Raw genomic sequence first — 51,329 nt, 5'->3', positions numbered from 1 at the left:
AAAATTCACAAAAAAAAAAAAAAAAAAAAAGAAACTTAACATAATTTTTAAAAATATTTATCAAACTACGACATAAAATTAGATGATAAATTAATAATCAATTAATTAAATTAACATGAAATAAGTTTTTTTGGAGCAAGATAATTGAATAAGTACACACGCATGGACGATGGAATTTCCGTATCCGTTCCAAAACGGTGCCGTATCTAATCCCAGAGTTCGAGCTCAGAGCTACAGAGTTAGATGATGCGGGATTCTCTGCCAACAGAAAAACTCCCAAACGGAGAAGATAAGACTTCATTCCACGCCACGCTCCTTCCACCACAATATTCCACACCCCCCAATCCAAATATTTCGTGATTCACACGCGCCCTTCATGCAACTGGAATCGGTCCATCACAAAGTTCAGTACCATCAGCTACCAAAACTGATGCCAAAAAAAAAAAAAAAAAAAAAAAAATGTCGGCTAAGTTTTCAGATTTCAGATTTCCGCTCGGCCCCCTCTCGTCTTCTTCTCTCAGAGCTTCTATCAGGTACGCCATAGCAAAACTTCAAACCTTTTTTACTTTTCTGTCGGCTTCCATACTGATTTTCATCATTTATCTCTTCCTTCCATTGTTTTGGCTTATGGGTTTGTTTTAGGTTTCCATTTTATTGTTTTGGCTTATGGGTTTGTTTTAGGTTTCCATTTCAAGATCTGGGTTGTGTCTGTGGATTAACTTTGGCAAAATTCCTCTAATTTTTCATCTTTTTTTGTTGAATTCGAGTTGCTCTTCCTTGTAATTTACCCTGTTTTAGTTACCCCTTTGCTGAACAACTCTGGGACTTCCACATAGAGCTGGGTGGAACAATGTACTCTGGGGGCTATACTGCTGAAGTTACAAGTTTGTCACCTAAAGCCACGGAGAATGATGTTTATGATTTTTTCTCCCATTGTGGCGCGGTGGATCATGTAGAAATCCTCAGGTGAATACAACATTAATTGAAACTGGGTTTGCTAATCAAAAGCTTTGAAACAATTTTTTTCTTTTGCAACAACAGGTCGGGTGATTATGCGTGTACTGCTTATGTGACTTTCCGTGATGCTTTTGCTCTGGAAACTGCTATATTGCTTAGTGTAAGTTCTTGAGTGTTGTTTGATTTTGCTCAACTTCAGATTCTCTGTGCTCTTTGGTTTTGCAATTGTTGGTTTCTCTGCTTTTTACTTTGTTGTTCATAGATATGTGTAGAGTGCTCATCTACTGCTTCGCTCGCTTGAATTTGTTTCGGCGATGTATGTAAACGCACAAATACACTCTTTAGGGTGAGCAGATGAGGAGGAGGAGCTATTTTGTATAGGTTGTCATATGGGGTTGTTGTTAGGCACTCGATGCATACGTTTGTCGAGTGACCGTCTTGGTTGGAGATGCTTACGAATTATTTGAATCAAATATAGATATAAGACCTTAAGGTTTCATTTTTGGATGGAGGAATGAAGCATTCATTATAAGAGTGTGGAAATCTCTCCCTAGCAGATGCGTTTTAAAACGATAAAGTTGTCGGTGATTTATAATGGGATAAAGTGAACAATATCTACTAACTATGGACTTGGACTGTTATTAATGGTATTAGAGCCAGTGTTATAGCCAGGAGGCTGGGCCAGACATTCCTTATAAAGGTGTGGAAATCTCTCCCTAGTAGATGTATTTTAGAGCCGTGAGGCTGTCGGCGATATGTAATGGGTCAAAGCGGATAATATCTACTAGCGGTGGGCTTTGGGCGGTTACAGCAAACCTCTTGCTTTTAAGAAAGTTTTGAGTAGTTGCTTCTTTGTTTGTTTCTTTTTCAACACATTTAAGTTTCTCTAGCACTAGTTGAGAGTTGATTGCAAAATGTGCAATCACTTAAATCTGCAAGAATTTGTGGGTAACAGCACAAATCTACCGCTAGCGGATTTTATCCTCTTTGGGCTTTCCTTCCTAGACTTTCCCTCAAAGTTTTAAAACACGTCTATTAGGGGAGGTTTCCACAACCTTCTTCGGGGCTCAGCGAGGCTGGCACATAGCTTGATGTCTTGCCCTGATACCATTTGTAAGAGCCCAAGCTCACTATCCGTAGATATTGTCTTCTTTGGGCTTTGCCTCAAGGTTTTAAAACGCGTCCGCTAGTGAGAGCTTTTCACACCCTTGTAAAAAATGTTTCGTTCGAGGGATCTCACAGAATCATTTAAATTATTCCATTTAGACTTTCAAGCACTCTCATAACATGGCTAGTGGATATATAATCGTGCAACTCTTATAAGTTGTTGATGCCATGCACCCAACAGTTTCTTACACAAAGGTCCCAAGTACTCATCTTCAAGCATCACTTCTGAGCTTTGGTAATGCAGTTCATTTGCTGATTTTGGTGTTCCAGGGGGCTGAAATCTTAGATCAATGTGTGTTCATAGGCCGGTGGGGAACATACACAGATGAGTCATACAACTGGAACAACCCTTCACAAATGACCGACAACAATACGAGCCCAATGGTAAGCTAATAACCATTGAATACGAGTTCAAAATCTTTATGTCTCATAATGACCACTAGATATCGAGTCGAAGTCAACCACGCTCCGTTTATACACAATATTTTGAATTGATCTCTAAAATTTCTGTATGAAAAGAACAGGTTGCAGAAATCATGCATTCTGCATACACACCAGGGGAGGCTGTAACCGTGGCTCAACAAGTTGTCAAAACAATGCTATCAAAGGGATATGTTTTAACCAAAGATGCACTTGTAAAGGCTAAAGCTTTTGATGATTCTTGTCAAGTCTCAGCTTCTGCAGCAGCCAAAGTTTCTGAGCTTAGCAACAGGATTGGACTCACTGATGCAATTCATACCGGCATGGAAACTGTTAAATACATCGATGAGAAGTATCACGTTTCCGATATCACCCGATCGACTGCAATGGTTACTGGAACGGCGGCCGTGGTGGCAATGGGGGTGGCGGGAAAAGCGGCGATGGCTGCAGGTACGGCTGTAGTAAACAGCAGTTACTTTTCAAAGGGCGCGCTTTGGGTTTCGGATATGTTGAGCCGTGCTTCTAAGGCTGCAGCTGAAGTAGGTACGAGGAACAGTAAAGGAATAACAAAACTTTGAATCAAAACAACTGAAATACATAAATATACTCATGTTTTTTTCTTGTTGTCTGTCACTCAAATTCAGACTCTTGATGTGCAGCTTGGTATGATTATAAGTAATCATTCCCATGGTCTGTAACCTCGCTCGGGTAAATATGGTTGATACATTGTAAAACATTTGAACGATTTGTTCTATGTTGGTCATCGTGTTAAATTGCAAATAAGATCATTCAACTTTCGATTCTAATAGTAATAGGTCCCTAAACTTTACAAATGTCTAAGTAAGTCTCTCAACTCTCAACTGTGTATCTATACCAATAAGAGTGCATTTTTATTTTCGGCGACTCAATCATAGAAACTTCATGTGAAAAAAACAAGAAGGAAAAAACATTTTTTTTTTTTTTAATGATTGAAAATAAAACTTTTGATTGTCACCCGTGAATGATGAGGAAGTTTTGGATGACTTCTTCTTGGACGCTCGTATTTATTGGAATCTCATTTACAAGAAGTCATATCAATTTAAACCATAAGTGTATTAAATAATATTCTTTGTTGATATAATGAGGATATATTGCTATCAAACAAAGAATTAGTGTGTAGCTTGGAGTTAGGAATGAGTCCAAATGAAAGCAAATGGAGGGAGTTTCAGCGTTCTCCTCATTGTTTGTTTCCTCGACCCTTATTGACCGTCCATTAAGAAAAAGTGTAACACTTCAAGACCACTACTAGTAGATATTGATTTTTTGGGTTTTCACTTCTCTAACCGACGTGGGATGTTTCCACCTCCTTATAAATAAGGCTTCATTTCTGTCTCCAACCGACGTGGGATCTCACAATCCACCCTCTTTCGATGTCAGCATTCTCGCTAGCACACCGCCTTGTGTCTTTTCACTGAGCGCCCGATGTCTGGCTATGATACCATCCGTAATAGCTTAAGCCCACCGGTAATAGATATCGTCCTCTTTAAGCTTTTCCTTTCCAGTTTTCTCTCAAAATTTTTAAAAAGTCCATGTTAAAGAGAGATTTCCACGCTCAAATATTTTATCCTATCCCTCTCAGAAGAAAAAGAACAGCAGTTCATAAATAATGCTGTNTTTTTTTTTTTTTTTTTTTTTTTTTTTTTTTTTTTTTTTTTTGTTATGTATGAGTTGAAAAATATTACATCCAATCTCAACGGTCCCCAAACAAACCAAATCACTTCACTGTACAACAAACAATCCAAACAGAAAACACAAATTTAAAGGAAACAAAAATTCCTCCGAATTACATTAACCACAACAAATTGGACACCGAATTAACCCATTTTCGTTACAATCAGGACACCGCTGAAATCCACCCTCTTCTTCTTCCTCCTCCTCCTCCTCTTCACCTTCTTCGCAGTAAATTTTACAGCTTCCACAACATGTCTCACATGGCACAAACCTCACATCCCCACAACCCTCACAGCATCCTCCTCCGTCGCCCCCGCCGCCCTCATCCACTTTCTCGCACCCTTCTAAAACCTCCTCCAGCTCCCCATCTTCATGAAGTCGCCGAATTTCCTTTGCCCCACCAATGTATGTTGCTCCGACGAACACTCTCGGATATCCGCCGCCGTTGAACCCTTCTCCCAGCAGCTCCTTTAGCTCCTGTTTGAACCCGGAATCCATCGACACGTCCCGTTCGTCCACTCGAGCTCCCATTGATTTCAAAATCATTCTCACGTCGCAGCAGTCCTCGTATGTCTTCCGAACCCCTCTTAGGCTCGTGAAGTACACCACCACTTTCTCTCTGTTTTTGCCCTCTGGAGGGTCGCCGGCGACTGTTTCCGCCGAAGTTTCCTCCTCCGGTGGATGCTCCTCTAACGATCTCCGGATTGGAGATATCACTTCAGTGTCCAATTCTGAAAAATCCCCGATGAAACAATTGCAATTTAGAATTGTAACTACGAGAATTTGAAGAAATTCAGGTGAATTTTGAACCAAACAAACAAAAANAATTTTGAACCAAACAAAAAAAAAAAAAAAAAAAAAGCGATTAATTACCCGTATTTTGAAAGCACGGTGGTTTAGGGGAAGTGGGGGAATCGTCGAATTCCTGCAAATTTGAATTTGAATTTGAAATTCCTTGTTCTGAGGAATCACATGGCGGAGCTGTACTGAGATCGAAGGAGAAGCTTCGGGGCCGAGGTGTGGGGCGGAAGGGAGTAATGTCGTCGAGGCCTTCCATGACTTCCCAAACGTTAATGGTCTCGGGCTCGCCGGGCGGCGTGATGATTGGAGTTTTGGGAGGAATTTTGGGAATTTTTTTGTTGATCATGTTGGACCAAGTTTTGGCGTCAATTAGGCCCATTGAAACCTGGCTCTTGGTCTCGTTATTTTTAGGTTGGAGAGGCTCATCAACGGTGGTGTAGATTTTGTTGTCGAAGTGAATGTTTTCGAGCTTGAGAGAGCCAAGAGTGGAGGAGGAGAAGGCAAGGACATGGTAGCCATCGGAGTGCCGGGGCGGCGATTGGTGGGGGTGAAGAGAGTTGGTTCTCTGCGTCAGGGAGTTCCGGCAGTGGGGGCATCGCTTCTGCTTGGAGATCGCACAGCCCATTAGAGAGAAGGAAAAGCCACGAAAACAGAGAATTATTTTCAAGGAAGGGCCTGAAATCGGAGGAATTTGAAGAAGAAGACGAGGGGAAAATAATTAAGTGGAAAAATGGGGGTTGAAAGTCAAAACAAATAAATTTTATTTTGGTCAAACTATTTTGTATTTGACTCAAATGTCGATTAAATGGTGTACTTTGTTCGAGAGCTCCAGAAAAAGAGTCGAATCTCGATTAAAGGGAAGTTGTTCAAGAGCTCTAGAGAAGGAGGCCTGAAGGGGGACTCCATGGTATACTTTGTTCGAGAAGAATTATTAAGAAGAGTAATCTTGCGTTGGCTAATTAAGAGGAATATCACAAGTTTATAAGAAAATAACACTATTTCCATTGGTACGAGGCATTTTGGAAAAACCAAAAGTAAAACAGCTTATGAAGTGCACAATATCATACCATTATGGAGGGGCGTGGTTCCTAACATGATATTAGAGTCATGCCCTTTAACTTATCCATATCAATAAAATCCTCAAATGTCAAACAAATAAACGGTGAGCCTCGAAGGTATAGTCAAACGTGACTCAAGTGTCGAACAAATAGTGTACTTTGTTTGAGGGCTCCATAAGCTTCAGGGGAGGCTCTTTGATATACTTGTTCGAGGGAAAGATTGTTGAGGAGTGTTGGGAGAGGAGGAGTCCCACATCAACTAATTAAGGGGTTGAAAAGTAAGAAATACATCTCTATTGATACGAGACATCGAGTTTATAAGTAAGGAATACATCTCCATTGACATGAAACCTTTCGAGAAAACCAATATCATACCATTGTGGATAGTCGTCGTTTCTAACAACTCACACAAGCATCACATTAGTACAATTCACTCGATGACAATCAAATGATATAATACATAAACGGTCATGATTCAGCCAAAGCAGATTGAGGTGGAAAGTATTTTAAATTTAGAAAACATCACACATAATAATTGTCAATCATGCCAAATCTTTTTTATTATATCATAAATAATGTTTGATATAAAGATGAAATCTTTAAGAAATGTTTTAATATTACGATACAAATTTAAATCCGCTTCACTCAACTAAATATATTAGCCAAAAAAAATGTCTTTTTTTTTTTTAATTCAATTTTTATTAATTAGTAAATAAATTTAGGTAGTCAATAAAAGCATCCCAAATCTTGTAGGGTTGCCCTACACTAAAATATTAACTAATAAATAATACGTGCCTGCTACTCCCACTAGCCCATTGGCTCAAAACCAGGAGACTGTTTGGTAATGGGCAGCCTTCAACGACGCCGTTTTATAATCCTCTTCAAATAAACTGGGTATTTGTTTATTAACAAATTGACCATAAAATTTTTTTTTAAAAAAAAGTTAGTGGCTTATTGCGCGGAATGTCTGACATGTGTCGTTTTTACTTAAATCATTAATTAATTAATTAATTAATGTCTAAGAAATATAATTTTTATTTATTTTCATGGATTCCCACTATGTATTTATTTATTTGTATAATTTTAAGGTAGATTCAATTTTCTCTCTTCATCGGACGGTTCTGCCTATCCCAATCATGCCTATGATTTTCAGTATTAATATTAAAAGATGTCACATTAAAAATATAATGTAAGCTACCTTTTATGTTACATATTAATTTTTTCTACCATATAATTTCATAAACTATAAATCTCTAAGATGTTTTTTCTTTTTTAACTTCCAAGTTAAAATAATTTAATTATTAATTTTAATTACCATTTCAAGAAATATAAATTATATTATATTTTTGGTTTAGCTAGCATAGTTTAATCTCTATCGTGTTGCTATCTTGTGAGGTATTAGTCTGTGTAACACTCATATGTGTTGTTATTAAGTAGGATATTTATGTGCTTTTCTTACTAAAATCGTTATCTTGTCCCCACATTTTCTTTCACATTTATAATGATCCAAACTACCCACCTCCCTTTCAATAGATGCAACTATCTATTTCAATAACTATTAAAGAGGTTTTAATATCAAAATAAATAAAAGAAGGACAAGTTCGTAACACGTATTGAAAAAGATCGAAAAGAGACGCGTTATATGAGAGAAAAAATTGATTTTATTTGCAATCTCAAGATTATTTTTGTTTATTTGTTTTTGTAATACAAGATTGATTTTTTTAGAAAAATAATTTTTATCGATGAAAATGAAACAAGAAATTTATTTTTCAGTGCATGAAATTGAACCCAAAATACATTAAGGTCGTGAGGTCAATTCAAACTAAGCCGAGCCGAGGATCCAACATCCCATCCAACTTGGAGTTACTTGCCAAGATCGATTTGAGGTGAATAGACCAATTTGGTTCCACCAAACATGTGCCCCTCCATAAATAACCTTAATTCAGCTTCATAGAAATGGACATGAAAGATGCGCATTTAAGGTAGCTCACAAAACCCTAATTTTAGCTAAGTTCAGAATCGAAATGTGTTCGACAAGCAAATATAAAGTTCACTCCTTTACCCTAATAGGCATGTCACTCCCTTCAATCACATGCAACTTATTTCTTGTTTGAATTAGTTATAGAATATATGATATTCGTAATCATTTAATATTTGAAAAATATATTAGTTAGGAAATATATCTAAGTAATCAGTTAGATATTAATAGTATATTTTATTTTATTTTCAAGATTTAGTTAGTTTATATTAGGTAGGGATTAGTTAGTATCATGTATATTATTTAAAGGTTGTGAATATGAAGAAAGATTGAACCTTCGATCTCAATTCTATTTCTCACGTTGAGTAATAATATTTTCATATCTATTCACACCGGTAGATATTGCATCAGTTGGTATCAGAGCCAAGTTGGTGGTAGATATTGCGTTAGTTGGTATCAGAGCCAAGTTGGTGACCAAGGGTTTGATATTATTACTCAAACGAGGAGGGTGGAAGTGCTCCTATGGATATAGGTATGGAAAAGCTTGTTGGCAATAACTATAGTTATTGGAAGTTATGTATGGAAGCTTATCTACAAGGGCAAGATTTGTGGGATTTAATTGAAGGTGATGATACAGAAATTCCAGCCGATACTCCACAGAATGCAGAATTACGCCGACAATGGAAGATCAAATGCGGAAAAGCCTTATTTACCTTGCGAACTTTGATTAGCAAGGAGTATATTGATCATATTCGTGATTTAAAGTCACCAAAGCAAGTATGGGAAACACTTCAAAAGTTGTTCACTAAGAAAAATACCGCTAGATTGCAATTTCTAGAGAATGAACTAGGTATGGTAACTCAAGGTAATTTTTCTGTTGAAGAATATTTTTTGAAAGTGAAAAATCTATGTTCTAAAGTTTCAGAATTAGATGTTGAGATGCCCGTGAGTGATGTTCGACTACGGCGTTATCTTATTCGTGGATTACGGAAAGAGTTTATGCCCCTTGTTTCCTCAATACAAGGGTGGACAAATCAGCCTACCGTAATTGAACTGAAGAATCTTCTTTCAAATCAGGAAGCCTTGATTAAGCAAATGACCAGCAGCAACGAGTTTTCCCCAAAGTCAGAAGATGTGTTGTATGTCAAAGATCAAAGAAGACACAATTTTCATTCAAAACCTTCATCAAGCAATGGGAATCAATTCAGGAGTGAAGAGTTGTCAAAGAAGCCATTTAAAGCTTGTTACAGGTGTGGAAAACCTGGCCACTTTAAACGAGATTGTCGGGTGAAAGTGGTGTGTGATCGTTGCGGAAAGCCAGGTCATATTAAGCCAAATTGTCGAGTCAAAATCCAGGAATCAAAAGCAAATGCTGTACATGAAAGTAAAAATTCTTCGGATCCAATTTGGGAATACTGCTTAACCACTAAGGTTCTTGATCAGCCAACAAACGTGACTTCAGCCGTATATCAAGATGATGTCTCTACAGATGATCAAAATTCTAATTCCACTACTTACTTCTGAATTTGATTCTCTCCAAATTCTGCTTCTGACTCTTTTTTTCTCCGATGCCAATTCTACTGCCCCTGGTGACCCTTCTGTTTATTTCACGACCTTGGATTTGGTATTCGACGAAAAATGAAGATTTCGAACTAACCTTTGACGATCTTGATGAGGTTGACGATTTCCTCATCTCCGAAGATTTGGATCAAACTACCAATTTGTTAGACTTGCAGGCTGACCGTGAAGCTTCTGGGGACATTGCTGTTCATGTTTTTCGTAAAGCTTGGAGTTACTAAGAAATAAACTTACATCGGAGGCTGTCAGAATTTAGTGCAACTTATTTCTTGTACAGTAGTATATTTTATTTTATTTTCAAGTTTGAGTTAGTTTATATTTTCCTTATTTCTAGGTATGAGCTAGTATCACCGATCTATTTAAAGGTAATCAATATCAATGAAGATTGAATTTTGAACTCAATTCTAAATATGTATTATTAGTAATAATATTTTCATATTTATTGACGCGGGTGAGCCTCAACAAATTGGATGGGCATCTATTGATATGGATGGGTATCTATTGACAGCCCAAACAGTAGTAGTTTAAGCCCACTAGCTAGGGCTTGGGTCAAGCACAGCCCCCAAGCCCTTTGGCATTTGTATACATCTAACCTAGTTTCCTTAAAAAGTATAGCCATGGCTGGATCTAAATTGGGAAGACCCACATTCATAAAGAATTAATTCATGAATTTTAAATATTTTAATTGGGCCATCAAACTGGCAAAAGAAAAAAAAAAAAAAAACCATATTTTCCCTCCCATGCAACTTATCATAGGCAATCGTGCATGCATTTGAGATACATATCAATCATCAATGCTTTAAAAGGAAGTAATGATTAAGCTTTTGGGAATGACCATAAAAAGTAAGCAGAAAAGGGAGCAGTCAAAGGGTTTGCATGTCATATATTATGTCCAAATCACCATCCCATGTTGCCACATATTCGTAACATATATATTAATTCGTATGCCTTTTGCCACCGTAGTTAACGTACTTTACTTGAAACAATTTTATATTAGGTGATCTACTAAGAATTTTCTTTAAAGTACATGTCAGTGAGGACAAAGTATACTAGAAAGTGAAGAGTAAGTAATGTGATCATGTCGCACGAAAATGTTGGGGCAATCAAACATCCAATAATAATGGTTATGAATTAATTTGTTTTTTTTTTTTTTTTTAGAATAGATGTCATTTGTTGATTGGATGAAAGGTAAGAGAGAGGTGTTTGGTTTTAGGTGCAAGTGGATTAGGTGGTGCCACATTGGAATAATTAGCTATCTTATTCATGGTGCTAAGAAGAGGTTGAACAAAAATTAAATGTGTTAATGAAAGAAAATGTAATTCAATGAATTTGCCCACAAAGAGATCTTGATCATGAGACAAATGCCTACGACTACTCCATGGTGTTTCCAATAATTAGAAACAACCCAAAATGAATTATTTATTTTATATGCTGATAACAATGTTTTTATTTAGTCTATCCTTTCATTGTGGAGAGTCCTAATTCTTAACATAATATCATAGTCATGCCCTAATCTTAGCCATATCAATAAAATCCTCAAATATCGAATAAAGAATTGTGAGCTTCGAAAGTGTAGTCAAAAGTGACTAAAGTGTCGAACAAAGGATGTACTTTGTTCCTTTGTTCGAGGGCTTCAGAGAAAGGAGTCGAACTTCGATTAAGAGGAGACTACTCGAGAGCTTCATAAGTCTCTGGGGAGGTTTATAGTGTACTTTGTTTGAGGGGAGAGTCGTAATTCCTAACATGAGTGAGAATTTGAATTTGACACGGCTTTGATTTTATTTACCCAAAACAGTACACTCAAGCCAATGGGTGCCCATAAAGTAGTAGAGTGCCCTAAACTAGAAACATACCTTAAATAAAGGAAAAAACATAATTAAAAAAAGACATCAACTGAGGACACAAGATTGATTTTACCCTTTATTTAATCAAACTGTCTGAAACCAAACCCAAGTCTCTGTTATTTTATTACTATCCAAATTTACATATTCTCATTCCATCGCAAAATGGGTCCCCATATTTACAATAAACTTTAAAACATTATAAAATGTAGCATTAAACAATCAAATTGAATTAAAATATTATGGCTACATACCTACTTGCATTTACTCCCAATTATTCCACAAACGTATATTTAAAAAGTCTCTGCCACAAAACTCCTTTAAAATATTCACCAAAATTCCTTCTTTCATCTATTTATTCTTCTCCATCGATCTCTCGATATGCCTCCATTTCATCAACAAAGGAGTATGGATTCTTTTCTCCCCCATATTTCATGTTTGAAAACGACTAGTTTAAGTCAACATGAACATAACTCAATTGACATTCGAATAGGTTAAATCTCAAGTATGAGTATAATTTTTAGAATATCTTACACTTACACACACATCCAATCACTTTTCTGATCATATTACAAATCGATGCATATGATGTAATTGAGTATGAATTGGTTTGGTGTCCAACGAAACATGATATGAAACAGAGTATTTAAAAACAAAACTCAATAAGACTATGTAACAGTCCAAGTCCACGGCTAACAAATATTATATGTTTTGGTCGGTTACGTATCGTCGTCAACCTTATAGTTTTAAAACGTGTCTACTATAGAGTGAGTCTAACCCTACTTTAACTACTGTCTCGCATTGTCTAGTAAGTGGACCTGATACCATTCGTAACAGCCCAAATTCATCGATAGTAAATATTGTGCACTTTGGTCTGTTATGTATCTACTATGGAGAGAGTATAGCCCTACCCCAACCAGTGTCTCGCATCGTCTAATAACTAAACCTGATACCATTTGTGACAGTGTAAGCTCACCGCTAGCTGATATTATCCGTTATGTATCGCGGTCAGCCTTACAGTTTTAAAACGTGTTTGTTAGGGAGAGGTTTCTATATTTTTATAAGAAATGTTTCGTTTCTCTCTCCAACAGATGTGTGATCTCACGAGCTATCTGATTAGCTTCGGCTTCCAACAAGAAAGAGAGAGAGTGGTATGGGAAAACAAATAGGGGGAGGTCCCCTAATAATAAACCATTGGAACTGTTGTAGAATAGAAGAAGCACGTTGTAGCGAAGGGGAAGTTTGAAGCCAAAGAAAGAGAGAAAGAAGGCAAAAGCACATGGGAACAGAGAAAGCAAGTGGAGGGAGAAGATTCAAAGCACTTTCTTCAATCCCTTCCCATATAAAAATTCAAAGAAACACAGGGCTTTGTGCATTGGGAGAGTGAAAGAGAAAGTGTACAACCTTCCCTTCTTTAAGGGCATGGATCCCCTAAACTTGCTGAAACCCACATGTGACCACCTTCACTACCATCCCATTTTCTAGGCCCCACAAACACTCCACATTTTAAATAACCCCTCAATTCAAACCCAATCCATTCAACTCCCCAAACCCTAATCCCCAAATTCCCTCTAAAACTTTTAACACTTACTTTATACTATATGCTCACTTACTTCATAATATAGGAGCTAATAAAATATAGTTTAGAAACAATATTATAGTATATGGTCATAATAATAAAGGAGGGTGGAATCATTTACTAGATGTAATATTTATAAGGTTTGCAGATCCCGAGGTACGTAGCCCTAGCTGGAAGAGATATATAACCAAAATTCTGCACCAAATTCCAAAGAAAATGAATGATTATATATTGATACAAATGTTGGTGTTTTGGATTGATTATGGGGTACCCCAAGTTTTGTGGTTATACAAATGAGGGCATGCCATATCATATTGGGATGGCCCCTCCTTTTTGGCCTTTCAACCTTTAAACTATTTGACACCAAATGATTGTGTGTTTGATGATGATCATCTTCTTTCTTCTCTTACTTTTTTTAATGCTCTTGGGCGGTTTACACATTGTTTTTCGATCTGTGTGCAAATTGGATACGTATTTCTATGATTTGTCAGAAGGGTTCAAATTTTTACCCTTTATTTTATGTGTCCCTTTTCCAATCCTTCCCACCTTGATATTTTGAGTTTCCACGCTCGTAAAAGAAACTCTCTTTTTAGATTGTGAAAATCTATTTCTATTGGACTCTTTTTAAAATTTTGAGATGAAATTTAGAAGGGAAATCCAAAAAAGACAATATCGACTAAATACAACTAGTTATCGAATGGTGTGAGACACCGATGGAAGTAGAGCTAGACCCTACCCATAATAGATGTGTTTTGAAATCGTGAAACTGAATGAGATATATAACGAGCTAAAACAGACAAGATTTTTTTTTACAAAAAAAACCATTATAGAGTTCATAAATTTGAGATTTTAAAACCCGTTATTTCACCCCCTCTACAAACTCTCAAATACAATTTGTAATTTTTTCAAGAAGTTATTGAGGGCTTTACATGTTAAATTATAGGTTTAGATGTGAACATGGTTGGAGGTAAAAAATTCAAATTCTTACCTCTAAAATATAAAAAACTTATTAGGGTATGAAATATATTTAATTTTGTGAAAATTATTGATGAACATGAATTGAATAGGTTTCCAAACATTGCATCTTAAATTTAAATTGGGTTGTTGATGATAAATTTAGCAATATTAATATACAAGGCTAGAAGAGTGAAAGGTATATAAAAAATATGATGTTATAAAATGGAGTGCATGTGATAGGCAAGTTAGAGAGATCCATATAATGGGTTGGGTCCAGGAAACCTCCCTTCCATGACAAAAACATACAGCAAATTCACACCCTTCTTCTTCTTCTTCTCCTTCTCTCTCTCTATACTTCAAATTCGCTGTCTTTCAGACTCCTCTGCCTCCACACTTCCATCCCAATTTAGTATGACTAAGATCTAGCATGCATTGCCATTCCCATGGCTTCCCCTCATCATTCCCATAGCTTCATGTTCCAATCACGCCCCGCCGACCACCACGACTACGCCCCCACTGCTTCCTTCAACAACATCCCCCTCTGCCCTCCTCACCTCTACTTCCACGGTTTCTCTCTCTCTCTTCTTCCTCCTCCTCCGCGGTTTCGAGTTCGAGTCATGTCAGTGACGTTTTTGCTTTCTTTTTTTGTTTTATTTTTCAGATGGGGTTGTCCCGTTGATGATGAAGAGATCCATGTCGTTTTCCGAAAACGGCTGCGAGGAAGTTAACGGAGACGAGGGGTTGTCGGACGACGGGTCGGCATTGGGAGAGAAAAAGAAGCGGCTTAATTTAGAGCAAGTGAAGGCTTTGGAGAAAAGCTTTGAGCTGGGAAATAAGCTCGAGCCTGAGCGAAAATTGCAGCTGGCTAAAGCTCTTGGGCTGCAGCCGAGACAGATTGCTATTTGGTTCCAAAACAGAAGAGCCAGGTGGAAGACCAAGCAATTGGAGAGAGATTATGACGTGTTGAAGAAACAGTTTGAAGCTCTTAAAGCCGACAATGATGTCCTTCAAGCTCAAAATACCAAACTCCATGCACAGGTAATAATAATAATAATAATACAATTCAAATTTTTTAAATTATATAATACTTTTAGATAGCTAAATTAATTGTAACCGGTTGGATTATTAATTTGTAATTAGCATTATTCTCTTAATTAATTTTGTGAATTTTCATAACAACCCTTGATTTTTCTCAAGTTGCTAGCATTAAAAACTAAAGACTCCGGCGAGGTAGCGGCGGGCGGCAGCGCCACCGTGAACTTAAAGAAAGAAAACGAACGCTGTTGGAGTAGTGACAATAGTTGTGACATCAACCTGGAGATCTCAAGAACACAAGCACCAATAACAAGTAACGGTAGCAGCGGCGGTAGAGGATGTTCCCAACCTGGAATCAAGGACCTGTTCCCGTCGGCAGCGTTCCGGTCCGCCGCCATTACGCAGCTCCTGCAACACGGGTCTTCTAGATCGACGGTCAATCATTCGCCCGTGATTCAAGAAGAAAGCTTCACTCAAATGTTCAATGGAATGGAAGCACAACCACAAACTACGGCAGCTGGGTTTTGGCCATGGAGTTCAGATCAAAATTCCCATTTTCATTAATGGATCATCACACAGTTTTTTTTTTTTTTTTTTTGGTTTTATTACAAAACAGTTAAATTTTTATTGAATTAGTTGGGTTGTATTATTACTATTGGGGATTTGGGATTAATTAATGATTGAGATTGTAATTAAAATTAAATGATAGTTTTTTTTTTTTTTTTTTTGGTTTTATTACAAAACAGTTAAATTTTTATTGAATTAGTTGGGTTGTATTATTACTATTGGGGATTTGGGATTAATTAATGATTGAGATTGTAATTAAAATTAAATGATAGTTTTTTTTTTTTTTTTTTTGGTTTTATTACAAAACAGTTAAATTTTTATTGAATTAGTTGGGTTGTATTATTACTATTGGGGATTTGGGATTAATTAATGATTGAGATTGTAATTAAAATTAAATGATAGTTTTTTTTTTTTTTTTTTTGGTTTTATTACAAAACAGTTAAATTTTTATTGAATTAGTTGGGTTGTATTATTACTATTGGGGATTTGGGATTAATTAATGATTGAGATTGTAATTAAAATTAAATGATAGTTTTTTTTTTTTTTTTTTTGGTTTTATTACAAAACAGTTAAATTTTTATTGAATTAGTTGGGTTGTATTATTACTATTGGGGATTTGGGATTAATTAATGATTGAGATTGTAATTAAAATTAAATGATAGTTTTTTTTTTTTTTTTTTTGGTTTTATTACAAAACAGTTAAATTTTTATTGAATTAGTTGGGTTGTATTATTACTATTGGGGATTTGGGATTAATTAATGATTGAGATTGTAATTAAAATTAAATGATAGTTTTTTTTTTTTTTTTTTTTTTTTTGTTATTCCATATATTTTGGTGGGGGATGGATCTGATGGGGAAAAAAGAGAGAAAGAGAAAACATGTGTGGGTTATTCAGTGGCTTTCCAGCTCTGGGCATGTGGGATGGGCTATGGAGTTTTTGTTTTTTTTCCTAATTTTTTTTTAAAAAAGATTCTCTTCTCTTCTTCTCTTCTTATAGTTTTTTTTTTTTAATCCACTATCCTTTTAAAAAAATAAAATAATCACTTTGTAGTAGAGTAAATGAGTAAATTATAATCTATCGAAGGTGAGATGTACTAGAACTCACGGAAGTAAAACCATAGGTTACCTTATAAATTATTGCTGACTAGCTAACTACTTTGGTTTGGTCTATAAGCAAGTCATAGCTTAAGTCGATGAAAAACAGTGTAGTTCAAAGTAATAAATATTAAGAAAGAAAGCATCGAAGTGGTCACAACCAAGTTAAATATTGAAACTATGAGTACCAAGTGATCTCACCCGTTTTTAATGTATATTCCCTTCATCTTTGGCAAAGATCTTTTAAAGATCATTGGGCTCTATTTGTAGAGTTAAAAGTGGTAGCCTAGCTAGCTTGACTTATCCAAGCATCTCTAAAGAGATTTAGTGTTGTTTTTCAAATCTAAGGACAAAGCATACACTTAGAATACACTTTTAAGAACACTTTGAAGTTAACTCGAACATTTTTTATTTACACTCTATCTCCATGATGCTTTTATTTACCTCAAGAGTTAGATTTTGTGTACTTTGCAATTCGATTGATCTTTGGTTTGGTCTAGCATTTCATCAAACTTACTTTATCTTCGTATGCTTTTATGTCAACTCGGTACCAAGTACGAAATTGGGAGACAAATCTACTTTACAAGATTGTCTGCTTTCTTTTTCCTCTTCCCTTTTTTTCTTTACGAGTGATAAATAATTCAACGAGATACACAATTGATACCGTTTGAATGAGACTGATCTTGAAATATGATGGTTAAAAAATACATAAAAGAACCAATAGTTAATGTAACGACTCCACCTGATGACTCAGACTATCCCTACAAATCAATACGAGTAATTTTAACTATAGAATTGTTTCAAACAAAGCACGTTTAATCATAAAGTTCTTATAATTTGGCCACTGAAAAGAAATGTGCATATTGTTGGTATAAGTATTAACTTTTCATATACCATTCATTTACTCGGATGTTAGAGTTAATATCTCTACCAGTTCGACTTGAATCCAAATTTCAAACCCGAGTACCATTGGGGAGTTTGGTGTGTTAAGAAGCATGAATTTCACACATTAGAGATGGATTAAGGTGATGGATGTGAACATATCTTTTATAGACCTAATTTGTTGAAAAACTTGATACGAAAGATCTGAAATAATTGTAGTTTGTTTGTCATTGGGTAATGTAATCATAGTTGGTGGCACCATTTTTTGAAATTTTTAATGGTATTGCTAATATGGAAGGCACATGATTAGAGATTTTAGTCAACATTAACAAATATTTTAAAACACGTCAACTTTGATCCTACTTCATTTACTTAAACAGGTAAATTAAGCAAACAGAATTTTAATTTTCTTCTGAAATAATTTCCTCCAATGCACAAAATAAAAATATCTTTTTGCTTTCCAATTTTTTTATTTACTATTTTCTTTTTAAATCTCATCATATAATCTTTAGTCTTTACCATATATATATATATATATATTTCCTTTTTTAAAAATCCAAAATAGTTTGAATATTTTAATATACACTTGAAAATATTAATTTATTTTGAAATCTCAGATTTGAGAAAATAAGAGACAAAAGAAAATGGTTGTCAAGTACGTACATTTATGTTATTCCCCTTAAATATAAAATAGAGAATAAAGATTTGTTTGAAAGGCATCTTTCAAAATAATTTTCTATTCTAAAAAAACAAAAATTATTTATTTATTTATTTTTATTGCAAATAACTCGTTAACTAGAATTTTCTTTCTTTCTTTTTTTTTTTTTTTTTTGGGAAAATAGCATTTAAAACGTATTTTAAAAAAAATAATATGTCCTAAATTTTAAAAACATTGTATTTTCTACGGAAAATTTGTCCATAAAATTTAAGTATGGTTTATATTTAATCTATCAATAATTTTTTTTATAAAAAAAATCATATTACTTTCATGCTAATTTAATCAAATTATTGGCGTTTGAATGTCCCATTATTGTGTTAATAATTGAAGTCCTTTTCCTTTGAAGGAGGAGTTTTAGTTTCATAATCTACCTCCCCATCAACCCCAACCATCTCTATCACTTCAATTTTGCTGCCTAAGGCTTGATGGGTCTTCTCTCGTGGGGTACTCCTCCAAGTGACAACTCTTATGTCTTTACACGCCAAAGAAGAGTTCTCGGGAGTCATTTCTATGATTGTTGTTCTCTCTATTTCATTCATAATGATGCTTTTTTCAATGTTCTTCGTACCACGATCTACAAATAAGACTATCGAAAATTGAGAAAGCGATTGTAACCATTTTTTTTTTTTTTAATGTTTTTCTTTTTTCCAGGCTCATGAGTCATTACACTAAAGGATTGAACTAAATAAGAAGCTATCGAGAGAGTACTAAATGCTGGCCGGATAAAGATAACCTATTTTCGCTGAGTCATTCATAAATCTCTAAAATTGGTTTTTTAAAATGTACATCTTACTTTGAATCTCATCTTTAAATCTTTACACGTTCTAACTTTGTTTTTTACGTTTTGAAAAATTTTAAGTCAAGTTGAGATAAAAGGATCGAATAATGATTATGCGATAAGATAATACAAAATAAGAAAATATCTTAATTTAAAAATTAGAAATAGGCTGCTAATGCTTGTTCTTATAAAATCTGTCTCTACATTTTTTATTGTATAATTAATAATTTTATGCACATCCATGTTAACAGAGTTAATTACATAATACTTGCACATGTACGAAGCAATGGGCTCAGTCCAGTACTTAAGATTTGGGCCATAGTTTGTGGGCCGCTGTAGCGGTTAAACGGACCAATCTACTGGGCCTCTCGACGAATTACCCGTTTTAATAATTTCATAATAGATGCACATGCGAAGCAATGGGCTCAGCCCAGTAAATATTTTGGGCCATAGTTTGTGGGCCGCTACAGCGATTAAACGGACCAATCTACTGGGCCTCTCAACGAATTCCTCGCCCTATTAATTACATAATAGTTGCACATGTGCAGAGCAATGGGCTCAGTCCAGTACGTAAGATTTGGGCCATAGTTTGTGGGCCGCTCTAGCGATTAAACGGACCAATCTACTGGGCCTCTGAATGAATTCCTCGCCCTATTAATTACATAAGAGTTGCACATGTGCAAAGCAATGGGCTCAGTCCAGTACGTAAGCTTTGGGCCATAGCTTGTGGGCCGCTGAGCGATTAAACGGACCAATCTACTGGGCCTCTCAACCAATTACCCGTCTTAATAATTACATAATAGTTGCACATGCGAAGCGATTAAACGGACCAATCTATAGGCCTCGAACGAATTACTCGCCCTACTAATTACATAATAGTTGCACATGTACGAATCAATGGGCTAAGCCCAGTAGTTAAGATTTGGGCCATAGTTTATGGGCCGCTGTAGCGATTAACCGGACCAATCTACTGGGCCTCTCATGGAACTACTCACCCTAAATTCCTCTATGCTTATACGACGTCGTTCTACGTAAAACAATCATGCTCGATGCTTCATCATCGTCTATGTCCTGAAGTTGCAGCATTTCGCTTCTGGTTCGTGGCCTTCGGGTTCGTCAGCTCCAAAACCCCAAAAATGGGTTTTCTTAGAAAAGCATCACAAGGCATTAGGCCTAAATGCTTCCATCTATGGCGAACTTCCTCTTTTCTTAGAGGCAGTATTGTAAATTCTAGGATTTGTCCTCATCGTTTTGCTTTGAGCCAAGCATTTTGCTCTCCTTCTCGACAGAAAAGCAAAGAAGTCGATATAGATTTGAGTCAGTACCCTCCCGAGCGGATTAGAAACTTTTCTATAATCGCTCATGTGGATCATGGCAAGTCTACACTGGCTGATCGTCTCTTGGAGCTCACTGGTACTATTAAGCGAGGCCATGGTCAGCCTCAATACCTCGATAAATTGCAGGTTCGTTGGCCATGTTACGGAACTATTATTAGATTGTGGTTACTTTCTTACTCTTTCTTATGGTCGCGAACTTTTGTAGAAGAAAATTGCGTTTGATTTACTTTGGTTATGTAATTTGACAAGAAATGGTGTACATTTGTGGTAGAGGAACCTAGGTTTAAACTATTGAGATAAGTCTATTATCACATTAACTAGGAAAAATTTAGTTTGCCAATGTCTGTTGAGGAATTAGGCATGCATTATATGATTGTTTGAAAGTTTTCTTATCATGGGGACTCCCCCCCCCTCTCTTTTCTTAGGCTGAAAATTTACCTTCTTTAGCTAGTCTGTGATCTTTTGCTATAAAAGTGATTGCCTTATTGGTTTTTCATTTTTTCTTTTTAACTTGATGAAGCCCAATTATTTAGGTGGAGAGGGAGAGGGGAATTACTGTTAAAGCTCAGACTGCAACCATGTTTCACAAGTATAATCCTGTGGGTGACAACGCTAGCGAACAGCCTCCTTTCTTGATAAACCTCATTGACACACCTGGCCATGTTGATTTCAGCTATGAAGTATCTAGATCCTTAGCAGCTTGCCAGGGTGCCCTTTTGGTTGTGGATGCTGCCCAAGGTGTTCAAGCACAAACAGTGGCTAATTTTTATCTAGCTTTTGAATCTAATTTAACAATTATACCAGTTATTAACAAAATTGACCAGCCAACTGCTGATCCTGATCGTGTTAAGGCTCAACTGAAATCAATGTTTGACCTTGATTCTGCACATGCTCTGTTGACATCTGCCAAAACAGGGCAAGGTCTTGAGCATGTTCTTCCTGCTATCATAGAGCGCATACCTCCACCTCCTGGAAAGAGTTCTTCACCTTTGCGAATGCTTTTATTAGATTCATACTATGATGAATACAAGGGAGTGATATGCCATGTTGCTGTTGTTGACGGTGTTCTGCGCAAGGGGGATAAGATTTCTTCTGCAGCCACTGGCCAAGCTTATGAAGTCTTGGATGTTGGGATCATGCATCCGGAACTTACTAGTACAGGAATTCTTCTTACTGGTCAAGTGGGCTATGTTGTGAGTGGAATGCGTTCTACTAAAGAAGCACGAATTGGTGATACACTTCATCAGAGTAAAACTGTTGTTGAACCCCTTCCTGGTAAGTTTTTCATTTTCTTTTTCAAAATGTTCTAGATCCGTTTTCAGTCCTGAAGAGAAATATATGTCAAAAGTAAAGCTGAGTTTTGGTTTAGAGTTTATTTCCAGTAGGTGGGTGATCCTTTCTAATAGATGCCAGTTAGTCGGACGGGCAATGGAATATATTTTACAAACACAAATTTCAGTAGGATTCTTCTATTTCTTGTTATGTTAGTGTATGTCATGGCCTGTCTCTCTCTTTCAATTCCTCTTAGTGACATTTTTCCTACCTGCAGGTTTTAGGCCTGTAAAACACATGGTTTTCTCTGGTCTATATCCAGCAGACGGGTCAGATTTTGATGCACTCAATCATGCAATAGAGAGACTTACATGTAATGATGCCAGTGTCTCTGTGACTAAGGAGACTAGCACAGCATTAGGGCTTGGTTTCAGGTATGGCATCCACTGACAGAATCGATTCCTCTTCTACTAAAATGGAATTATATTTGCTTTATTTGTCATATATTTGAATCCATCCTAATTGAGTCCTATACATAGGTGTGGTTTCTTAGGATTACTTCACATGGATGTTTTTCATCAGCGGCTTGAACAGGTGGCCTTTTTTTTTATTCATTATTGATGTACAATAGATAAAATTTAAGCCTATTTTTGTCATCAGATACTGAGAATCCATGTTGTTTCTAATGTATCACAGGAATATGGAGCTCATGTTATTTCTACTGTTCCAACAGTGCCTTACATTTTTGAGTACTCTGATGGAAGGTTATCTCAGTGGCATATTCCTTTTCAGTTTTTTTCTATGTTTCACTTTCTTTACCAAGAGCTAAATTAATATTTTCTTCCCCTTTAAGCAAAGCACAAGTTCAAAATCCTGCTGCATTGCCATCAAATCCCAATAAGCGAGTGACTGTTGGTTGGGAACCTACAGTATTGGCTACAATTATCTTTCCTAGTGAGTAAGCTCTCCTACTCTTTTCTATTCTTCTTCCCCTTTAGTGTATACATCAAAATCATTCAAAATTATTTCTTGTTTACTACAGATATGTTGGTGCTGTAATTACACTTTGTTCTGAGCGGAGGGGTCATCAGTTAGAGTACTCATTCATTGATAGGTAACGAAGAACTAGAATAGAGTACTTCTTGGTGCAATACAATTATCGTTATATCTGGTGCTACCATGTTACTGGAATAATGGAAACCTAATATATCATTTGGAAAATTATGCTTTTCACACTACAGAAATAGAACTTTTTTATGTTATGGTTCAGAGCGAGCTTTGCAATTGGTAAAAAGTTGGTTTCTGGCCTTTCACTGTTCATTTAATTACTTTAATGTTTTATAAAAAGTTGTTAAATGCTAAATATAAGTTGTATCTGTTAGAAAAACTTTTTGCAGTTTTTTATGATGTCAAGTTTTGGTGGTAATTTTAGACAATCATCGATTAAATATTGAATAACATTGTATGTGTTCATATCCATTTCCTTTGCAACTCATTTGACTTGATGAGAATATAATATAAAATATGCTAAACCTTTTTTTGGGGGTAAAAAATTGCTTGAATTTGATAAATGTACTCTGTACTGTGCCAAGTCTGAAGCCTGAAGATAAAGTACATACACGAAATGTTATGATTCCTATTTGAATGCTTGGTTCGTAAAGTAAATCATGTGGCAGCTGTTTCTCCGCATGTAACATCCACAATCTTGCGCTTCCTGCTATGAATTACTGATCTTCGACAAAAACTAAAATATTTCATTGTCATAAGAGTCACTTGAAATAAAATAAACTAGTTCTTTTTTTCTTCTTTCCTCCATCGACATGAGTGCTTCTTTTACTGAAAAACTCGTTAACATGAATGCTTTCGTACTCTTAATTTATTAAAAATTTTATATCTTGTTTTTTATGTGTGGATCTTAATGGCCAATCATGTAAATTTTAATTCTTTCATGTTTTGTCCTGCAGTCAAAGGGCATTTATGAAGTATCGCTTACCGTTAAGGGAAATTGTTGTTGACTTCTACAATGAATTAAAGAGTATAACATCAGGATATGCATCATTTGATTACGAGGATTCAGAGTAAGTCTCTTGCCCTCTCTTTTCAATTTCGTTTATAAGCCTTAGCTCTTGAATCTCCTCAAGTTTGTCTGCACGTGCATAATGAAAGATGGTTAATTGTTGAAATTTGTAAAATTATCTTCTTATTCAGTATTAGTTGATGGTCAATATCTCTACCTAGTACGTATTTTCAGTTCTGTGGAAAACTTGATGCTAAGTAGTTTGTAAAAATGATAATGATTATTATTATTAAACGCTCTTCGGTGGCTGTGCAGTTATGATAAGTTTTTCAAGGTTATGTAATACAATTGCATCTTCCATATATTGATATATTGATCGGTGTGACTACCCCAGGTATCAGCAAGCAGATTTGGTGAAACTCGATATCCTATTGAACGGGCAGCCAGTTGATGCTATGGCAACCATTGTTCATAATTTAAAGGCACAAAGGGTGGGACGTGAATTGGTGGAAAAGCTGAAGAAATTCATCGACAGGTATGCGTTTTTTTTTTTTAAATTTATTTTCTTTGTGTTATTTTATTATTATTGTTATTTTATTTTATTTTTTTACATGAGTTGTTTTTATGCTGAACAGGCAAATGTTTGAGATAACAATACAAGCTGCGATCGGATCTAAGATCATTGCAAGAGAAACGTAATGGTCTTATTTTATTTGTTATCACTAGAAGGTTTTTACTCAAAGATTTTTATTACATACTCAAAATTTGAGTGGCACTAAATCTTGAAGCCAGACTATTTTCAGTACAAGACGGTTACATGCTCACTGGTATCCTTCAAATTTTATTCATACTGAACTTTTTATGTGGATTTTAGGATCTCGGCTATGAGGAAAAACGTTCTTGCAAAGTGTTATGGTGGGGATGTTACTCGGAAGAGGAAGCTGTTGGAGAAACAAAAGGAAGGGAAAAAACGAATGAAACGTGTTGGCTCTGTTGATATTCCTCAGGAAGCATTTCATGAAATTCTGAAGGTCTCATAGGGGGGATAATTCCAGTAAATTAATGGACCATACTTTTTACCGGTACGGTTCTCATTTATCTACATGAATCATACTTAGAACTCATTCACTCGTTGTCAATTATAATCATGACAAATAACTTTATGGTTTTCCAGTGGCAGTTTGTTAAAGAATATCTCAGTGAACGTGCTCAAGAGTATACCATATGCTTTAGTCTTAAGAGACCTCCCATTCTGCTATCTGAAGTTATGCATGCATAATCTTATATTGTTTTGCAATTCCGAATGATCTGTCCTGGCAACCCATAAATGGTAGTTATCTTGTAACATCCGATGATGCCAAGGTCAGAAGATTGTTAGTGTACTAGAATAGTCTCGATTAGAGTCCTCTGTTTTAGGGGTGCAGTTTATCATTATTTATTTTTCCTTCCTCTCGTGTTGTATGCTTCAAATATTTTCTTACATAGGTAGTTCAATAAACTAATTAGGGATTCAAACATGTTTATAGTTAATCGGCATTTAGTTTTGATGTTTTTTTTGACAATCAAGACTAATCTACTCTTTTTATTTTGACTTTGCACTACTTTACATGATATCATTAATATGATGCAACTTTCTTTCACCATTCCTACTATCTTAGTGATTATATAATATGGTTGACATAATGTAGCTTTCTTTCATCATTCCCTTCACGAGAGTAATTATTTAATATCATTAGCACAACTTAGCCCATGTGTGTTTATATCATGAGTTTATATTAGAGAAAATGTCAAAAAAGTATCTATAAAATGTGTATCTAATGATTACCAAAATGATAACACCCAATAATGAGTTTTCTCAATTGGCCAAACACCATTTTTTAGTTCTTATGCAAATAGATTGTCCACCCAGACTTGATCTAAATAACCTGCAAGTGCATAAATATAGTAACGAAGCAATTGCAATGTATGCAATCAGTATCGAACTTCATCTCGAGTCAATATAACATTGATACGAAAAATGAAATCACGAACACAACTGATTGATGATAGTTACAGCAAACAAATAGGATTTACAGATTAGCTTCATAATAAGACAAAACGCTGTTCAAATCTACCATTGTTCTCTTTTTCTTATCTACTTCTTTCATCACTTCAACTCTCAATCAATGGCATAAAAACACAGTCCAAATCAACCTTCCTTTCACTTCATCTCCTATCTCCTCTCCTCCATATCCCACCCAAACTCTAAAAAACGAAAAAGGAAAGAATAGATGGACAAAAGGGAAGAAGTCTTTTCAAGGCTCTAATATGAACATAAAGTCAACTGTATAGACAAGAGGCTAAACCATCCTATGTGCTAATTGACTTTGATTATGCTTTAACAAATAAGTGTTAGATTCAAGGCACTAGCTCGAGTTGGTTATTGGGGTTGTCTCCTGTCAGGTTTTGGTGACTGCTGAGGATAATTATATGGAGAAGCATGAGGACCATTTGGACTTGATAAGCTTCTAATGTGCTGCCCGTTCCTTGCCACCAACATCGACTGGGTACGAACGACACTTTTAGCATTGGGATTGGACCTGGCACGGTCTGCTTGCATGGTTTGGAAGTAATAGGAAGAACTAGCCATGTCCTTGAGGTTTGGCAAAGGTTTTAAAGTTTCAACCACTTCACTCATCACAGGTCTGACTTTAGGATCTCTACTAAGGCAGTGAGCTGCAAGTTCCGCAGCTTTTTGTGCACCTTTGATCGAGAAGTGACATTCAAGGCGGGGATCTATCAGCCGGTAGAACTTCCTCTTGTCTACAAGTAGGGGTCTAGCCCATTCCACAAGGTTGTGCTCCCCATTCGGTCTATTTTTATCCATTGATCTTCGACCCGTTAGCATTTCGAGCAAGACAACTCCAAAACTGTACACATCGCTTTTTGATGTCAAATGCCCTATGGAATTCAATAATATTGGATTTTAGATTCATGATGAATAAAATACATGTATGATTTTTGTACATGTTTATATGCCAACGAAGAAATACTAGCATCAAAGTGCTCACAACAAAAATGAATGAAATCAAACCTACCAGTCATCACATATTCTGGAGCTGCGTAACCATAGGTTCCCATAACCCGAGTTGAAACATGAGTTTTGTCACCCTCAGGACCATCTTTTGCAAGTCCAAAATCCGAGAGTTTAGCGTTGTAATCCTAAAACAACGTTTTGAACCTTTTAAGAAAGCCTTGGGCTTGGGGATAACAAAATAAAGAAGCACATAATTTGGTACACATACCGCATCTAATAAAATATTAGACGTTTTAAAATCGCGATATATCACCGGTCTTCCAGCTTCTTCATGAAGAAAAGCAAGGCCTTTAGCAGCACCAAGTGCAATCTTCATTCTAATGGACCAAGGAAGTGGCAAGGGCCCTTCTGAGCAAAATATGGTAATTATCATCGAATATTAAACATGCGAAATCAATTGTAAAATATAAAAATATTAATACTCCTACAATTGAACAATTGAACAATGTGCTTTTAACACAAAATCCATGGTGTCTGCACCCATATGTGTATGGATATATATAACCCTTAACTTCAATAAGCTCAAACAGAGATAAATTCCTTCAAATAAGCTCAAACAGAGATAAATTCTAGAGATAATTCCTTATAAGGGTGTGAAAACCTCTCCTTAACAGACGCATTTTAAAACCTCGAGGGAAAACACAAAAGGGAAAGCCCAAAAAGGACAATATCTACTAGTCATGGACTTGGGCTTTTATAAATGATATCAGAGCCAGACACCAGGCAGTGTGCCAGCAAGGACGTTGGGCCCCCAAGGGAGTGGATTGTGAGATCCCACATCGGTTGGAGAGGAGAACGAAGCATTCCTTATAAGGGTGTGGAAACTTCTCCCTAGAAGACGCATTTTAAAACTTTGAGGGAAAGCCCAAAGAGGACAATATCTGCTGTTACAAGAAAAAGACCTCAATCCTATGCTTTTCTCTCCAAATATCCATCCAGATTTTGCTACCATCCTAAAAATTCTTTGATATCTAATCTTTCCAACCAATTATGAACAGGCAGTTGAAAGCTTTTCAAAACCGTTATGTGCACCAACTCTTCAAATGGTGATGTTCTAAGCCTTTCCTAGCACTAGCTTTCCCTATTTGTTTGGAATCCTTTCTTATGTCAAATATCAAATTATTTCAACAGTCAACTGATTGTCCTAACTTATCATTGATTTGACATCCTATAGAAACAATACATGACACCACAGTTCATATTTCAGTTAGAACAGCAAATGCCCATTCATTTGAGATACCGATACTATCCTACCAGAGTTTTAAGTCACGACCTTGACATTTGAAGCTCGAGATTCGTAGTGACTTCATTTTGTTTCCATCCAACATTTTTAGTGATTAGGGAGACATAAAATGGTTAAAAGGTTAAGTCACATACTTCTGAAGAGGTGGTTCTCCAAACTTCCACGAGGCATGAACTCGTAAACTAATAACCTTTGATCATCTTCAATGCAGCAACCAATCAATCTCACAAGATTAGAATGGTTGAGATCACCAAGGAAGTTAACTTCAGCCTGAAATGAAAAGCGGGAGTAAATTTTATCAAAGAAAAGAGGAGGATACCCCAAACGTCGGTGCGAGTGTGAGAGAGGTAGATGAAGAGTACTCATACCATCCACTCTTTATGACCTTGTAGACCGTCATGATTAAGAGTCTTGACTGCAACTGTAAGCCCAGTTCCCGGTTTAGCAGGAGCAGTTCCATTCTCCTCAATCCATCCTTTGAAAACACAACCAAAACCCCCCTCGCCAAGAAGGCTCTCAGGTCTGAAATTTCTTGTGGCTAACTTAAGCTCATTAAAAGTGAACTTACGAAGCCGAGAAGCAACCTTCAGCTCGGCACTAAGCTTGGGCGTGGACGAGCTACTTTCAGCATTATCAGTTGTCGCTGATGACCCCAATGCAGTAAACAGAATAACTTTCTTTTCATCGAGTTTAGATTTACTATCTGCTAGTTACACATAGTTAGAAGCAACATTTACAAATATATATCTAACAATAAGAATACCAATTAATCAGACTTTAGAAACATCTATCACTTATTCCCCTTGTTCTATGTGACCAGCACATTTGAATCCATAATGTCCTTGTTACCTTCTAAAAGTTAAGTCCTCACTCCCTGGTTTGTGTATTAAATGTATTGAAATCAAGTACAATATGCCAAAAGAACATTGCAGAGAAACATGAATATAGAAGCTTTTCAAAACTCAATAGAACTTGCAGACGCTTCACTTTCGAGTTAAATAATCTATCACTTTTAAAAGCTGGCATCTCAATTCACATAGTACTGCCAAGCTTTAAATACAGGATACGCTTAAAATTGCATTGCTAGGGAATTTAATTTAGTAAACCCGTGACCTAATCACCACTTGAACTTAGTTATTAGCTTCACATGCTCCAAATTCTATGATAACACAAAGTAAGAACAGCTCAAAGATGAGGATAATCTTCTCAATCCACTAAGAGACTAAATACGTTTCAGAATTATGTTAACTCATACAAACAAAAACCAAAAGAACAAGAAGTTTACCGCAATGGGTAGTGGTGCCACTAATGAAGCTATCGACCTTTGATCCACTTAAAGAACTATCAACCTTTGATCTAGAAGGAATGCAACTCCTAATGAACTTCAACCTAACCCAACATCCAGTCTCCTCCTTCTCCAACTCGTTTTCCTTCTTCTTCTTCTTCTTCTTCTTCTTCTCGCTAGCTGTTCTTGACTTGCCCTCAATCCACGTCTCGACCTTCGAGCCATTAGGTGCCAAACCCATATCGTCTAGTGTCTTAAAAACAGATTTCAATACCTCATAACCCAGAAACCTCGCCTTTTATGGAAACCCCACTTGAAAAAATCAGCTCATTAACAACAAATTTCAACCGGTGGATTACAGGAACCAATACCCAAATCACAAAAATAGCAAAAACGGAGGAAAAAAGGATCGATATAACAAATTGCCGAAGAACAGAAGGGGGAAATAAGAAAATAACTCAAGCACACTAAAAGGGAACTTAGTCAAAAGAGCCAAAGGTGGGGAAAGAGAGAGAAATAGGTGGGGAAAGGAGGCCGCTTCCGAAAGAGGAAAAGCGTCCCGACAACGGGCAGGTTGGGCAGTTCATGACAATGGGTGGCAGTTGGTCGGGCAAGAGAGAGAAAGAACCATTGTTAGAGTAACTAGGATATTCCTCATCAAATCAAGTGCTTATTTACAGAGAGAAATGTATTTGGACGCTCATTTTCAAATTGGGCACTTAGAAATTGGCATAGTGATATACTCCAAGGCACTATAGTCTTTGCTACATTATATTAAATACGGATAATGTATTTTATTTCTTCACAAATATATCACATATTTCATTTAATTTTAACTGAATATCTTATCTAATTAATTATGTTGGAATTGGTATTAAGGAAGATAATTATTTAAACATATTAGAAAGTGGGATATTATTATTGAGACGAATAAAGAATCTTTTTGTAAGAATAAATTATAGTTATTAATAACATTGATGTGATGGAAAAGTGTTAGTGATTAAGAAGGATGGCCACTTCGCATTTATGTGTCTATTGTGAAGGCCCAAACAGATATAAAATGTTTTTTTCTTATTTATTAAAATTAAAATAAATAAATAAATAAATAAAAAAGGAAAAAGATTGAGGAAGGAGTTGTTTAATATTTGAGGAAGGGAATCATGGGAGGTTTGGTGAGGTGGGAAAAAAAAAGGGTAAAATAAATTGGGAGTTTAAATTGACCTAACTAAAGCTTTTAATTTTTTTTTATATTATGAATCTCTTGATGAGGGAGCAATGGCCTCCCAATATTTTAAAAAAATTATAATATTAAATTGTATGAGAATAATGGCTCAAAATAATAATTATTAGTACCATGATAGATATTATATAGATTTATTATTATTATTATTATTATTATTATTATTTATTCTTTTCTGTGGTTTGTGTGAAACATACTATTGGTAGTGCAATGAGGAGCATAGCGTAGTTTGTGAGCAAGTGTTAAATTTATCCGTCGGTGAAGGCATCAAGGTAGAAAACAATATATTAGTTGCAACCTCTTAGCATACTTGAGCAAAAATGAGGGGAGATAACTATGGACTTCATTGTTGTATTATTAGTTAAGGACTATGGAGTAATTTGGGTTATTGTCGAATAAAAAAGAAAAAAAAAAAAAAAACTACTTAGGAAGTTAAACTATTATTTTGATAGTTGGGCACGATCATATTTGAAGAAGGTTATTAGGATCATGAAATAGCCGTTTATATAGTCTCCGTTTATATAGTCTCATATCCTTGTTTCATGTCTAACTTTTCTGAAGTTTTCAAAGAGACTTAGGCGCGCAGTTAAAGTTATGCATGACCTTTCATCCACCAACAAACAAGCAAACTGAACAAGTTAAAGTTATGCATAACCTTTCCTCCACCAACAAACAAGCAAACTGAACATCTAAATAAAATATTAGAAGATCGCTTGTACATTGAATTTTGAAGATAGTTGTGACTCTCACTTGCATTTGATTGAGTTAGTGTACAGTAACCATTGGATGACTATTTGCATGATGCCATTTGATGCACTTTACGAGGAGGTGCAAGTTCTTTGTGTACTGGATTAAGATGGGGAAATGGAAGTTGATAGACATAGTGTGGGTCCAAACCATAAATAAGACTATCTAGAGAATTCAGGCAAGGTGTGAACAATGCAAAATAAAATTATGCAATGTTAGACGTATAGACTTAAAGAAATGAGTGGGAATATAAGGGGTTCCCCAAGGTAGTACCTATCGAATAGCATTGTTCCTCAATGTTATGCCACTGAGTTGGGTTAGTAAAGGAGGTCAAGATGTTCCCCTCCACTAAAAATAAAATCACCAGAAGAAATTAAATCATATAATTGAAAGATTTGAAACAAAGATCAACTAATGCATTTTCAACCTCCATCCTTATATCTATTTGAAAGCAAAATGCTGTGCCTCATTCGAAATAGGTCTTAGTTTTTTCCAAGTTTATAAAATTCAGTCCCATAAATGATATTGCACATCACACATATTCCTGGACTTTATCTATTCACATCTAATGCCTACAGTTAAATTTTTGTCCTCAAGATAATTTATGGTTCCTCTTTTACTCTCTGTCCCCTGTGTCAAACAAAAAGAATAATAATAAAGTGGTGGGATTGGATTTTCAGGTCTCAATCCAGGTCAAAGTTCCCACGATCAAATATTTGCCAGGAAGATCCCCTGCCGATGGCGCTAGATATGTAATTTTCTTCCTGTCATCCACAAACAAATCCCATCGTTAGATTCAGAAGGTTACAATTTCAGACTTTCTTCACATGCTTTCATCCAAATCATAAACCTATTGTTTAGTTCAAAACCTTTGGATGTCGATATCAGTAATGTACACAAATCCAGCAACATTGCTGCACCCAAAGAGGAAAAAAATCGTTAACTCGTTGAGAAGGTCACATAACAGTTGTAGCCTTAGACCATGTTTTGAAATGGTTTCTAAGAGCTTAAAAAAATTTGTAGATGTAACAAGTGAACTGATGTGACTTTTTGCTTTAGTGACACAGATAAGTATGAACGAATCAGGTTTTCAAATGATGGGAAAATGAAAAGGGTTAGAATTAATCCTTATTTTAGAGTATAACCCATGGATTACACATTGGTCATGTCTTCTACTCTTTTTGGATAGCTTTATAAACGATGGAGACTGAAGAAAAGAAAAGCAATATTCCAAAAGAAATCACCTTGAGATAATTTCATCAGGTTCTTTAGCAAATGAAACAGCAAGAACCAAATGGAGCAAATCCCGATTGATATTGACAGGCACTAATCTTGTGGGATCTGCAGCTGGTTCTGCACCAATTGGCAGAGCTGACCGCGGGGCCTGTGGCCCACCTCCAATGCGATAAATAAACAGATCGCTGAAGTTTGCGATGTTTGAGTGGGGTGAGAGATCGTTTGCAGGTCCATAAAAATATTCCTGCAAAACATCACAGCATTTTGTAATAGCCTCGTGAGTTTCAAAATGGAATAGAAGGAATTTCGCGGCAAGGATTCAATTTAGTCGAATCATTTTAGTAAGACAAATTGCATCAAGACTGAGGATGCACTTCAGTTGCCATTGTCATTTGAAAAGGTCAAAACAAGAGGCTGTTAAAATAAAACCAATCATCCACCATTTATTCAACTTCCTTGCTTACCCTTATTCTGTAACTCCTGGCCTTTTGACGATATTTAGCGTTTCTGGATACAACACCACCGGACTTTTGAAGTTTCACAACATCTACGTTAGGCTTATTCTTTAGTACATCTTTGAGCATGCTCCAAAGCTTCTCCTGCAAAACAGTAAAATATTAAAAATATTAACAATCAATAATTCGATAAATTATTGTGCGTCTATTGCTTCAGAAGGTTGCCTTTTTTCAGGTACAATATTAGGAAGTTTTTTTTGATATTTATGGATAGAAGAGGATAAGGATTATAAATTAGTTTGAAGAAAATAAGAAAATATATCTAGAGCAAGTCTACTCATACTACAACTTTTGCTAGTTTAAACAGTGGGTTCTCTTCTAGCTTGTGCCTTGGCTTGACTTTTTTTAATACTCTTCTTGGTGTGTTCGATGATACACTTCTCTCCCTTGACACTCAACGTCCAATGAGCGCAACTTGCAGTCACCTTCCTTCTTCTTGCACTTTTGTAGGCCACAACTTGCTTTCTTCTAATACGGTTATGACACTCTCTCTCACTTAAATTAATTATTGTCCTCAACGACTCATTTGGGGGCAGAATCACATAGAGGGATTGACATAGTTTGCACATCTTTTGAACTTAGGAGTATATCACATCCATTTAGCCTTTATGTAATAATTACAATTGTACTTCATTTCCTTCTAACATCTGATACTAAGGGTTTATAATGTCATTATAATATTAAAACTGCTATATCATTGGTAAATAAACCAATACATAAAAGAAAGCACACGGAAAGAATACCTGAAGAGTTTTCAACAAATTCCAATTTCTAGTTAACCAAGTTTAATAATTGAGAGAAAAACCAAAAGAAGCAACTTACCTGACCCAAAACCAGGACAACATTAGCATTGAGTGTATCGATAGCATGTAGGAGCAGCTGCAGCAAGATAACAAACAAGAACAATGATACTTTACCAATTGTGGTAATGGAAATTAGCAACTGGAATGTGTAACATAATTGCATAATTTGTATAGAAGTTTCAGTACCTCATAGCCTACACCCTCGATCCATCCCATTGTGTTGATAACCATACCTGCAGCTCGGGATTCTGCATTGCCAGTAAATTGCCTCTCCAGCACTTGGGCAAGCTCCTTCACAAGCACTTTGTACAGATCAACGTTATTGCTGTTAAAGAACCTCAAACTTAGGGCATTGGAACACATTACATTTGGCTTAAAATGAAAATTTACTCTCAGCATTGCATATTGTTGGGAAAATGAACACTGTAAAAGTTCAAGAAGAATAAATACTGCAGCAGGTTTATTTACCTTGGAGTCGTGTGTCCATAAAAGTAAACCAGGGGCATTTCCAGTGGGATGCCTTCCACAGGATCAATGGGCAACTCGATAGGGGTAGCAGCAATGCACCCAGGAATTGTTATAGATCCTTGGCCAATATCCAAATCCACAAATGTAGGCTTCCAACCCTGTTTTGCAGCCCAACTAAGAAGCATCCTTGACAAGGTGCTCTTCCCTGAATCGGTAGGCCCCACAACGATGACCCTTGGACCCTAATGTAACCAAAAAAAAGAAAATTCTAAATATCAATATAGTTAATGAAATTATGTTCCTACTATGTAAGTTATTAGGGTGACCCGAACACAAGAATCCCACAAAACTGACTCTAGCCCACCAGAGCAAAAACTAGCTCAGTTGAGCATTTTGATTAGAAAAAAAAAAAAAGAAGAACCTGTGTAGCACCGGAGTCATCGGCTGATGAAGCTCTAGCACGGTTTCTTCGTGCTTCAAGAATGGCATGGACATTCACATAACCGATCATGGGTGTCTGTAAACAAACAATAGAGAATTGAATCTTAGTCATTGAACAAAAAATCTCTAGTGCAGAGAAGACCTGCCTTCATAGACTTAGATGTAAGCCATAGCCTATACAAACCAGCAAAATTTATACCTCATCTGCCGTATAATCAGTTTCAGTCGCACCATCCATTTCAAGCGTGGCTCCATACCAAGTGAAGACCTTTAACATCAAACTCAAAATTTCAAAATAATGGAAGATCAAAGCAGACCCATCCCCTTACTAAATACAATTTCAAACTAAACAGCATGCTTGTGATATGATTGACCAAGAAAGACCAAAACTCGAAAGAAATTTGAAATGAAATTCCGTTCTGAAACTTATATAAGTCAAATTGGGCAAGAAAGCCTCATTGACTAAATCTTACAGCAATTTTCAGCCTTGGTGGTAAAGTGAGCCATATTTCAGGAGGAAGCTCTGTGCCAAAGATCTCAGCATTACCAGAGAGCAGCCGTAGACGGAGAGGCGAGTCGTTTCCAACTTCAATCCTGAGCTCGCTCTCCCTATCCAACTTAACCTGTCTGACAGACGAAGTCGAAGCTGAGCCAGCCACCGTGGCAGGACCACCGTACGCCATGCCTCACCCAAATGCGAACTTTTTCGTTTTTCCCAAGCTAGATCAACAATTTTAGATGGTAGCCTTCTGGTTTGCACTCACTGTAACCATAAATAGCTACTCTATCCCTCGGATAACGTCACACAACGATTGAGCTGCACGAGGCGTCAATGGTTCATTGAATCAAGAAATCAAATTTCAAGAAAATAGTTGGCGGGTTTAGGGTTTTAGACCCTCAAAAATTAAAGCAGACAACAAAATAAAATATTGAAACAAAGAACAGAACTCTAGAGTTGAATTCATCCAATCAATTGCATACTCGACAAATTGACATTTATTAACTTACTTCACACATCAACATGAGTTTATACTGTAAATGTGAAGTGAGAAAATACACAATTTCTAAAGTGATGCGGAAAATTATTCGCAACGCAGCGAGACTAAATTCAAAATTTCGTAGTGGTCACCATTGACTCGTATTGCTACTTATACTAGCGAGTTAGTGTGCCCATTATGACTACTCTCACCTGAAGATAAATTATGGCTGGAATTTGGCTTTGGCTCTGCCACAAAATAGAAGGTAAAGAGAGAAAAAGACTGAGAAAGGCGATGACCCGAGGCAGTATCCAAGGGCGAGCTTGCGGCGGGAGGCGACGGCGTCCGACGATGTAAATGGAGACGGAGAGGTGCTGAAAATTGAATTGAGATTGACGAGGGTACGCTTCTAGTGGGGATTTTACAAAAAGCTTAAAATAAAACATAATATAAGCTATTATCTTATTATTATTATTTTTTAAAATAGATTACTTTATTATTTAATTATTCGTATTTTGTATCTTTTTTATATAAAAAAATTATATATATTTTTTACAAATGTTTTAAAAAAATAGATAATTAGTTTCAAGAAATACAAAGAGCCTCACTCCATAATTTCATGGAAGTTATATATATATATATATCTATATATATATATAAGCGCATCTTTCGAGTGTGTCAGCCAACCACCGTAACGGCTGCTGCCCCTGTGGCCATTCCTTCTCTCTGCCGAGCTACACAATGCTGCGACGCCTACCGTTACGAGCTCTCGCTCTCGCTCTCGCTCTCGCTCATCGTCTTCCAACCACACCCATTTCCGCTTCCAGTACTGCTTATTTTCATGGTCAATGTTCCCTTTTTTCGTCCTCTTCTTCCTCCCAGATCCCTGACAGTAATGTCATTCAGCGCTTGGGGCATGAAGAAGATGTTCTCAATCCACCCGTCTTTTGCCTGGTACCACCTGATTCACCTCTACCTATCTAATTTGCTTATGTGTTGCTTTTACATGTCGAGATGAATGAGACCGTCTTTTAGGTGGTGAATGGCAGAGCACTCTCACGAGCCTTCTTCGGACTCTGAGCTTGTCAAGCATCTCAAAGGCATTATCAAGGTTTGATTCTCTCTTTTTTCTTTCGTGTGCTTCTTGTGAGCTTCTTCTGCTTTGAACTTGTACATGAGGTGTGTGTAAAATGCCTCTGTAAGTTATCGCTTGTTTAGGATGCTACTTTATGAAGATACTTCTTGTTCGTCTTTTGTGAGGAAATTTCATTCAGTGATTCCATTTTATGAAATTGCTCTGAATTCTGTCTTTCAGTTTCATGCCAAATATGAGTGGGGATTTCTCTAAGTTTCTTGGAAATATGAGTAACTTAATCTGATCAGTTCTGAATTTCTATGCTAACCATAATTATTGTTCCAGTATTCACAATTTCTGCTGTGGCATTGACTAATTTCATGCGATTTCAAGAGAACGTGAATTCTAGGATTTAATGTGATCATGGATCTCAGTTTTTTCAAGCAGACATAGCTTATTTGAATCATTTTTATTGCATGCCATAAATTCTTTCTTATTAGCATGGCAGTATCGTGGAGGACCAATTTCAGTAGCCGAGTATATGGAAGAGGTTTTGACAAATCCTAAAGCTGGATTTTATATTTTGGGGCGGAAGGTGATTTTATAACATCTCCTGAAGTCAGCCAAATGTTTGGCGAGGTAATTGACCAGGATTTTTGGGTTCTCAATATCAAATTTCCTCTTCCATCATCTGTGAATATTGCATAGTCACACACAATGAAATACATATATATAAATCTTTAATTCTTGGAGGTTTCCTGTTGCATACGAATGTTTCTCTATACTGCTTGCCAATGTTAGATGGTTGGTGTCTGGGCCATGCGCCTTTGGGAGCAAATGGGACGACCAGACAAGGTAAATTTGGTAGAATTGGGTCCAGGAAGAGGAACTCTGATGGCTGATCTGCTACGTGTAAGGATTACATTTCTTAGTTTTAATTTCTGCTACGTGTAGGAGTATTTAGCTTCCTTTCATCAAGAAAAAACCTTTACCAATTCAGGGTGCTTCCAAACTCAGGAACTTCACCGATTCGTTGCATGTACACTTTGTAGAGTGTAGTCCAGCATTACAGAAGCTTCAGCACTCTGCGTTGAAATGTAGAGATGAAGATAATAAAGCTGATGGTGTTGAAAAAAGCAGTGTTAGCACATTGGTCGGAACCCCCGTGTCATGGCATCCCACATTGGAACAGGTCCCCTCAGGATGTGTGTATCTATCTCATTTCCCCTTTCTGTGCTATTTCTCTTTTTCTCTAAATATCCTTATTCTGAAATTATGATGTAACTGAATTTGTGTTCAACAATCTTTATCTCATAGCATGCAAGGCAACGGCAAATAATATTCCAAGAATGTTCAAAAGCATTGATTAGTGATTCTTGGTTTTTCTGATAGCTTGCTGAAATGCATTTCCCCTACTTTATCTCATAAGAACTGCAGTAGAAACCATCCTACTGTTGATAAGAAAATATATAGAAAGCTATTTTGTTCTTGCCTGGAGTATTTACGACGATCTGCTGGGCTGGATTCACATTTAATCGTTAGACATTTAATCCTCGCTTATATTTTGCTCTTCTACACTTCAGTTTCTCACTTCCTTTTCTCATTACTCTGTTTACTACTCTCTCTTCCAGTGCCAACAATCCTTATTGCTCACGAATTTTTTGATGCCCTACCAGTATACCAGTTTCAGGTTCGTATCCTTTGTACCAGTTGTTTTGGTATGAACATACATTGTATTGATTATAAGGGGTGAGTTGGCTAGGTTGTATTGGTTATAATAAATTGACATCAAGATATACTTGCAAATCAACACTTCACACAAATATGACAGTTGATTCTTCAACATTTTGCTTAACTAATATTGGATCTTGGTTCTTCAAACATCTCGTATATCTTTTCTATATCAATGAAACCAAGTTGTTTCTTGTTCAAGAAAAAATATTCGATCTTGGAAGCTTCCTCAGAAATCTATTCCAATAATCTCTCAAGGATCAAATCTGGAGACAAATTTTTTATGAAAGTTTTTTTTGTCTATTTCTTAGTAAATGAATATATGACAACACATGAAGCTGTACCTCCCTATGGATCACTTATCATAGGCATATCCATGTTCTGTATTCAAGTCTAGTAATTGTTCGTTTACATTGAAGAAGACCCTTCAATATTTTATTTATTTAATCAATCTTGAAATTGATATCTCACTCTGTCTAGAGGACTTCTCGTGGCTGGTGTGAAAAAATGGTAGACGTAGCAGAAGGTTCCAAGTAAGGATTAATGGTATTGTTCTGTGATTAGTCTCTTCGCAAATTTAATCTAATTTATTTGACAATTTTTGTACAAATCATATAGGCTTAAATTTGTTCCATCTCCCGAACCAACACCTGCAACTATATTTTTGATGAAACGCTACAAATACTCTTCAAATGAAGAGATCGCTAATGTTCATCAGATTGAGATTTGCCCCAAAGCATTGGAGTTGACTCAAGCTATTACACGTAGAATAAGTTCTGATGGAGGTGGCGCTCTTACTATTGATTATGGCCTTAATGGAGTTGTTTCAGATAGTCTGCAGGTTCGGGAAATTGCTATGATCAGTCATGAATTTTCTTTTGCTTCAGATGATTATACTGCTAAATGCCAAGTGCTAAGCAAACATTCATGGTGGCTGTTCGTAGAGTCTATTATCTGAGGTTTTATTTCTGTTAAATATACTATAATGCATTAATAAACTTGAAATGGTTTGATACCCTATGAACTTTTGCAGGCAATTCGAAAACACACGTTCGTTGACATCCTCGACAATCCCGGTTCTGCTGATCTGTGCATATGTTGATTTTTCTTCTATACGGCATGCTGCGGAGGAAATTTCAGGTGCTCATCTTTAGCAGATCACTAAATCATCAAGTTAAACATGATAATCAACTGAAGCTTTTGGCTTAATGGTGATTTAACACTAAGCTTAAAGAGAGTTTTCCAGGGCTTTCAAACTCCCCGGCACTCTGGTATACTCTCATTTTTACAATTAATGCAGTGCTCTCTCTAAAAAATTTGCTGCATTTCTGGGATGTAAAGAAGATCCTAGGTTGTTGGTTCTCATTTCTATTTTCCATTTTCTAAATTTATTCTTTGAAGGGAGGAGTAGAATCAGATTGATAATTTCTATCTTTACCACAGGAGATGTTGCTGTATACGGCCCAATGACTCAGTCTCAGTTTCTGGGTTCACTTGGCATCAACTCTCGAGTCCAGGCCTTGCTAGAAAACAGCACTGATGAGCAGGCCGAGTCTCTGAGGACTGGTTACTGGCGTTTAGTAGGTGAAGACAAGGCACCCTTCTGGGAAGGGCCTGACGAAGACGCACCCATAGGAATGGGCACGCGATACATGGCCATGGCAATTGTAAACAAGAAGCACAGTGTTCCAGTGCCATTTCTATGAAAGCTGATTGAAGTATTTATCATGAACCAATTTCAATACCTTGTATAGAATATCATTTCCTTAGAGAAAGGAAACAAACCAATATATAATCGATCAATTTTCTGCTGTGGGTTTAATTTATGTTCGTTTTGTAAAATGACGGACAAACTTCACCTAGCTCATCAATAAAGAGTTAATTATCTTAAAAAAAAATGATACTGAGTTTTTTTTTTTCATGGACGACAAAAGGATGTAAAATTACCTCTTCATCCTCACTCTTTGCATATATTCTCACCCTACGAATAACTTCGCAGTTTGCAGGCAATGATCGTGTAGCTACATGAAGGAAACCAAGGATGATCATAATATTCATTCTACATATTTTGAACTTAAGTATGGCAAATTACATGTTTATCAGGACTTTTATACATTCATATAAGTATAATGGATCTCCATTCTTCTCGCCGTGTGATTGATAACTACGTTGTGCAGATTCAAAAGCTTCTGTTCACTATACTGTGTATGACTGCTGAATTGTGTTGATATCAAGACCCTTCAACCTCACCACTGATTCAACGTGACCTTTCAATGTGTGCAGCTCTCTCAGCCTGCGCCGAAACAAGGTACATAAACAATAAAAAGTCTTGTTGTATTTATTCCTTCATTTCAAGTGTTAAGAAAGCATGCAGCACTTGTGGAAGCTGCAGGATTAAGCTGTGAAAATACAGTGGAATGCTCTCAAATAGACGTGGTTCATGTCAGTTCATTTTTAGCTTTATAATAAGTTTCTTGGAGGTAAAAATTTATTTAGAACTTTCAATTGATTTTACCTTGCAATTTCAGCTCGTCGTTTTGCTTCTTCAGCCATTTGATTGAGTTCTGTATAAGTTGTGCGCTCAGAAAACATCTTAGCCTCAGGTGGCTGCAGCCCATGAAGTGTCCTTTGCGCATGGGCCCATTTGAGCTCACGCTCTTCCTTCCCGAAATCCTTCTTCCTTGTAAAGGCAATCTGTAGAAGAAGCTCAGAATCAGAGAAAGTGGGAGTTCAACTAAGCATGCTGTTCAAACAGTGAGAAGGCATACCCTTTGTTCAATGACAAGGTCCCATGCCCTACCACTAATGGCATATCTGATTGCAAACTTGATTATGTCAAGTGGGAAATAAAAGACGAGGTTGTAAAGCCAAACCACACCAGCCCAGCCCCAGCCAATTCCTTCTATTGCAGCAAAACTCCAGTTTGCATAGACAGCAATCAGTGTAGCAATCTGTTCATTTATGATGATTAATGAATCAAGGATATCAAAAATCAGACCTCAAGATGTGGCTAGAATGTAACAGTTCACTCACCAGCTGAGCAACAATAAAAGCTGCAACCAATAACAGTCCAGGCCGCTCCACAAACGACCAACTCCGAGATCGTGTAACAAAGATGAGAGCCTGACTAATTGTACTCACTTGCAGGTATATTGCTGAAGCTAGCTTTCTGAAATCATCCTCATCCTTCTTCTGAAGGCTAGAAACCCCAAATGTACGCTGAAATCACATAGGAACATCAATGATTTTGACAATGGATGCTTGAAAAGTTGAAAGCATTGAAGTTCTAAAGAAATTCATGTTTGTCAAGGACCATCATTAAGAAGATATCAAGGAACAAGATTAGTATCCTACAGAAAGCTGAAAAGGCACTGAAAGTAAGTCATGAAATTATTTAACTTTTTGGTGCTTGATTTCTATTCTCAGCAGGAATATGTAACAGCCAAGCCCACCGCTAGCAAATATTGTCTTATATGGGCTTTTCCTTTCAGGCTTTTCCTCAAGGTTTTAAAACGCGTCTAGTAGAGAGAGGTTTCCACTCCCTTATAAGGAATGTTTCGTTCCCCTCTCTAACTTATGTAAGATCTCACAATCCACCTCCTTGAGGGCCCAGCGTCCTCACTGGCACATCGCCTGGTGTTTGACTCCGATACCATTTGTAACAGCCCAAACCCACTGCTAACAGATATCATCCTCTTTGGACTTTCCCTTTCAGGTTTCTCCTCAAGGTTTTTAAAACGCATCTACTAGGGAGAGATTTTCACACCCTTATAAGGAATGTTTTGTTCCCCTCTCCAACCGATGTGTCACACAATAACATGTGTATAATATTATCATCTCGCAGCTAGAGTTAAATACTTTGCTGACAGAACTGGGAAATAAGGTCTGTGTACTTGCATCTCTACTTCTAAATGTGACGGTTTCCATTATCTCATCAAAATTACTAAACTCACAGGAAAGAAGTCAGTTCTGTAAGCCGCCCAGAAGAAAATAACGGTCATCATAGCCAAATAACCTCCAAGAATAATTCCAGTGCCAAAAATCTCCGCCAGTTTCCAGCTATCTGGCAGAGGAGAAGGTTTCACTCTATCCTTTGATATTGTCATTATGGTACCTGGCAAGCATAAATATATTGTAGTTGAACACTAGGAACAAAAAAGAAGAAGGTAGAGCTACAGTATATCAATATATAAACAAAGTTATCTCTCTAAGTTTAAGAACCAAATACAAACCATCATTGAGGATAGCAATGATCAGGACCATGAAAGGTGGGAAGTCAAATTGATATATTAGGGCCAGCAACATGAATCCAAGCTGTCCAAGGAAAAGAAACCCCAAAACGATCAAGACGACACGTTAATAAGTAGGGTGATAAAGGATCCTGATAGAATTCATTTTTCTTGACAATAAGCTCTAAAACTTACCACAATACGGATCGTAATTGAAACTGCATAAATCTGCAACAGTAAATTGTTAAGATCAAATATGAATTTTGAAGATTGGAAATGGAATCAACAATATAATGAACTTTGTACTTAAAGCTCAATGTTCAAAGTATTACACTTGATATTACTTATCTAAGCTGTGAACGCAGGTGTACCGTGTAATTTTTCATCCTCTGGAAGATGGCTCTGCTGGTTAGAACAGCGCTTATGATAACACTAAGACCAGGCTCTGTAAGAACAATATCAGAAGCGCTACGAGCTGCGTCGGTTGCATCTGCAACTGCTATGCCAATATCGGCCTTTTTAAGTGCAGGAGCATCATTAACACCATCTCCAGTCATTCCACATATATGTTTTCGAGCTTGTAAACGTTTCACAATCTCATATTTGTGCTCTGTACAATGTAGCATTACAGTCAAGCAAATACTGATGGTAGATAACATTCTTAGTTGTAACTTGAACACTAGAAGTAACGTGTAAAGCATTCAATTGTCGTACGTTCCTGTGTCACTGTGTTGCGAGATTCGGTTTGTTGTAAGTTGATCACGATGAATTATAGTTTAAAAGAAATAAAATTACCAGGAAAAACGCCCGCAAATCCATCAGCCTTTTCAATTAAGTCATCAACAGGCAATCCAGAAATTGATTCATCTTTGTTCTGTCCTAATAATGCAGATGAAGGGTACATATTTGTTCCCATCCCGAGACGTCGTCCCGTTTCCTTTCCTATAGCCAGTTGATCACCTAAAATGACAAGGAACTTAAAAGTAAGTTTAGTTAATGACAACTTAAACAATTTTGTGGTAGATATTTTCAAAATTTAGTATAATAATTGGACCTGTGATCATTTTAACGTTTACACCAAGATTCAAAGCCCTCCTAATTGTCTCTGCACTATCATGTCTCGGCGGGTCAAACAGAGGCATTAGTCCAATGAACTGCCATGGCCCTCCATGACTCTCCTTCCTTCCTTCTGGAACTTCCTGTAAAATCGATTTATGATTCATTAGTAACTACACGAACGATAACGAGTCCGAACGAACTGAATGCAGAATCAAGAAAGACAGCTACTTGGTATGCCACTGCAAGAGATCGCAACCCTCGCTCCGCGAACTTGTCGATTATAGCATGGACTTTCCTTTCTATCTCTGATTTGTTGTGCGCAAGATTCAATATCTAATACAGAACGACATAAGTTTCAAGTATTAGCATCCTCAAAACAATGAAGAACTGAACAATATTGGTACATTATCCTACCTGCTCTGGAGCGCCTTTGCTGACCCGATGCATTTTCCCATCACGATCAATGTATGTCAGAGCAGTCCGCTTGTCAGTTGGGTTGAATGGAAGGAAGTGAACCTCTTGAATTCCTGCTCGTGCCTTTTTTATCGTATTTGTCGAAACAAGAATACAAATGAAAGTTTACATATCTTCTAGTTAAGTATTCATTCATTTCTTTTCAGTTCATAAATGAATGTGAATATCCAACTTCGATTTTATCGTATATGTCGAAACAATATTTTGAACATACCTCCTTTGGATCACTCAACATCCCTACAATAGCAGTATCGATTGCATCCTGATTTTCAACTCGGGAGGCTTGAGCTGCCATGAGGATAACGGTATCGACATCCACTCCCTTGGTGAAAACCTATTAAAAGAAAACATTAGTGAGTTAGAAGAATCAATATAGATGCATTACATATGTAAACATGAACTGTGGAATCTTCCATCAACCTCTATCAGAGTCTTATCAACAGTAAGCTTATTTAACGTCAGTGTTCCTGTTTTGTCGCTACAAAGCACGTCCATTCCAGCCATTTCTTCTATTGCCGTCATTCGTTTCGTGATAGCTCCCTGAGAAAGCCATCGAGATAAGTTGAAGTGATCGAACTTGGGCAGGTATTTAGCAACTAGAATTACCTACCTGTTGAGATAGACGATGTGATCCAATTGCCATCGTGACCGACAAAACAGTTGGCATAGCAATAGGAATTCCTCCAATGAGAAGAACAAGGAGATTGTCGATCCCGGGACGATATGCCCGATGTTGGATTGGGTACATGACGATAATCTCCACAATCATGCCCACAGCAATGGAACATATGCAGAAATTTCCAATAGCAGTCAAAACCTATTTAGCAATAGAATTGTTAGCAAGATTACTATCAATAACCAATAAGAGATTTGTATTCAAAATTGATCAAACAATCAACTATTACCTTTTGGAAATGACCCACTTGGTTTGTGGAGTCCACAAGATGAGCAGCTTTGCCAAAGAAGGTATGAACACCAGTAGCAATAACTACTGCTTCAATTTCTCCCTGTTTGCACGTCGACCCTGAATAGACGCTGTCGCCTGGGCCTTTAGTTACAGGTAGCGATTCTCCCGTGAGTGCAGACTACAAACTCGACAACGACACTCAAGTAAGTCACCACAAGAAAACTAAACGTCGTTTGAAAAGTTTTCGAAATACCAGGAAAAGAGAGACTAGAAATGGTTATAACGTTACTTGATCAATCTTCAGCGGATCGCCTTCAAGGAGGCGAGCATCAGCAGGAATAATGTCACCGAGCTTGACACTAATTATATCACCAGGAACAAGAACTGATGCTTCCTCCTCAACCCACTTCCCATCTCTAAGAACCTTTAAGTAGTGAACATAATTAAGATACTAACACTATTCAGCTATAAAAGTTCATGGTTTATATCAATATGGAACATAGTAAGAACCTTAGCTTTCGGTGCAAGACGAGCCATGAGCGCAGCTGCGGCGTTTCCAGCATTGTTCTCCTCAATAAAACTAATAGTTGAATTGATAAGCAACAAGGTTATGATCCCAACAAAGTCTTGCCAATCTGGAGGTTTTCCCTGCGAAACACGTCGTTCTTAGCCATCGAAAAATACGTTTAACAACTAACCATCATCAGGAAAGTTCAAGAGATTATGATCTTTTCACTAACTGAGTTATTTGAAAGATGCATCTTCTTTTCTATACCAAAATTATTGACTATTTGCTCAGAAATGGAAGTGAAAAACAAAAAATACAAACAGAAGTAGATACTTCTTTAGATCAGAGACTAAGAACTCACTCCTCCATTGGCTAGAGCAATAGCCATTATAGCTGCAGCTTCCATGACCCATGAAAGAGGGTTCCACATAAATCCCAAGAACTTCAAAACCTTACTCTCCTGCAACAAAAATACCACAGAATCAACGTGGAAATCACCAGAGCTATACTTTAACAGAGAATTCAAATATATGATAGAATTAAAAACAGAGGAGAGTTATATCTTATTCTTTCCAGCATCACAAAACGAAACAGAGAAGGAATTAAGCTGAGAGTAGTGAAGAGAAAAACCTTCTTTTCTTCAAGCTTATTGTAGCCAAAGATGGCCAATCTCTCACGAGCCGCCTCTGTTGTCAAACCATTAGTATTACACCTCAAAGTCTGAAAAACCTCTTCAACCGGCACGTTCTCCTACAAGTTCAAGAAGCTCAATAATCACCAAGAACAAAAACCCAGAAAAAAACAGAAGAAAAACCCATATAGAAAGAGATTAAAAGTACCAAATCAACAGCTTCTTTCAGAACAGCCTCCAAAACTTCATCCTTATCCCCCATCTTCAAGCTTCAACAGAGAAAAGGGCGAAGAAAATGAAGTGAAAACACCTGAAAATGCAAGAAGAAAACAGGGGAAGAGGGAAGGTGAGCCTTAGAAGAAGTTTTTGGTGTCTCTGAATTTCACTCTGCTCGAAGGGTGTATAAAGCTGGCAGCTTTTTGGCGTGGCATAGAAGCGGACGCTCTAAGAAGATTATGTACTTGCGGGTACATTTGGTCTCCATGAAAATTCCACCTTTTTGAAGAACCATTACTTGCATTACATTACATTGGAGTGTACAAGTTTGTTGTACAGGTGTTTCGGTGTTGGTGACTGCGCTCCCACTTTTGTTAAGTCATCCCATCACACAACTCTCTCTATATTTCTATGAATCCATTTTAAAAAAATGGTCAATTTTGAAAGGAGGAATGGGTTTTGTCCCAATTTCTTCGATAATTAAACTCATACCAAACTTGCTCACTTCAAGTAATTGTGTTTAAAGACGTTTGGGTTTATTATATAATAATAGAAATCTTGTTTTTAAGTTCATAGATATAATATGATTATAGTTTAAATCTTTAAGTTTGGTATTATTGAACTAAAAAAAATGATATGATAGAGATTTGTGTTTCTAATTTTTTTAAATGACGTACAATCATAAAAAACTCCTTACCTTGGCACGTATGGTGAGTTTAAATTTTATCAATAATATCATCATTCATGAATAATGTTATCTTCTTGTAACGTAAGGTAACTTTATAGTTTTTCTTTCCTTGCCTTCTCTAGCTAAAATACCTTTGGACTCATCGTGGTTTGGTGGGAATCTTCCTAATTTTGAGCCTAACTTTCGATTGGCGAAGAAATTGTGATTGATTGTACAAGGGAATGATTGTCGGAAGTGCAATCAAGAAATGCAAGTGTGTGCATGCATTTTTGGTGAAGATTGAAAATCGAGTCAATTGGATCCGTCTATCTTGATTCAATTGGGCCAATTTAGTTCAATTCATTAGATTTGATTTTTTTTATAGCAAATTTCAATCGTGCTAATATTTTATATAATTTTAGGCCTAATGAGAATATTTTAGAGAATCTGGGATCATACCCAATAATATAAACTTGCATGCGAGGTCACTCATTGCATGTATATAAAATGAATCTACTTAGATCATGCCCTACACGATATAATCCCTGGTGACTAAGTGTGATGAGATATTGAAGTGTGTCTTATATGACAAAATACGACGAGATCACTCCCTCGAGATCAAGATTGAATGAATAAGATGGGTTCGTATTTTTATATAAACCTATAAAAATAGATTAGGTAGAGGGTTAAATGTGTATGTGGTTTTGTTTTTCCTCTCAACTTCTTCCCACCAACTTCTGTCTTTTTGTTATTTTTTTCATTTTTCCCCTCTTCACCTAAATTTATTTCTACAACATTGACAATATTTTTAGAATTAATTAAACTTTTCAAGTTTTAAATGTATTCAATATGTCATAATTATGAACCGTATCACATTAATTCATTGGTCAATAAAGCTAAGCTCTACCGTAGAAAATAATTTGGATTAATTAGACTATATTATCAAGTTTTTACCACAAATATTGACTCTTTCGACACTGCCACGAAATGCTCAATTTTTTTGTGTGGGACAAAATATTCTTTGCAAGCAAGTTCCAAGTTTGTTGAAATTATAAGGTCTCATTTGTTGAATCTCTAAGTTATTCAACCATTATATTTGAATAGGTATATCTTTTGGGACCCATTTTTGACTTGATTTTCGTCCCAATCGTCCCAACCTCACCTCACCGATCGATGCTCCACCTATCGTTTTAAAATTAAGAAGAAACACTATTTACATTATGAGCTCTTTTGGAGAAACTAAAAGCAAAGTTTTGAGAGCTTATACTAAAAGCAAATGATATCAAAACGATGATCTTATCTTAATTTAATCATGTTAATAGAATTCTCAAGTGTGAAGATCTATTTGGAGCAGAGCTGCGAAGCTCCAGTCATAGTGAAGATCTATCGGTGGTGGAACTCCATTGAACTAGTAGTACAGTTAAGAGAAGAAGAGTCGTGTAGAATAGTGTTGGACCGATAGATACTGTTTAAAGGAGGGCTTTTTAAGCATTTTTTATTCGGATAAATATCCTTCCACGAAGCTTGTCCCCTTGATACATAGACTTTGTCATTTTCTTTCATATGATAAGATTATATAAATAGACTATTACCTCAATTGAAAAAGAGTTGCCAACAAATGTCTGAAATTCAATATATGAATTTTAAAATAATGATTTAAAAAATATAAAAAATGAAATAATGTATTTTGAGATTTTTTCTTTTTAAGAATTAAATAAATTTGGAGCAGCCTGTGTGTATGTTATTTTCCTAATGCTTTGTCTAGAATCCCACGTGTCTAGCAGACCGAGTATCTAGAATCTTCCACTTTTTTAGTTGAGACAATTTTTCTTTTTTCTTTTTTTCTTTTTCTTTGAATTTTTCCTTTATGCCAAAGTTATGATTTAGATTGGATCCGAATTCCATTTTTGTTTTTCCTCTTTATTTTTATTCTATATTTTCGCTTATAATGTAGAAATATTTTATCTTAATTTTTTAATTCTTCTATAAAACTTTATTTGAAATCAAATTATAATTTCAATTATCTCACATAACCTTTACAAATATAATAAGAAATTGAAAATATTATTAAATAAAACTATACATTAGAGAGTAAAATAAAATTAATTTCATATAGTTTTTAAATATTCTTTTGTTATTTCAAGAGAAAAGTCTTTACATAAAAATTGAATTCAGCTTTCAAATTAGAACAAGTAAAACTAATTTCATAATTTACTTATTATGGTCAAAATGAAATACTTGAGTAAAAAAAAAATTAAGAAGAAAAGTAAATCTAAGTCTCTTTTTTCATGAAGAAGACCAAATGAATTACTCTTCAAGTGAAATCTACACTAAAGCCATTTTAATAATCATTGTCTTGATGAATATCATAAGTTATGTATTTAATAAAAAAAAAAAAAAAAAGCCTTTAGTTATGGCAACATGTGTATTAATTGAAAGTATTAAAGAATGAGTCATATTGCATTATAAGATTAAGAAAAAATTAAACGAAATTAAGAAAGAGGTAAGCTATTCATCAAAAAGGAAAAAAGAAAAACAAAAGTAGAGATTAGGTCGAATAAAAGGAGAACATTGGGATATTGGAATCATTAAAGTTAAATATTAATTAACTTTTTATTTTTATCATAATCAACTTTACTTTAAATGATAATTAAAACTATCATATAATTAACTGTTTCAATTGAATGGAATTTAATAAATATTGTCTTTTTCAAATAGTTGATGTATTCTTTCGCTATAGAATTTGAATATTGGTGTAGTGGGCCACAACAAATTTTTTTTTTTTAATTTATAAATTTAATAATTTCTAACCATACTAATAATATGAACATTCTTGACTTAGCCATAAAAACTTTAAAGTAAAATGTGATTAAATTAAAATAATTTTATATTGGATGACCTTCTATTTTTTATTTTTATTTTAATTATGTGAGTCTAAAAAAAAAAATATAATCAAACTTTAAAATTATATTATTGAATTTATTATTTTAACTTTCTTGAAAAGAAAAGAAGTAAAATGTTAGTATTTGTAACAGGTGGAGAAATTAGTGAAACTCTTATCTTGAAATTATAAAAAATTTCAACTAATTCGACACCTAAACAAGTTGAAAACTTCAAATAATCTTTCCTAAGCTCATTTGAAATCCCGACAAATAAGGGCCCAATAAAACGACCTCAACTAGTTAAACAAAATCAAACAATTGGGGGTGAAAATTGAATATTTATCTCTTTGAGGGGTCAAAACATGACAACAAATTCTTGCTAACTACTACCATACCAATACAATAAAGAAAACTTGAGGCTAAAAAGATACGCAATTGGACTAAATTGCAATGATCAAAACTTAAGTGCAGAAGAGAGACAGACAATGCATTAGATATAGTTATTTATTATTTCACCTGCAACCATATAAAATACTATTAAATGTAAAATATATGATAATTTTCCCATTAAATCTAGAGTCCTAGATTAACGATTACTTTTTTTTTCTAGCTATTACTTCCAATTTCTCTATTTTCTTTACCATTTAAAATATTTTTGTAGGCACTTAAATAGCCATATCAAGCAAAATCAAAATAGTATCGAGCAACTTTGAAATAGGCACCAAACACCATAATCTCTTTATCTTCTAGTTGGACCTTCATTGCTGTTGGATCGACACTTTTTTACCATAATCCAATCATTGCTTTTGCATTAAACAAACTCTAATTCTATAGGTTCTCTCCAATCTTTGTCACACAATAAGATGAAGAATAACTTCTCTGTTATCAATGAACTCTGACAGTAATTCCTTTCTGACAATCCAACTTTTGAATGGTATTTAAATGCTCAACAAAATAATTGGGTCTGGGTCTATTATAAGAAGATGCCCATTAGTGAAGGGTAATTTTTACCTTAATGGGCACAAGAAATGAAACTATATATTCAGGTCGTGTCCTCTCCTGCTGTAAAATCTTTAAGAAATCTTTTTCTCCTTCTAGGTAGTCTCTAGACCACACTCAACAACCCACTTAGATTGGCATCTTTAGGTAAGTACTCCACCACCTTAACAAG

The 51,329-nt window shown here is 36.0% G+C and overlaps 8 protein-coding genes across 13 annotated transcripts; 4 read left to right on the top strand and 4 right to left on the bottom strand.

The window, feature by feature from the left end:
* Positions 1 to 427: 427 nt before the first annotated feature.
* On the top strand, positions 428 to 3,350 carry LOC111455139 (binding partner of ACD11 1-like). 3 transcript variants are annotated; one of them, XM_023096692.1, is made up of 5 exons: positions 428 to 533; positions 837 to 966; positions 1,042 to 1,117; positions 2,395 to 2,508; positions 2,649 to 3,350. In XM_023096692.1, exons 1-5 carry the CDS (start codon positions 431 to 433, stop codon positions 3,120 to 3,122), a joined length of 897 nt encoding a protein of 298 aa, XP_022952460.1. In that variant the 5' UTR covers positions 428 to 430; the 3' UTR covers positions 3,123 to 3,350. The 3 variants fall into 3 exon arrangements, with proteins under 3 accessions (XP_022952460.1, XP_022952469.1, XP_022952477.1); XM_023096701.1 differs by having other exon boundaries at positions 450 to 533; positions 799 to 966; XM_023096709.1 differs by lacking the exon at positions 428 to 533 and adding an exon at positions 540 to 642 and having other exon boundaries at positions 682 to 966.
* A 930-nt stretch (positions 3,351 to 4,280) lies between these two features.
* On the bottom strand, positions 4,281 to 5,961 carry LOC111455130 (uncharacterized protein At3g28850-like). The gene is made up of 2 exons (XM_023096680.1): positions 5,128 to 5,961; positions 4,281 to 4,985 (listed from the first exon to the last, which is right to left on the bottom strand). The coding sequence occupies exons 1-2, from the start codon at positions 5,678 to 5,680 to the stop codon at positions 4,372 to 4,374; spliced, it is 1,167 nt and encodes a 388-aa protein (XP_022952448.1). The 5' UTR covers positions 5,681 to 5,961; the 3' UTR covers positions 4,281 to 4,371.
* Positions 5,962 to 14,286: 8,325 nt separating this feature from the next.
* LOC111455770 (homeobox-leucine zipper protein ATHB-20-like) lies at positions 14,287 to 16,434 on the top strand. Its single transcript, XM_023097387.1, has 3 exons — positions 14,287 to 14,613; positions 14,708 to 15,084; positions 15,244 to 16,434. Exons 1-3 carry the CDS (start codon positions 14,490 to 14,492, stop codon positions 15,643 to 15,645), a joined length of 903 nt encoding a protein of 300 aa, XP_022953155.1. The 5' UTR covers positions 14,287 to 14,489; the 3' UTR covers positions 15,646 to 16,434.
* A 3,741-nt stretch (positions 16,435 to 20,175) lies between these two features.
* On the top strand, positions 20,176 to 25,307 carry LOC111464855 (translation factor GUF1 homolog, mitochondrial). 3 transcript variants are annotated; one of them, XM_023109122.1, is made up of 12 exons: positions 20,176 to 20,585; positions 20,993 to 21,734; positions 22,009 to 22,165; positions 22,271 to 22,325; positions 22,428 to 22,495; positions 22,585 to 22,689; positions 22,774 to 22,845; positions 23,696 to 23,809; positions 24,143 to 24,283; positions 24,384 to 24,443; positions 24,623 to 24,830; positions 24,929 to 25,307. In XM_023109122.1, exons 1-11 carry the CDS (start codon positions 20,259 to 20,261, stop codon positions 24,786 to 24,788), a joined length of 2,007 nt encoding a protein of 668 aa, XP_022964890.1. In that variant the 5' UTR covers positions 20,176 to 20,258; the 3' UTR covers positions 24,789 to 24,830; positions 24,929 to 25,307. The 3 variants fall into 3 exon arrangements, with proteins under 3 accessions (XP_022964890.1, XP_022964881.1, XP_022964900.1); XM_023109113.1 differs by having other exon boundaries at positions 24,923 to 25,307; XM_023109132.1 differs by having other exon boundaries at positions 20,496 to 20,585; positions 20,980 to 21,734; positions 24,923 to 25,307.
* A 415-nt stretch (positions 25,308 to 25,722) lies between these two features.
* Positions 25,723 to 29,947, bottom strand: LOC111462942 (probable serine/threonine-protein kinase PIX7). 2 transcript variants are annotated; one of them, XM_023106780.1, is made up of 6 exons: positions 29,353 to 29,947; positions 28,436 to 28,770; positions 28,202 to 28,337; positions 27,033 to 27,172; positions 26,826 to 26,949; positions 25,723 to 26,688 (listed from the first exon to the last, which is right to left on the bottom strand). In XM_023106780.1, the coding sequence occupies exons 1-6, from the start codon at positions 29,591 to 29,593 to the stop codon at positions 26,168 to 26,170; spliced, it is 1,497 nt and encodes a 498-aa protein (XP_022962548.1). In that variant the 5' UTR covers positions 29,594 to 29,947; the 3' UTR covers positions 25,723 to 26,167. The 2 variants fall into 2 exon arrangements, with proteins under 2 accessions (XP_022962548.1, XP_022962554.1); XM_023106786.1 differs by having other exon boundaries at positions 27,033 to 27,169; positions 29,353 to 29,945.
* Positions 29,948 to 31,746: 1,799 nt separating this feature from the next.
* On the bottom strand, positions 31,747 to 36,202 carry LOC111430040 (protein CLP1 homolog). The gene is made up of 11 exons (XM_023066168.1): positions 35,992 to 36,202; positions 35,276 to 35,619; positions 35,002 to 35,070; positions 34,783 to 34,878; positions 34,362 to 34,603; positions 34,080 to 34,218; positions 33,913 to 33,969; positions 33,040 to 33,174; positions 32,584 to 32,819; positions 32,209 to 32,253; positions 31,747 to 32,103 (listed from the first exon to the last, which is right to left on the bottom strand). Exons 2-11 carry the CDS (start codon positions 35,483 to 35,485, stop codon positions 32,016 to 32,018), a joined length of 1,317 nt encoding a protein of 438 aa, XP_022921936.1. The 5' UTR covers positions 35,486 to 35,619; positions 35,992 to 36,202; the 3' UTR covers positions 31,747 to 32,015.
* A 538-nt stretch (positions 36,203 to 36,740) lies between these two features.
* On the top strand, positions 36,741 to 40,537 carry LOC111455595 (protein arginine methyltransferase NDUFAF7 homolog, mitochondrial-like). Its single transcript, XM_023097319.1, is given in 11 exon segments — positions 36,741 to 36,890; positions 37,363 to 37,432; positions 37,435 to 37,493; positions 37,656 to 37,766; positions 37,855 to 38,059; positions 38,486 to 38,544; positions 39,066 to 39,118; positions 39,204 to 39,426; positions 39,619 to 39,674; positions 39,676 to 39,725; positions 40,029 to 40,537. Coding segments are annotated over 11 exon segments (1,218 nt in total). The 5' UTR covers positions 36,741 to 36,821; the 3' UTR covers positions 40,292 to 40,537.
* A 70-nt stretch (positions 40,538 to 40,607) lies between these two features.
* LOC111455585 (ATPase 11, plasma membrane-type-like) lies at positions 40,608 to 46,981 on the bottom strand. Its single transcript, XM_023097307.1, has 21 exons — positions 46,602 to 46,981; positions 46,393 to 46,512; positions 46,124 to 46,222; positions 45,765 to 45,902; positions 45,544 to 45,678; positions 45,253 to 45,432; positions 44,958 to 45,164; positions 44,768 to 44,887; positions 44,562 to 44,681; positions 44,288 to 44,410; positions 44,102 to 44,206; positions 43,869 to 44,013; positions 43,610 to 43,774; positions 43,186 to 43,424; positions 43,010 to 43,042; positions 42,818 to 42,899; positions 42,539 to 42,699; positions 41,619 to 41,804; positions 41,354 to 41,536; positions 41,101 to 41,279; positions 40,608 to 40,878 (listed from the first exon to the last, which is right to left on the bottom strand). Exons 1-21 carry the CDS (start codon positions 46,653 to 46,655, stop codon positions 40,782 to 40,784), a joined length of 2,871 nt encoding a protein of 956 aa, XP_022953075.1. The 5' UTR covers positions 46,656 to 46,981; the 3' UTR covers positions 40,608 to 40,781.
* Between the last annotated feature and the right edge of the window lie 4,348 nt (positions 46,982 to 51,329).

This window comes from Cucurbita moschata, unplaced genomic scaffold, assembly GCF_002738365.1.
Source record: "Cucurbita moschata cultivar Rifu unplaced genomic scaffold, Cmos_1.0 Cmo_Scf00002, whole genome shotgun sequence".
Taxonomy (NCBI): domain Eukaryota; kingdom Viridiplantae; phylum Streptophyta; class Magnoliopsida; order Cucurbitales; family Cucurbitaceae; genus Cucurbita; species Cucurbita moschata.
This window is presented reverse-complemented; position numbering and strand designations above follow the sequence as displayed.

What these genes read in the sequence shown, in the direction of transcription:
- LOC111455139 (XM_023096701.1), top strand. Translation starts at nt 460, where the DNA reads ATGTCGGCTAAGTTTTCAGATTTCAGATTTCCGCTCGGCCCCCTCTCG. An exon ending in TCTCTCAGAGCTTCTATCAG is followed by an intron (nt 534 to 798) that starts GTACGCCATAGC and finishes ACCCTGTTTTAG; the next exon opens with TTACCCCTTTGCTGAACAAC. An exon ending in ACAACAATACGAGCCCAATG is followed by an intron (nt 2,509 to 2,648) that starts GTAAGCTAATAA and finishes TGAAAAGAACAG; the next exon opens with GTTGCAGAAATCATGCATTC.
- LOC111455130 (XM_023096680.1), bottom strand. Translation starts at nt 5,680, where the DNA reads ATGGGCTGTGCGATCTCCAAGCAGAAGCGATGCCCCCACTGCCGGAAC. An exon ending in ACCGTGCTTTCAAAATACGG is followed by an intron (nt 4,986 to 5,127) that starts GTAATTAATCGC and finishes GGGATTTTTCAG; the next exon opens with AATTGGACACTGAAGTGATA.
- LOC111455770 (XM_023097387.1), top strand. Translation starts at nt 14,490, where the DNA reads ATGGCTTCCCCTCATCATTCCCATAGCTTCATGTTCCAATCACGCCCC. An exon ending in TCCTCACCTCTACTTCCACG is followed by an intron (nt 14,614 to 14,707) that starts GTTTCTCTCTCT and finishes TTTATTTTTCAG; the next exon opens with ATGGGGTTGTCCCGTTGATG. An exon ending in ATACCAAACTCCATGCACAG is followed by an intron (nt 15,085 to 15,243) that starts GTAATAATAATA and finishes ATTTTTCTCAAG; the next exon opens with TTGCTAGCATTAAAAACTAA.
- LOC111464855 (XM_023109122.1), top strand. Translation starts at nt 20,259, where the DNA reads ATGGGTTTTCTTAGAAAAGCATCACAAGGCATTAGGCCTAAATGCTTC. An exon ending in TGTTGTTGAACCCCTTCCTG is followed by an intron (nt 21,735 to 22,008) that starts GTAAGTTTTTCA and finishes TCCTACCTGCAG; the next exon opens with GTTTTAGGCCTGTAAAACAC. An exon ending in GCATTAGGGCTTGGTTTCAG is followed by an intron (nt 22,166 to 22,270) that starts GTATGGCATCCA and finishes TCCTATACATAG; the next exon opens with GTGTGGTTTCTTAGGATTAC.
- LOC111462942 (XM_023106780.1), bottom strand. Translation starts at nt 29,593, where the DNA reads ATGGGTTTGGCACCTAATGGCTCGAAGGTCGAGACGTGGATTGAGGGC. An exon ending in GGAGAACCACCTCTTCAGAA is followed by an intron (nt 27,173 to 28,201) that starts GTATGTGACTTA and finishes TATTTTGCTCAG; the next exon opens with AAGGGCCCTTGCCACTTCCT. An exon ending in TCCAGAATATGTGATGACTG is followed by an intron (nt 26,689 to 26,825) that starts GTAGGTTTGATT and finishes TGAATTCCATAG; the next exon opens with GGCATTTGACATCAAAAAGC.
- LOC111430040 (XM_023066168.1), bottom strand. Translation starts at nt 35,485, where the DNA reads ATGGCGTACGGTGGTCCTGCCACGGTGGCTGGCTCAGCTTCGACTTCG. An exon ending in CTGATTATACGGCAGATGAG is followed by an intron (nt 34,879 to 35,001) that starts GTATAAATTTTG and finishes GTTTGTTTACAG; the next exon opens with ACACCCATGATCGGTTATGT. An exon ending in CCTGATGAAATTATCTCAAG is followed by an intron (nt 32,254 to 32,583) that starts GTGATTTCTTTT and finishes CTTTGGGTGCAG; the next exon opens with CAATGTTGCTGGATTTGTGT.
- LOC111455585 (XM_023097307.1), bottom strand. Translation starts at nt 46,655, where the DNA reads ATGGGGGATAAGGATGAAGTTTTGGAGGCTGTTCTGAAAGAAGCTGTT. An exon ending in TGAAAGAAGCTGTTGATTTG is followed by an intron (nt 46,513 to 46,601) that starts GTACTTTTAATC and finishes TTGAACTTGTAG; the next exon opens with GAGAACGTGCCGGTTGAAGA. An exon ending in AGAGGATGAAAAATTACACG is followed by an intron (nt 43,043 to 43,185) that starts GTACACCTGCGT and finishes TTACTGTTGCAG; the next exon opens with ATTTATGCAGTTTCAATTAC.